General features: G+C 41.9%; 1 pseudogene; it reads right to left on the bottom strand.

Moving 5' to 3' along the window:
• Positions 1-15,503: 15,503 nt before the first annotated feature.
• Positions 15,504-49,404, bottom strand: LOC140458338 (Ig heavy chain C region, membrane-bound form-like; annotated as a pseudogene).
• Between the last annotated feature and the right edge of the window lie 22,685 nt (positions 49,405-72,089).

The raw sequence follows: 72,089 nt of genomic DNA, 5'->3' as shown, positions 1-72,089 counted from the left end.
CAGGAAGTGGGGAGATTACAAATCAGCATCATCCCATGTAGCATCAGAACTCACTAAACCGAGGACAGCCCGCCCATATCTGAAAATATCGAAGATACTTCATATGCTCAGTGTAAGTTTCGTTCAATAAGCCCAGCAACATTATTCCGGCTATTTGACACCATTATTTTCAGGACACCAATAACATACAAACCAACTTTCCTTCATTATTACATAGACTTCTCATTGTAAAGTTGTTATCGGCAGAATAAGAAATTCCTTGCCACACATTCACTTTGACAAAGAGTCAGATATCCTGCGTTTTTCTTCCAACTGTTCATCACAGTATGGTGGCTTGATTAACACTCCGTCCACCACCAGTAATACTTACTCCCAGCTATACTGGCACATGAGATGCACAGCTGGTACTACCTCCCAAAAGCTACTTGGATGGACCAACACTAACTGGACTGGAACTTCTCAACGGCAATTAATGTTGGACGAGCTCCATTAAAATCCCAAATGAATTTCTTAAATATCCAATTTCCTCATAATAATTGAACAATATAACCATGTTTACTGAGCTGATGAGCTGGTTGCGGCCTTTGAAGTAATGTGATGCATTTGAAGAAACCATTTCGTGAATACATTGAAATAAAAGGCAAACTGACAACCCAGGTCACGAATAACACAAGTTAAAGCAGCATTTAATCAGCAGCTGAATGAGCACAAAATGTCAGAGCAGAGTCGGCCATGCACCTTGAGATACCTTTCATTAATGTAGTTTGGTGTTTTCTGGTTGATGTAGACATGTTGCGCTGAATGGCCTGTTTGTGTGCTATAAGACTCTATCACTTTAATTCTTGAAAACAGAAAATAGTCTCAGCATTTCCGTAGCTTGTGAGCATCAAGTGGTGAAGAATATAATCTCTAAGGTCACATTGCATCCTGACTTGCATCGAAACCATTGTCCCTTCACTGTCACTTGTTCAGAATCCTGTAAGTCTCTCTGAAACAAAAACGTTACTGTTCCTGCACCACGAGGACCACTATGTGTCTCATCTCTGGACTGCTTTGCATATCATTATTGCCATAGCTCTTTCGATGTGGTCTCACCAGTACCCTGTAAAACTGTTGAAAATCTTTCCTACTTCTGAATGAATTCTGTTTCAAAAAAGTTTCAGCATTTGTCTGGCCTCTCTGAAACTTTGATGGACGCAATTTCTTTGTGTGATCCAGGTGCCTGATTCCTCTGTGCCTCAATCCAATCTCTCCATTGAAATAACTCCTGCGTTTCCATTAAACTGCCAACATATTTGAACACAGACACATTTTCCATTCTATGCTGCCTACACCAATATTTGTGGTTCATTTGACCCACTAATATCTCTTTATAAACTCATGTCTTCTTCATATACAAAGAAAAACAAAAAAACTAACAATATTTCATTGTCTATTCCACTGGCATTTGGTGAACGTTTGTGTCTTTGAACAAATATTCGGTCTGTTTTATTGAAGAATACAAACGTTTGAAATTGTCTGTGTCCTCTCAAGAAGGTTCACATGTTTGTATTCTTCCATAATGCAAACAGAATATTTCGTCAAAGACATAGGTTGTCACCACAATTCAATGGAATCGGCAATGTCATATTTTTAGTACATGTCTAAACTATAAGTTAGCGACAATGCTGAAGTGTTTTGCAGTCCCTTCACTCAGTTCCCATCATTTCTGAAATATGGACAGATGGTGTAAATCAGTCTGGGTGGAATGGAGAAACAACAAAGGTTAAAAATGCAGAAAACAGCCAGTGAGAATAAAAATGATCATGTCAGTATGGTAGCCAGTGACATGTGATGTTACACAAGTCTCAGTGTTGGGACCACGGCTCTTTACTTTGTAAATTGATGATCTAGAGGAATGATCTAAGGGCATTCTGGTTAACTTTTCACAGGATATAAAGATAGGTGGAGAGACAGGTAGCAATGCAGAAGTGGAGAGGCTGCAGAAGGGTTTAGACACGTTAGGAGACTGGGCAAAGACGTAGCAGATGGAGTATAATGGGGACTTGGGTGAGGTCATGCACTTCGGTAAGAAGAATACAGGCATGGACTATTTTCTAAATGTGGGAAGATTCTTCAGTCTGAAGTGCAGAGACTTGGGAGTTCTCGACTAAGATTGTCTCAAGGTAAACTTGCAGGTGAACCAATATTTAGGAAAGTTTTGTACCACGAGACAATGTGTTTTAATATCTTATATTCACCAAAAGAACTGTGAGTCAACTTCTAAACAACAATATTTGTTTATTGAACACAATTAATATTAGAACAATAAATTTTACTATAATGTAACGAAACACACTACAAGCTATCTTATGCTTTAACTTAACGCTGTATGATCGTATATCACCCCTATAGAACGTTGCCAGACTCCACGTGCTGATTTCTCCTTCTTACAATGGACTTGGTGTTACCTTCTGTTTTGGTTGTTATTCTCGATTTACTGCGCTAAGTGGGGTTTTGTGGTGATTCTCATTCTTCCGATTTTTCACCCCCTTTTGGGAGGGTATGGAGGATCTGACAACAGAATGATCATGTTGGATTACCCTGATCAAACAGACCCAACCAGGGAGTGGCACATTGATTGCCCAAGGCGATATTTCATTCTCCCATTCAAGTTCAACTCCAGGTTTGTATTGCAGGGTCTGTAGCTCTCAAGTTTGTTTGAAAAACGTCTGTGGGGAGCTTCAGGCTGTCTGGATTCTGCAGCATATGGATTAGCATAGAGACTTTGGTCAAGGCTCGGATCCATTTCCTAGCATGTTTAATCATTGTTCAGTTTTGTAACTCCATGATAATTTTTTATTATACATCATAAGTTCATGATTTCATGTGGTCCGACTGGTCACAAAGACAAATAAAGTGATGACAGTTATTTTGAGAGGACTTGAATGTAAAAGCATGGATGTACTTCTGAGACTCTATGAGGCTCTAATCAGACCACATTTTGATTATTGTGTGATGTTTCGGTCCCCATATCTCAGGAAGGATATAGCAACCCGGAGCGTGTTCAGAGGCAGTTCACAAGTATAATGGAAAATCATCCATTTACTGCGAAATATGAAAGATAATGCTTTTCTTTAAATTAATGCTATACTGAGCTTTGTAAACGATGCTTTGATGAAGGTTTGCAGTTAGCTTATCTGTGTTTGAATTCTGTAAACATTCAACTCGATCTTCGAATAGTCGAACTCTGTGAAAGCTGAAGAACTGTTATGTCTAGGACCAGGGGATGAGAGGATAACAACATGAATTACCCCAGTCTTTGCCCTTGAGAGTGTGATAAGGAACACTATAAGGCAGGCGTCTGTATAATGTTTCAGTACTCTTTGCATTGAGGCATCTGACTTAGTGTAATGAGTCAAAATCCTGCAGGATTTTGTAATAAAGACGCTTTCTTTTTTCTTGTAAATAATTGAGTCAAGTGGATTTAATTTCCACGACAGTAAACTTGGGGGATTGTCTGGGATACCGCGACTGGGTGAGATTCTGAAGATTCCCATGATTCGTAGGCTCCAGCGCCCTGAAGGTCGTTAAATTTGCATGAGAGAATTGGGAATCTGTTGATCACCCCAGGACCGGGAAAAGAGTCTAATCGGATCGGGGTAAGAATCGAGGCTTGAATAATCTACATAGAGACTCATCCTAAGAGAATAAATGAAGCAGAAAAAGTGTTCAGTGAACTCTTGCGTGGTATTAGAATAAAACCCCAAGGGAAGGGGATTACGGTCTCTACAGTGTTCAGGAGAAAGCAAGTTTAAGGGTGGTTTTAGACTAGGAACCACGACTGGCTGTGTTAGAGTCACCTAAGACGTACCGGCTACGTGGTTTTCTGGTTTGCGAAAACCAAGGCCTTGAGGCAGACGCTCCCAATGCAAAAGGGGACCTCCGGAGGTAAAAGCAAGTCAAAAGGGAAAAGATAATGATACCACGAAAGCAATAGACAGAGAGAGAACCAGGGAGAGCGAGAGAGCTGAACACTTTTCCAGTTACACGACAAATGGGCTCCAGCAAGAGCAAACAAAGGGAGAGTCCACACAGCACTTGGAATGGCCAACCAAAAATACAATACATGCTAAATAATTACGGCCCAGAATGTGTAAAGCAGTTAGAATTGTGGATCAAGGAATGTGGTTTTCCGGAGGGCGGAAGTTTTAGTAAAAGACAGCTGGAAATGTTGAGCTCGAGTTAGGAAGAGAGAGAGAGAAGGAGAAAAGGAAGTGAAAATAGAACTTATGACGTGGAATGCTTATAACGTGTGGAAGGCTGAGGCTGATATCAGAGAAAGGAAATCTCAAGTAAAGGATAGACAAAATAGACATACAAACACCAGAGCACATAATGATCTGCAGCAACTCATTAGACTTACAATGAAAGGAGCTTTGCTGGCTATAATCGCTATTTCCGATGAGAACAACGATCAGCTAAAGGTCTGTTACAGATGATTCTCACTTTGTATGGATATAAAATAACGTGATTTAGTAAAATTGTAGTTATTGACTAACTTAAGAAAACTAGTCGACCAGGCTTGGAATATTGAATCTCAAGTCTGCGATTTTCTTTGGTTAAATTGCTTTGGACTTAATTCTGGATAAGTTTACTGATGTTAAATGACTTAATATGTGTTCTTTGATGAATTTCTGTTCTGGAAACATTGTCAGTGCAAACAGTGCGGAACATATGAATGCAGGTTTTCCTTGATCAAGTGAAGTAATTGCAAAGTAAGTTTAGTTGCAGGCATGAATAAGTTAGTCATTATTTCAGAATATGACAAACCATTAGGAAATAACTGGTGAGCTGGTAGTTTGTGCAATTTTATACAATGATCAATGGTAACAACTCGGAGGCAATGATTTGATCAGCTCAAAGAGGAACTTGCCTATGTTCACTCCCAAGTCCTTTTACTATGTGAAACTGCAAAACCTCTCCTTATGAAAATTGTAGATTCCTTTTGATGACCTCAGTTGAAGCTGCCTCCACCACTGCATTATAAGGCAGAACATCCCAGTTTCCAAACTATGCCATTTTTAAAAAAAATCATTGTAGCAGTTGTTTTATTTTGCTGATCAACTTAAGTCAGTGTCGTTTTCTTCTGAAGCGTTTTTAAATAGAATCCGTACAGTATGAAAACAGGCCACTTGGCCCAATAAGTCCACATCAACCCTCCACAGAGTAACCAAACCAAATGCATTCTCCTACCCTTTTACTCTACTCTATCCAAATCCCTCATGATTTTGAACACGTGTAAAATGTCTTCTTCATGTTCTGTTCTCCATAAAGAGCAGCCCGACCTTCTTTAATCTATCCACATGGTTGTCCACTTGCTCATCTTTGGAACCATTCTTGTGTACCTTTTGTGCACCTTCTCAAATCCCTTCCTGAAGCGTGCTGCATAAATACTAGACATGAGGGAAAGGCAGGACTGTTTATAACTATTTGTCATAATCTCCTTATTTTGCATGCCATGGTCCTATTTATAATGCTCAGAATCCTAATGATATCTTCAATCTGCACTGCCAACTTCATAATTTGCGTGCATACACACAATATGTATAAAGTGCATTAAATATTAGACTGGGATCATTTAAGAAAGTATCGGTCATTGTAGCAAAATATTTTAGCTTGTGTATAAAATGAACAAGGAACAATCCAGAATAATTCTGAGTTGGAGGAGGATTGAGTTCAATGGAGCAAGAGGGCATTTGAGGAAGGACATTTGAGCACAAATCTGAGCAAAGTTCAACTACAGCTGTACAGTACAGCTTAACATTTCCACAAGCAGGAACTAGTCGCAAAAACAAATCTCTAATTCCCTGCATGATATTCCAAAGGATATGGATTATTGTTAACCCCAGTGAGAACCATGCTAAATATAGACAGTTCAGAGGGGAAATAAAGAGTAAGGGAGACTGGCAGCTAACATTAAAAGGGAATCCAAAAGTCATCATTCGTCACAAACAGTGAAAGGGTAGCAAAAGAATGAGGTGGGCCAATTATCATAAATCCCCTGTTTAAACTTCACAGGGGCAGGGCCCTGGCTGAGGTATTATGAAGAGGAATTTGATGTCCAGTTCATGGTGAAAAAAAATGTAGCTGAGACTTGGATGAGATAAAGTTTGACAGAATTTTAGAACGGCTACAATAAAACAAAATTGCATATGCTAGAAATCTGAAACAAAAATGAAACTGCTGGCGAATCTCAGTAGGTCTGGCAGCATCTGTGGAGGGAAAGCAGAGTTAATGTTTTTTGAGTCCTGTGACCTATTGAGCTTCTCCAGCAATTTCTGCTTCAATTAGAAAGGCTGATTGTCATTGAGTGTTGGTAACTGATAACAACTGGATTGGAGATACCTGAGGATACAGAGAAAAGGAACATTGAAGCTGCAGTGATAATATCCACAACAACCTAATCCTGTTCAAATACAGACATGGAATCAGAGACTGGAGAATCACAACATTTAAAATATTTTTGTTCAAAATTGTCTGGATAAATCCAGCAAACAGATTCATCTTAGTGGTGGGAAAGCTTCTAATGAACTGTCATCTCAGCCTCAAGCAACAATACTGGGAGATCATATGGACTAACTTTATATGCTGACTAGAAAATCTAATGTGTAACCAGTTTACCTAAATCATCTGATGACAGCTTATAATTCTGAATCCTCAGATTTCTTGGATATTTAAGCCGGTTTAGAAACGGAGGAAATAGGAGCAGAAGGAGACCATGCAATCCTTCGAGCCTGCCCTGCCATTCATCACGATCGTGGCTGATTGTCCGACTCAATAGCTTAATCATGCTTTCTCCCCATAACATTCGATCCCATTTGCCCCAACTGCTATAACAAGCTGCCTCTTTAATTGTAGTTGAAAGTGTTCGCTTGAAGTGTCTTAATTTGTCCTTGTGTTCAATTGAATCTGTGAAACAAACATGGAGTCCAAACTCTGTCCAAATTCTGAGCAAGTTGATAATTTAAGTTCACGAGAAAAGAAAGTGACAGTCAAAAAGTAAGATTGATCCAACATACGACCATATTATGCTTCAGCATATGTTCAGTCTCTTTCTGAACCTATGCCAACCTTCAAAGGTTAGATCTATAGGATGTTGCTTGATTGGAACAGCATTTCCTCAATCAATATTATGTGTAGTGAGATCAGTAATTCCCAGGTTATTCCCACATATCTCCCCATGTGATTATACCAACTCTTTCAGATCATTTCGATTTTCGTTTGGAAGGTAACTCAGCAGTTTATCCCAGTTTCCCAGAACTTCCTCATTGTTCAATTTAATTTGAGGAATGTCTAATTCACAATCATCTTGATTAGCTTTTGAACAAAATACATCTTTTCAAGCCACAGAATGGTCACAGAAATAGGTGGAGCAGTAATCCATTCAGCCCCTTAAGCATGCGCTGCTTTTCAAAATGATGATGGCTGATTATGCAACTCAGTACCCTGTTCCATCATTCTTTGATCCCTTTAATCTGAAAAAAAAATCTATTATGTTTTGGGCTCAATCAATTTCTATGACAGTGAATTCCAAGAGTCACCACTGTCAGGGTGAAGAAAAGTTTCCTCATCTCAATCCCAAATGCCCGAGCCAGTATCCTTAAACCGTGAGCCCTGGTTGGGAACTCCCCAGCCGTGGAGAACATCCTTCCTGGTTATCTAATTCTGGACATAAACACTGGCTTGTGCTGCATCTTGTGATCTTCGCCTGGGTCATGTATGGGGAGGGTTGTTCTCTGCGTTGCCACACTTTGACAGTGCAAGTTAACCTCTTGCTGATAGCAAACTGTAAGCAATGTAGCCAATTGTTGCTAAAATAGAGATAGGACTGAGTGCTCACTGCCCATATTCAAAAGGTAAGAATGATCTATTGAGGAGAGATATTAGAGGACTTTTTGTCGCTGTAACGGTGGACACTGATAGACATTACTGACTCCCGTAGAACACACAGGGAATCGGCAAAGGTGACCCAAAGTGCTGATTCCTAATTACACATGCTGCATTTCCAAATGACAACAGCCCATTGGTTGAAGAAGTATTCCGTTTCTTAAAATTAAAATATTCAGTGATGTATGACACACCTCTGGAGTAGTTGGGACAGGAATCCAAGTCGACTAAATCTAATCTCGGAAAATAAACCTACTGACCAAGGCTAGGGAGACTATCATTCTATCATCAGATGTCTGTTTTGTATCTCATAGGGAATTGATGCAATTGCCCTTAATTGCTTCGTTAATCCCTGGGGATGTAAATAATAAGCCACTTATCAGTGTATTGTGTGCTGCTCAGGTATCACTAAGTATAACGTTGATCGTTGAGTCGGAAGGTTGAGGGTTCAAGATCTACCATTGGGTTTAGAATAGAATAATTGATACTGCCACGGCAGTGCAGTCCTGAGATAATCCTGCACATCAGATGTGTATGAGGCATTAAACCAAAAGCCACTCTGCCCTCTAATGGGACCCTTATTATTTTGAATTAAAGTGAGATTATATCTGGAATCCCGGCCAATATTTATTGCTCAATCCCGATGAGCAGATGATCTGGTCATCATCTCCTTCCTGGTTTTCTCACGGTGCACAAATTAGATAACATATTTCCTACATGTGACTACATGATCAAAAGTACTTCGGTAATTGTATAGAACATCTCTGATTGAATATTGACTTTGTCAGAACCTGCATGTATTCTTCCTCAACTTGGCCGTTCGTGTTTCACTCTTTTGACCTTCTGTTGTAAGAAAGCACTCCTTTGCAACTTCCACCAAAGGAGAATGAGGCAAAGCTCAGTGCTGTGATATTTCACTTACTAACATCTGGTTCAAACTGAAATACCATTCAATGCAAATATAAAACGAACTGAACCAGTGATAAAGGATTAAAACAAATTATATTTTTCACCAAAGGAGTATATTGAAATATTTCAGTAGTTCTTATTGTGTCAAGTACCAGCAAACAGTGGAGTCTGTTCCAATCTATTTTATCTTGTCTAAAAAATAGGCAAGATTCGAGAATAAGGAAAGGAGTACAGTGTGAAACAGTCATTAACAGCAGGAGACTTATTCTCCAGATTGGAATAGATGTGTAGTGGAATATACTAAAATGATAGAATGAGAGAAGCTAAAATGGGATATTGTCAGGTAAATGTTTTATAAGCTTGCTCAAATCGGGTCAGTCAGGATCTTATTGAATGGTGGAACAGGCTCGAAGGCCAAGTGACCTATTCTCATTTACTGTTCATACATCGAAAGAATTTTGTTAGTTACTTGAGCGGTGGTATTAAACACATTTTAAACTGTTACATGGACACATGCTGATATTTCCGTCTATGATTCCCTGGGTTTGATAGTATGTAGTTGACAGTGGCCCCAGGGGTTCTGCACTTGTTTCAGAGATCTGGAAAGAGATGTTTAGGATACTCTGAGGTGGCAGTAAGATGTTATATAAATGCGCATCTTTTCTACTCTGCTAGGGTAGAGAGGGTTTTGCTCTCTATCAAACCTGTGTATCATTTGACTTGAATCTGTTTTTCTTGGTTGCATTATTGTATGGAGTTTATTCTCTGAAGTCAATAGCCTGGGCTTTGCTCAAAGTTTAAGGGGCTCTTACTGACATTAGTGAGATTCTGCATCCCATGAGGTAGTAATCAGTCATGGAAAATATAGCAGATCAAATATAATGTTGTTAATTGTTATTAGGTCATTCAACATGGATAACTATGTGTTGTTCTATGAGCCTCAGGATTTAAAAGCCTTTTCAATGGAGCCACTGCTGATTTAACCAATGCGCTATACTGGTGAACTCACTGATACAGAAACCTCTCTAATCTGGGACAATGATGAAATAGAAACTGACTGGAACTGCAACTTATCAAGAAAACTAGGTATCAGCGAGAGGTTGGGGCCAAAGCTCAGAATACAGAGGCACTGCAAACCCAAACATCCATTGACACAGCTTCTGGAGAATAGTTTTGATGTGGTTCTGCACTATTCGGTTCTGATCTCTATGGTTTGTGGAAACAAATAATGTCTGCTAGAAGGTAACTACAAAACTCTCGTGCGATAATGTGACACAGAATCAAGTGAAATTTGGAGTATCTCCTTATGGGGCTTTTTGAATCCTTTCAAGTCACAGCTCTCCAAAGCCTCTACATCTTTCTTCTAGTTGGGCGACGAGAACTGGACACAATATTCCAAGTGTGGTCTCACCAGGGATTTGTAGAGCTGTAGCAAAACCTTGCGGCTCTCAAACTCGATCCCCCTTTAATGAAAGCCAAAACACCAAATGCTTTCTTAACAACCCTATCTATTTGGGTGGCAACTTTGAGGGATCTATGTACTGCACACCCAAGATCCCTCTGTTCGTCCACACTGACAAGAATCCTGTCTTTAACCCTATATTCATTCGAGTTCGACCTTCCAAACTGGAAAAGGATGCACCAAATGCCAAACAGGAGAACGTTATTGCCATGTATCAGAAGAGTTAGGACCAATACCATAAACATGAAACCGGCTTTTAAGCAGGCTTTCGAGGAGAGCATGAGTACCAGAGGGCATCTGAAGAAGTTTATCAGTAAAGTACAGCTAATTCAGGGGACTTGACCGTACTCATGGACAAAACGATACAAATCAATCAGAGAACCAAAGAACAGAGTGTGTACATAAGGGGTACAAGAGACAGCATGGATCAAGGTCTTGAAGAACTTAGAGACAGACATAAGTTTAAACTCAATGCATGAGATGAAAATGAGCCAGTTAAGATCTAGTCCTTTCTCTGTAAGTACCAGTTTAAGTTTACCAGTCTTGTCCAGGCCAGCAGTAAATGGGATTTTTATTTGCACTGTGCACATCTCCTGATTTCACAAGATATCTTGGTATTGTAAATGTAATAGAATGCATTTTCCACCGTTTCAGCAATTCATTAAATAGAACTTAACCAAAGGAAACAACTTTCCAAAGCTTTCTTTCAACAGCCAGACTGATACCATATTCAAAGAGGATCTGCATGGACAAAGTCGGCTTGTCAGGGGGTTAAATCATTTCAAATTCGAAAACTAGATTCCATTTTAATCGTATCAGCTGGATGTTGGATACTCCATTAACAAAAGGTTCCCAAATTCAAACGGTTGTTTGCAAATACAGAAATATTTTGACATAAAGGGAAACAACATTTTATACTGAACAATAAAAGAGTTCTGATGCTTTGCAAAGTGCACAATGATTGATCGATATGTCCCCTATGGAAAAATGGCCTGGTCAGATGGTGATGGACAGTTGACAGCTGAACTTTGTTATGTTTTCAATTGGCAGGTTGCCTGAGTGGTCAAGGTATTGCCCTGCCAAATGAGGCAGAGAATGGCCATCACCAATTTAGTCGAATCACAACAAGCATTGGCAGTTAACTGCCAACCATCACCTGGTCCACTCTCCAAGCCTTTACCAATCAGCACTTATTACCCAGACAGATTAAATGCTTTCACCCTTCCCATTGGTATTCTTGAGAGTGTCCTGATAAGTACAATACTAAAGACTTAATTTTAAAAAAAAATTCATCAATACTCAAATTTCCATGTTGTATCAGCTGGCAGAGGTGAAACGTAACTGTAAAGTACCAGGCCTCCAATGAACAGGTAAAGTTCTGCACTGGTCTCAGAGGAAACCCAGCAACAATGTCCTTGTGGAGACATTACTTTGCCTTTGATGCTATACAGCAACAATTTCAGAGCCATTGAGGAACAGAAATAAATAGAAACAAACCACATGCTCTTACACACAGCACACTGTTATTTAAAGTAATAGAGAGAAATTCTGCACTAACAGAAAACATCATTGTCATTCTGAATACTGAATGTGGCACCAAAAGCACCTTTGTGATAAAGACAGTTGGAAAATCTAGTCCACATTGGTTTGTAGCAGTTGAAGAGTTGCTCATTCTGTTATGAGCCCCACTCAGTTGCGACACCAGTATGTGACCATAGATTCAGATTGTTTTTAAAGGCAAATGCAGTTGCACTGTGGCAGGAGCACGGCTCTCCTATGGACAGCACTAAAGAGATCTCACACACATTGGCTCTTTAATAAAGAAATGGGGCAAACCTCAGAGATAGGGAAATGCAAATAAAGGAATCACCATCAAGATTTCATCCAATTCGATAGTAACTGATACCTGATCACCAAATTCAGCTGTCAAAAGAGAAGTGAACAGCACAACAATTCTTCCTTGATATACACAGCCAGAAACTTGTGTAGCATTTTTATAAATCTTCACTTCACTCTCTCTCATACATTCTTTAATACGTCAACTCGAACAGCAAGCAATACTCTTAATTAGAGTGAACCAAATTTTTATAGTCACTCTACTTTCAAACCTGTCCCTTTAGAGATAAAGCTTAGAGCTTTGTTTGCATTTGTATGGCCTTTGGAACCTGTGGTGAATTGTTAGCGACTGATGTAATTGTCTGAAATCCCTTTTTTTGTCTCCCTCACTTAGACGTGCATCTTTGAATAAGTGACCTGCACATTATTCCTACCAAGATGTAACACCTTACATTTATCTGTGTGGATCTTCATTTGCTAATTATTTGAACAAACCGTAAATTAATTAATGATCTCTTGCAACTTCTTGTACTCCTCAGAATTGGCTACATTTCAACATTCCTTTCCAACTTGGTGTCATTGCATTGCTTTTTTTTGTCATAATTAGATACAATATTAATTTGCAGTTTTACTTTATTTTTTTGACTTTTTAGAGAGGTGCAGTAATCCACACGTAAACTATAACAACTAAATGTAGAATGACAGATAGATGAAAATTATTACAAACACAGAACTAATTAATAGACTCTATTAGCTGCAAGGTCAAAACAGGGAATTATTTTTTACACGAATGATATGGTGAGATTATCCATAGTGTAATAACTTTTTCTCCTTTTTTTTTGGTCCCAGTTCATTTCCCCAGGTCTTTCTGTGTTACTGGTATGAAATTGAAAAGGCACCCATCCTCCATTTTAAACTAAATGATAATAAAAAAAAACCCAGCATTTATATAAAATGCAACATGATTTATGAAGCCATCCCTCTAGGCTTATACATATTCACAGCCATGAGCTGAAAATGCGTTGCTGGAAAAGCGCAGCTGGTCAGGCAGCATCCAAGGAACAGGAGAATCTGAAGAAGGGCTTATGCCCGAAACGTCGATTCTCCTGTTCATTAGATGCTGCCTGACCTACTGCGCTTTTCCAGCAACACATTTTCAGCTCTGCTCTCCAGCATCTACAGTCCTCACTTTCTCCTCCATATTTACAGCCATGTAGAGTTAGATAGGGAGAGGCTGAATACGCTTGGGCTGATTTCCCTGGAGCGTTGGAGGCTGAGGCGTGACTTTATAAAGGTTTATAAAATCATCAGAGGCATGGATACAGTGAATAGACAAGGTCTTTTCCCTCGGGTGGGTGGAGTCTCATCTAAACCTATACTCGTGAGTACAGGTTTAGAGTGAGAAGGGAAAAAGTTGAAAGTACCGAAGGAGTAACTTTTTCATGCAGAGGATGGTGTGTATTGAATGAACTGCCAGAGGAAGCTGTGGAGGCTGGTGCAATTTCCACATTTAAAAGGCGTCTGAGTGTGTATACAAATCGGAAGGATTTAGAGGGATATGGGCCAAGTACTGGCAAATGGGACTAGATTAATGTAGGATATCTGGTCAGCATGGGCAAGTGAGACTGAAAGATCTGTTTCCAAGTTGTACATCTCTATGACTCTATGATCTACCACTTTGCTCTTAATGTACTAGTCAAATCTCCTTGGATTATCCCAAGGTTATCTCATTTTCCTTCCTTACCCTCCTTATTTCCCTCTTTAGAATGTCACTGCACCTCTTGTACTCTTCGAGATTCACTTGATCTCATTTATCTATATCTAATATATGATTCATTCTTAATGTGAACCAGAGCCTCGATATCTTTATTCCTCCAATGTTCCGTCCTTTTGCAAGCCTTATCTTCACACAACAGGAACATCACGCCTCCGAAATCTCGTTATCTCACTTCTGAAAGCTTCACTCTTGCTGGCCGGCCCTTGAGCTGCAAACAGTCTACTCCAATCAACCCTTTAAAGTTTTTGTCTCATACTATCTAAATTTGCCATAGTCCAATTAAGAACTTTAACTTATATATAATGCCAATCCTTTCTATAGATATTTTACAACTCATCGAATTATGACCCCAGCCCCGAAAAGCACCCCTACTAACAATTCAGTCACTTGCCCTGCCTTATATCACAAGAGTAGGTCAGGTTTGCTCCTTCTGTGATAGTTACATCTGCATATTAATGAAGAAAATTGACTTTAACACTTACCAAATTCCTCACCATCCAAGCTCTTAAGACTATGGCTGTCCCACTTTGTGTTTGGAAGTTTAAAATTTGCGATTATTACAGTCCTATTATTCTTACGTATAAATAAGATCTCTCGATCTATTTGTTACTCAATTTCACTCTGACTACTGGGGGGACTATTTCAATCACATCAAAGTAATCATGCTCTTCTTATTTATGAATTCCATCAACATAGCTTCACTGGACCGTCCGTCAGAAATACCTTGTGTTAGAACAGCAGTAATGTTTCACCACAAGAAAAATTGACTCCGTGCTCCTTCTAGCTCTTCCTACTTCTGCCATACCTTTGATGATAGGAGGGGCTTTGAACATAAATAATTCAATTTACTGGTGATGGTTAGAAGCTGAATATAAAGATACTCTGGGTGACTTGGGTGATGGGAAATAAAAGGTTACATTGTGTGGAAGGAAAATTCTGGATAATAAACAAGATTTTTTTTAAAAAACGAACTCCATTCTGTCTGCCCAGGTCCTGCCTCCACCGCTGTACCTCCAGAGGACTTTCCTTTTATTTTGATGCGTTCAAGTTAATCTCACTCACTGGTTTGTACTTGTAAACCATTTGTTAACGGGTGTTTGCCGTTTCAAAATGTAGGTTACCTTATTGTGTACGTTCTCAGAGTTCAGTGTTTGGAGTCCTTGTTCGATCAACCTGTGCTTTGGTCTATAATGCAAAATTACAGAAAAATATTAATAGCAATTTAAAATAAAATGTTAGGATATTGGAAGAACAGCTAAGAGCTCCAAGGCTTGACAGACGGCTTAAGGGAAAGGACATAGAAAGCAGCAGGGTTTCCAGAACGTCTAATCTCTGCCTTCCCTGATCGAAATCAACCTGTGATTTATAATTTTTGAGGATTGTTATTCATTAATATCGGTGTGTCACATAGATCTCAATCTCAGGGAGGTGTGACGTGCTTCTTTGTTTTGTGATGAACTCAGGGGAACATACAATGGTAATGGTGTAAACCCAAAGGGGCATGGGCGCAGAGGAACCTCCGTGTGTATGTGCACAAATCAGGGAATGTACCATGACACATGGACAGAAGAGCAAATAATCCCAACTTCATCAATAACGCTGTAGAGAACAAACACAAAGCAATTATGTTAAACTGAAATAAAACAGTCTCTTGTCTCACCTGGAATATTGCATCTAGTTTCAGGTGCCACGTTTTTGAAAAAATGAAAGTTATGAGATTGGGTGCGTGACTGATTCACAACACTCTTCCCGGGATGCTATACCTCACCAACTCTGAGAAATTGAAAATGTTCTTCTCTGCTGATAGTTTCCAGACTCTGTGAACAGTTGCTATGATTGGTTCTCAATTCTGTCTTGCGTCATATAGATCGCAATGGCTGCATATTTCAAGTACTCATGAGCTCTGCCTTGCCTGATCAACATCGACCTCTGATTTGTTATTTTTGAGGGTTACTGTTCAGTAATATCCCTGTCTCAGGTAGATCTCAATCTCATTCCCTGGGATTTGGCAGGCGTGGTGTGTCAAATAGATCCCAGGAATTGTGCTCCATGAGACTTATGTGTGAGAAAAACTCCAGTTCTGAGAATCTGCCCTGGGATTGTGCACATGTTGTGTCTGAATACCTGACTGAACGTTGACATGTTTGGCTGATGAATGTTTCGTTGGGCGCTTTAGGTGGCGATTTCAGCATTACTGACCCCGGCTGTCCCGAAATTGGGAGTACTTTTAGTTTAGAGAGTGTAGAGTAAATTTTCAAACTCCTTTGCCTGCCTTTTATAGGCTTCTGGTGGAGCAAAGCTCCTAATTTGTATCATTACGTGACCCGAGGCCGTGACCCTTTGTACATAAAAGGAAATGTTCTCTAATCATTCTGCCTCTGGAGTGTTCCATCAGGCATATCGTGTGAAAGATGCATTTACATTAGTGGGCTGCATGGTAGCGCAGCATTAAACTAAATGACTGGATGAACCACAACCAAACAGAACAAGTGAAAGTATTTGGCTGGGAAAGGAGTAGAATGTGGGAAAATGTATTATTACTGACTGGCCTTGAAGAAAGAATTAAGCAAACTTAAGGTTAGCGCATATTCATTCGAGATTTCGTAACCATTTCAGAAAGCAATTTTATCCAAAATGTTGATGTAAAAGCTAACAGAAGTGAATATAATGGCTGGATGCCACATTGAGATGAGAACACATGCGCTGTGAGCTGGGAATTTTCTGTACATCAGTAACAGTCACAAGAAAGGGAATACAAAGGCTCATCAGAAAGGGTAGGCAACCATTCTGAGTAAGGAACAAATAAAAACAAAACAAATGTGGCTTCAAACAACTGGGAAGCTACAAATTCTTCCAACCACAATCATCTCAAAGATATCAAAGTAAAAAGGAAAATCCATCAATAATTGTCTCAGTTACACGCTGATAAACTGATGTAATCTCACTATTAGAGTCAGCAACAGGACTAATTATAGATTGGGAATTCAGAGTCCTTGACAAGCAGATCAGGAAAATCAAGGGGGTCCACAATGCATTCACTTAACCTGGAAAAGAGCGATAAAGCAATGACGCAGATATTTATGATCAGGGACTTTCAGATTTAATGTTTATTTAATGGCACACTTCGAGATTTCATAAAACAGATTGGGCTGCTTGGCGTGAGAAAGATGTGATTATTCTCACCTTCACCAGAGTGACGGCAGCGCTGTAGAAAATACTCAGGAAGAACAAAGTGATGAACGTGGAAGCAGTTGTCCAGATGTTGCTGTTATCATCCTCATAGTCTTCGATCCAAGTGCGATCTATTGAATCTAAGAATATAAAGCCGAGAGAATGCATTTAGATTGTTTATTGATCCAGATCGATCTATCTGCATCCAAGTCATGTAATTAGAGACCATTACATCTTTATAAAGCAGTCAGGTATTTCTCAAATGTGACTCTTATCTGTATCTATTAGTGCATTATTGACTCTCAGCAAGAAATTACAAATACTAACTGCACATGTTCTTTCTTTATTATCCATGTCAGAACGTTTTAAATTATTTTTCTTTTAAGCTATTATTTAAGGACATTATTATTTGAGGAATGTTTATTACGAATGCTTATTTTAATTATATCATTATATTTTAAATATAGGCTGTGACAGCGGTTTAGTTGAAAATTGTGGCCATCACTGAATAAAAGTTCAAATGTGATTCTCATCTTTATGTATTGGTGACCAATTGCTTGGCAAATCATGAATATAAGTGACATCACAGTCAGGTCATTGCTTAATATTTTTGCTTGTAGGATGTGTATATTTAAGAATAAGTTTTTGTACATGTCCCTTAATTTATTTGATCCACTGCTTGGTGTGTTTCGTTTTCTTTTAATGTTTGTGCATGTGGTTATGAGAGTCTCTTACTTCACTCTTGCCCATGTTGGAGTCTGTGCGTGAATAAACATATTCCTGTTCCTTTACTGCTGGTGTGCTCATGTGTTTGTGCACCTAAATTTTGGTCTTTTCACATTGTGTAAGCATCATCATGCTAATATGCCACTTCGTTGCTGCCTATGCTTATCTTGTAATGTCTTTCTGAGTGTTCACTTTTCATTAGTGTTATCTAAAATGTGTGCTTATGTGTCTGTTTCAGATCCTACCTAAACTAGGTTATTTTCATGTTTATGCTTAATAAATGTTAGGATGCAATGTTATGTTTTGATGGATATTTATATTTATATGATGATGTTTGCTTGTGTGGCAATCTTTCCCAAATAATCTCCTGACAAGCTTCTTTGTGTTCTTGTTTGTGGATGCTTGCTGATGCTTGTACCCATTATCCTTATTTAATAAACGCCCCTCTGTTTGTTGATCCAAGCACTTGTGTGTCTGCATGTGAGACTCTCAATTTGTGTGTACGTGTGATATTGTATATATGCTGATCAATGTGGTTTAAAAATAACTATTTAAGCTGCCTCTGTCATCGTATGTTTGTGATTCTAAAAATGGGAAAATAATGATATTAATATTTATATCTGTGCACTTACGTGCCTGTGTGAGTTGACATGTGGGAGGACATTTTTCAAAATTTGTATCAGTGTGTTCATGCGTGTATGTCTGTACGCATTGTACTGTTTGAATGTATATGTATTCATGCCCATTTGTGTGTTACCATTGTCTATGTTTCTCATGGTTATGTGTGAGTACCCCTGTTCATTTGTGCAAATGATTTTCATTCGGTGTATGTGAGTTTTTTGTATGAGCTTAGGTGAGTGTTCAAGTACCACTAGCATGTGTGGCTCTGTGCGAGTATGCGTGTGTGACATCTTATCTATATGCACATTTGAGTGTACACATAAATATGTGTCTTTAGGTGAGAACCCGTATATGTGTCATTACGTGTGTATTTGCGATCATCTCTCTGTATCTGTTCTTATACAAGAATGCAATTTTTATTATTCTAATTTATTGTTCTAATTTTAATGGATTGCCCATAATTAGATTTGACCTTGGTGTTGTAGGAAACATTTCCCGCCGTCGTGGAGAGATAAGCGTTTTATGAGCAACTCTTCTGTTGCAGTGATAGAATTTCTGTCTATGAGAGAAAAGGCATGAGTTCAAATCCCCACTGATAACATTTCTGAATATGTTTATTAGAAAATGTCTACTTGTGTTCTGTATGTGAAACAAAATGATATCAGTTATTCGAATACCAGAATTGATCCCATGTGCTCCAGAAAACTGAGACAAAACTATGGAATTCAAACTGGGACGATGCAAACACCAGTTTTGGATTATGTGAATCAATGTTAATCATTTGTTAACAGAGCCAAGCGTGTCCAACATGCTTCAATGGTATTATTTTGCAGGGAAATGTTACATCTTTGGACAGTAAGCAAGAAGCTGACTTTTCCTGTTAGTAACTGGGTTACATTACAGAGGAAATCTACCATGAAAATTCTGCACAGGGAGCAAGAGGACAGACCATTCATCGTTCCCTTACCCTCTGCTCCACGAAACCTTATCGGTCGATTCTCTTTGGTGTGAAAGTGAAGATACATTCTGTCAACTCATGTGCTGGCGCAAGATACCTGGAGGTTCCCCAGAAACAAAGGTTACATTCAAACTGATCTGCACTCTTTATGATTGGCATATTCCAATCAAACTTAATTTTAGTGTCTAAAATTTACATTTCCAATTGGTGCAATTTGTCAGTTTAAAATGGACATGAATTTTGTAAGAATGTCCAATCGGGGGAATCAAGAAGACCAAGTTCAAAACTCGTGCTCTACCCTTGACATAAAATGGACACGGTCAGATTTTATTAGAGAGGGATTTAAGGTAGATAAGGTACTTGGCGGAATCCTGCAATGAGTGAGCTTTACTCTGTCTCTGACCCAGGGTGTATCTGAGCAGAGAACATTAACTGCACAAGGCACTCGTCCTAGACCTGTTAATAATCCACTTTAACTACACAGATGGAATGTAAGTCAGAGTGGGAAACGATTAAATCAGTATTTAACTCACAACTGGAGGAAAAAAAATCTTTATTACTTTTGTTGAATTATTAAATGCAACTTTGAGATTTTTATTGACATGAATTAACAGTGTCCATCAGTGCAAGTGAAATGTTTACGAAACTCAGTTTACCGCTGGATTCATCGACTGTTCTGTTGATGATCTTCAATGGAATCGCTTCACGTCCCACCACACAGGAATAAGAAGCACCGCTGGCCCACTCCTCCGCTGTAATGGATAACAGGCTGTACGTGAAGAAGTAGTTGTTGTCGCTCTCCGCCATCACCTCGGTGTTCTTCTGGTTACTGGGATTCACCGGCTTGTCATTGTTTGTCCACTTGACGAAGATCTCTCGGGGGGAGAAACCTCTCACTAAACAGGTGAGGGAGAGAAACCTCTGAGCGGACATTTCTTCTGTTGGTGGCATGAGGACAAACACTGATGGCTCCAGCGGATGAATCACTGCAGAATATTTGAGACAAATATATATCAACCAAAAAATCCTGAACCAGTATCACAATTTCACTAAATATTAAAATACACCATTTTAAATTTGGGATTTATTCACTTCCGTTTACTAAAGGAGCAGAATGGTACACATTCTGTTCAGTAAAAAGAGTAAAGTTTAATGTGAATGTTGCCTCCATGTTTCCAGCCCACAACAAGGGCATTCTGTCCAACTGTCATTACTGATGGTGACATCACAACCCAGGCTTCTTCCCACTTTATCTGACTTAATCAGAATACAATATTCTTTGGTCCATCTTTTTTTTAAGCAGCTACCTAGCTATCCTGCCTTCAGAAGCATCATTAATGCTCCCAATTGTGTTTGTTCATTACCAATCAAAGCCTGACATTGATGTAACTGGATAGAGACTACACATGGGATCCTTTGTGCTTTAATCTCACCGCTCACCCTTCTCCTTATGGATGGAGTCTCTCAGCGGAGTCGGTAGATTCTGATGGTACACCACACATTCAAAAGTAATGCCACTCAGCCAGGCTTCAGTAGAAATGTCTAATTTGCTGATCACGCTGTCGGGATTCTGTCCAGGCTGGTCAGTAATCTCTGATTTCAGAGGCTTCTTTTCTTGTTTCCAGGTCTCGTTGACTCCAGAAGGAAGATTGGACACAACGTAGGTTAACGTCACCGTCGCCTCCAGTAAGACTTGTTCTACTGGTGGTGGGAGGATTTTAACGGTGTAAGGGTGGCACTCGGTATCTTCTATGAAACAAAAATCAAAGTCAATGAAAAATGCCCCTTTCTGATACAATCTTCAAATTACTTCTTCACAGGTTGAAGACACCACCTTCAAAATGGCAACTCCAACTATTGCTGAAACGATGCTTACTATTGTTGATGTATTTTGATCTGTGAAAGCATTTGTGATTATCTATAACATGCCCTGTGTAATTATTCCGAAAGAACACTTGCTTTGTAACAAATGAAACCTGTAAAAAAAGTAAAATCATCGAAGATATCATCATGTAACCCATGGAATGACCTTTCTTTCAGAGTTTGTCTCTCACTTAACACCATCTATTGATACTTGTGACAAGAATACTCTGAATATAATGAGTTCATTTCCATGTTCATAACCCTAAGGTGCAAATGCTGCTGGTCATGCTGACTGCCAAATCACATCCTAAATTATAGACAAATTCTAATAAATAATAATTATTCTCTTTGCAGAGTTCGAAAGTGTTACAGGAGCGCTGAACAGCCATGGAAATTCTGTTCATTATATTTAATGATTAAAAGTACTTTGCGTTATTGGTGTGATGTCATTCTCGAATTTATGTCATTGTTCCTCGTAGGCTGTGTTTGGAGTAGAACAGAAAACAAGACACTGAATGCAGCATTGGATATCGAGAAGGACACCCATCTCCTTAAGTCTTTCCCTCCATTCAGTTAGTTCATGACTGGGCTGTACTTTCACTTTATTTACTGAGGTGCATTTTTTTATTTATTTCTAGAGCAGGGGAGAAAACAAACAAATAAAAGCATCTTAAATTAATCTACAAACGCGATGGAAATGTACACTAATTTTATAGACATCCACTACTCACTGTGTAAACATGGCCACCCCAAACCAGGCTAAATCAGCCTGTCTCGAGTTCCTAGCTCATTCATCCCTATTGGAGCGTTCTAACCAGAATTTATTCTCCTGCCGCATCCAACAATTACAGAGACCATCTTAAAGAAGCTCAGTGAGATCACGTTTATCCCAGTTCATCAAATGTGATACACACTTGGCCTGTGGTCTGATCCCATAAATGAAGTTAAAGAGGTCATTACCAGATAAAAATCGATGTTGTACAGTGTCCAAGACCAGCAGGTCATTCCTGAACAGGGAATGAAGCTTTGAACGCATTTTGATTTATTTTCAAATCAGGGTCACTGCATATTTTAACCATGTCATTTTGAGACTACAACATCATAAGATGGAGGATTTGAATAAGGCTGTTCGGCCAATCCAGAGTTTAGATCAAAATAATGCTGGAAAAACACAGCAGGTCAGGCAGCATCCGACGAGCAGGAAAATCGACATTTCGGGCTAAAGCCATTCTACTCTCTTCTCCCCATACTAAACAAGAGCCGAACTATCTCGGGCTTGATTACACACAATGGCCTGGCCTCCACAGCCCTCTGCAGCAACAAGTTCCACAGCCTCATCACCCTCTGGCTGAAGAAATTCCTCCCCATCTCAGTTCTAAACAGTGCCCCTTTGACCCTGAGACTGTGCCCTTGGTTCCTAGTCTCGCCTACCAGTCAAAACATCTATTCCACATTCACTCGACCTCAGTCTCTCAGTATTTTCTATGTTTCAATCAGATATCTTTCCAATATCCCCCCCCAACCCCCAATATTTTCCTTGAAGCAGCTACCAGGCAAGCATTCAGCACTCTGAATGCCTCTCCCAGCATGGTCAGGCAACAAACTATTTAACAAAGCTCATAGACTATATCTCTATCTTCAACAGAGAGGAAACATGCTTTTCTGACTTGTCAAAATGTTGAATCATGAGCAATGCTAATGTAACACTCAAACTGAAATGTGATATGTAGGAATGTTGGGAAACGAGAAGCTGTACCGTGCTGTTTACTACGCCTGATAAATTAGCGTATTTGATTCACATCAGAGATCAGAATGATTTGTAGCTCTCTCAGTGTGTGTCTCTTACACTGGAGTGCGGTGATGTTTTTACTTTGAATGTTCCCACCATGAGTGACCTGGCAGGTATAGACTGCGCTGTTGAACCATTCACCATAAGGGACCATCAGCCGACTCGTCACCGAGAAGTTCCCGTTTGCCTCACACACGGGAGACGTGAAGAAGCCAGAATCCAAGGGTCGGCCATTTTTCAACCAACTCACGGAGATTGACTTCGGATGGAAATCGATGATTGAACAGACGATGGTTACAAACTTGCTGCTTGCGATTTCTTCACTGGACCTCACAATTATGAGAAGAGTTGGTTGGAGAATACCTCGATCTTTAGGAAACACATCACATAAATTATTTGACGAATTTCATAACAAATACAATCAGTTCTCATATATCAAGGTTTCATGTGGTTAATGGATATAAGAATCATAATTGTGCAGAGTACTGGAGAAGCTGGGATCCACACAGAAAGATCAGCAGGACAATGTGAAATGCTAAAATTATAGGACACAGCAAGGGAGTCAAGGAGGCATAGAAACTATAGGCTGGTAATATCAGAAGAGAGATAGAAACGTTGGATGGTATTCGTTTTAATGAGTCTGGTGAACAAGGCAGACGAATTACCGGCATAAATGAGGAAATGATACGGTTGCTATCACGGAGACATATTGAGAGCGGGGCAGGAGTGGGCTATTCAATATTCCAGGATTTAGTGCCTTCAGGTGAGACAGGGAAAGATGGAAAAGTAGGGGGGCCGGGGGTGTGCGGTACAGAATGTTGCTTCTGTCGCAATTCTGACAAGAGTATTTTAGGCTGTAAAGAGAAATGAAACCATGGATACCTCCTCGAAAAAAGGCAAATGGACAGTACTTCAAAACCAAAATACAGCAAACATAAGTACTGGGAGAGCAATATAGACCTTACTACATGTCCAAAAGACCAAGTGCAAATACATGGGCAAATTTCAGATAAATGTAAATTAAATAGGGGAATGAGAAAAGAGGTTTTTAACTTCCTCAGCATAGGCTTAGATATTCAGTTTGTCAAAAATTTAGAGGGAGCAGAATTCTGAAAATGCCCCCAGGAGAATATTTTAACAAAGTATGTGTTTAATACTGAGAATTTTAATCCAGACCTTGCAAGAGAGGGGTGAACCTGAACTTAACTTTAGGGAATGAAGTCGACCCAGTGGGTAAAACATCAATGGTGGAGCACTTTGAAACAGTGATCGTAAATCAGTTGGATTACAGATTGTACTGCAAAGGAATAGAAATTGGCCCAAAGTTATGAAAAGGGGAAGGACAATTTTAGTAAGATCAGGTAATGACTTGTTTAGAGTGGACTGGAAGCTGACACTTATTGGTAAATCTGAGTCAGAGCAGTGTGACATATTTAAGAAAGAGATAGGAAAATCACGGGGGGGGGGGGGGGGGGGGCATTTCCCAGGAAGCCACTGCGTGGGACCAAGAATGCAACAGGCTCTGGACACCAAAGGGCATGGAGGGTGAGATAAAGAGAAACAAGGGAGGCTTCCGGTCTATAGCGAAATCTCAAAACAAAAGAAATTAGTATGGAGTACAGAACGTGCAAGGGGGAGTTTGAAAGACAAAGTCATAGAAGAGCAAAAGGGACCATGAGAAAATAATAGCAGTCAAAATAAAGGAAAATATTTTTCAAAGTTACAGGCTCATTCATGATAAAAGAATTATTCGAGAAACAGTAATGCCCATGATGTGTTATTATTGGAGTGGAGCCAGAGGATTAGGTTGTGGTCAAAACGAATGTGTTGTGTCAGTGTTCACTAGTAAGAGGGACAATGTGGGGACAGAAATCATGGAGGGGTGTTGTGATGTAGTTTTCAGAAATTAGGACACATGACGTGATGTTCTGTGTTGTCTTGCTGAATGAATAGTGGTTATATTTCCAGGGCAGATGAAAAGTATACCGAGCTGTTGAGCGATGCAAAGGATGAAATAGTTGGGTAACTGACAATATTTTAGAATTCGTTTTTGGCCACAGCAGTTGTGCAAAGTGAGTGTAGATCAGCCAACGTTGCACTGTTATGCAGGACGAAGGAAGGGATAAACAATGAAAACACAGATCTGTCAAGCTAGTCTCAGTGGTAGGGAAACCATTGAGAAGTGAAATTATTCTTCATTTGGAAGATAAATCAACAATTTTCAGCGCGGTTTTATTGAGACAAAATCATGTGTAACAATTTGATAGTAGTTTTCAGGGAGATAACTCGATGTCCAGATGATAGAAATAATCAGAGCCAATGGGATCTGAGTTAATTTGACAGATTTGATCCAGAACTGGCTGAGTGGTGGGAGCAGGGGATAATAGTCATCGGGTGTATGCGTGACTGGAAATCTATGTCTCCGAGTGTTCTTGTAGGGTTTGGTGTTGATTTCCTTGCTATTTCTCTTACATACCAATGATTAAAACTCAAATTTAGGAGGATTAACCAGTGAATTCACAGATGAAATGAAAACTGTCATGTTGGTAAGTCATGAGCATAATGGCTTTAGATTACAGGACGATATCAAAGGGTTGGTTGTATGTGAAGAGAAGTTGCAAATGGAAATTATTCTGGATAAATGTCAGGTGATGCAATTCAGCAGAAGAATCTGTGAGATATGACGTTTTGAATGGTAGAACCCTGGAAAGGACTTTGGTGCATGTACCCACCGATCCAGAATAGTACTGTTTCATCTGGATAAAGAGGCTAAGAAAGTGGGAGGATATTTGCTTTTATTAGCCGAGACATTGACAATAAAGAGTAGGGAGATGATACTGGAACTTAATAGAACACTGGTTAGGCCATATTGAAGCGTTGTGTGCATGTTATCGAAGGAATGTGATTACATTGAAGGCAGTATTGATGAGATTTGCCAGGATCTTGCCTGGGTTGGAGGGTTTTAGTTATGAAACTAGTTTAGATAGACAGGGGTTTACCTTGGAGCAGATGAGAATTAGGAAGAAGATTATCATGATGTCTACAATTATTTTAGGCATAGACAGGGTAAACTGGATGAAACATTTCCCCTTGATGGATTGATCAATGCCTCAGGGGCACAGGGTGAAGGTAAGGCCAGGAGTTTCCAAGTGGATCTCAGGGGAAAACAAAATCAAACAGAGGGTGGCGTTAGCCTGGAGCTCAGCACCTATAAGTCATGTAGAGGCTGAGCCCCTCATAATAAGTATGATGTAGTGAGATGCATCCTTGCAAGGGCAAGTCACACAAGGCAATGGATCACGTGCTGGCACATGAGATTGGAATAGTTAGGTGGCTGTTATTGATAGGTATGAACTGGATGGATCAAAGGGCCTTTTTCCTGTGCTGTATAAGGTGATTCTGTGAAAACGGTTATAAATAATGCCTTCTTCATATTAATCCCAGATGCTCTGTTTATCTCAGTTCACACAACACGTACCTGGACATGGCATTTCTTTGCTCTTGTGTGACCCGCTGTGTTGAACCTCACAGTAGATTTTGCTGGGGCAATCTACCACTGACTCGGGCAGGGTTAACTGGCTGCTCATGGTGTAGGTTCCCTTCTTGTTTCTCACTGATGGGTAAGTCTTCAATCCAGTCGTGATTAGCTCCCCACCTTTCTTCCAGGTTACCTTCGTGACGTCAGGGGAATAGTCCATCGCCAAACAACCAAAGGTCGCAGACCCGGTGTTGTGCTCCTGACAGGAGGAGACCAGGCCATAAAGCGTGGGGGGAAATGGTGTCTCTACAATAGAATGACCAATTGAGCATGTTAGTTTCTGTTCATTTGACCTTATCAGTTACTCAAATGTATCCTCAGCTGTAAACGTTTGCCAGTATGCTCCCGCTGAAGTCTACAGCATAACTGGAGTTATTTTTGGTTCCTACCAGTTGCTGATCATGATCATTGGTTCCCTCTTTAGAAACATGCCCTCGACCTTGTCCAAGCCACATAATTTAGGAAGAAGAACATCCTGATCCAACTCCAGTAACTGTTTGAAGATCTCACCAACTGACACTTTCACTGGATTGCTGTGAAGAGCAGAGAAGTTTCACAAAATACAAACCAAGATTCATCAAAATTCCACAGTGTGTGTAAACAGGCCATTTGGCCCAACAAGTCAGCACCCACCCTCTGAAAAGTAACGCATCCAGACCCATTCCCCTATTATGCTACAGTTAACCCTGACTAATGCACCTAACCTCCCAATCACTGAACACAACATTTGCAATTCCCCCAGCTTGCACATCTTTGGACTGTGGGAGAAAACACACACAGACATGGGGAGAAAGTGCCAACTCCACACAGACAGTCACCCGAGGCTGGAATGGAACCCGAGTCCCTGGCACTGTGAGGCAGCAGCGCTAACCACGGAACCAGCGTGCTGCCCCACTAGGTACCGTGCTGCTGGAAATAACCAACCGCTGGCAGTACCCCCGGAGAGAAATCAGAGTGAATATAGAACATTACAGTGCAGTACAGGCCCTTCGGCCCTCGATGCTGCGCTGCCCTGTCATACTAATCTGAAGCCCATCCCACCTACACTATTCCATGTACGTCTATATGCCGAGGTAAAAACAATGACTACAGATGCTGGAAACCAGATTCTGGATTAGTGGTGCTGAAAAAGCACAGCAGTTCAGGCAGCATCCAAGCCTGTCCAATGATGACTTAAATGTACTTAAACTTGGCGAATCTACTACCGTTGCAGGCAAAGCATTCCATACCCTTACTACTCAATGAGTAAAGAAACTACCTCTGACATCTGTCTTATACCTATCTCCCCTCACTTTAAAGTTGTGTCCCCTCGTGTTTGCTGTCCCCAGACTTGGAAATCAGGTCCAGTGAGCCTTCCTCACTTATCAATGCAAGGCAGAATGTTCTGTCTGGGAGGAAGGTCACTGCAGCAGCAGCACAGGCAGGAGCTGAGCACTGGGACGGGGAGGATGGCTGTCACGGCTGAACTCTTGCCAATTGTCTGGAAGTTGAAACATCTAATTTACAATTATCTGAATTCTGGAGGCCTCTGAAAAATGGAAGACCATTAAGGTTCAGAGACTTTGGAGTGTTACAGCTGAGTATTTACGTAAATATGATTTGAGAAATGAACTAGTAATCTTTAACTTAAATAACTATGAAATTGACACGCAGTTCACCACCAAACCGCATCTTTCAGACTAACTACTGCAGTTACTCTGTCTAGAACTAAATTTGCACTCACATTGACAAACCCTACGCTATACACCCATTCATGCCCAGAACACACAACCCCTATCACACGAAACACATCCAAAACAATCCATATTGACAGTGTAGCTGAGCAGAGAGATCTCGGTATCTATGCACATAGATCACTAAAAGTTGCCAGCCAGTTTGATAGAGTTGTTAAGAAGGCATACTTTGTGTTGGCTTTCATCGATAGAGGGACTGAGTTTCAGAACCACGAGGTTAGACTGCAGCTATACAAAACTCTGGTGTGGCCGCACTTGGGAGTATTGTGTACTGTTCTGGTCACCACATTATAGAGAGAATGTGGAAGCTTTGGAAGAGTTCAGAGGAGTTTTGGTTTACCAGGATGTTGTTTGGTATGGCGGGATGGTTTAATGAGGAAAAGACGAGGCTCTTGAGGCTGTTTTTGTTTGAGAGAAGAAGGTTGAGAGCTGACTTAATTGAGACATAAAAGATAAACAGAGGGTGGACAGTGAAAGTCTTTTTCCTTGAATAGTGATGGCTAGCAGGAGAGGACATAGATGATAGATGTCAGAGGCTGTTTCTTTACTCAGAGAGGAGTAGGGCCATGGAACACACTGCCTGCAACAATAGTACACTCGCCAACTTTAAGGGCATTTAAAAGGTCATTGGATAAACATATGGATGAAAATGGAAGAGTGTTGTACAGATAGGCTTCAGATTGGTTCCACAGGTTAGCGTAACATTGAGGGCTGACGGGCCTGTACTGCACTGTAATGTTCTATATTCTATATTCCAGATGGACATATGATCTCAATTCCTTTCACTCATTTACACTCCTGCCGCCCTGCACCTGGCCCATGGTGAATCTGGCCCTGACTGGACCTGGCACCATCATTTTCACAACCTCTGACAAAAGCCCATGACCCAAGACATGACCTCAGCACTTGACCACTGACCTCTCATCTTACCCAAATCAACCTTTGCACATTGCATCCTAGCTCCTTTAGCATCTGTGCTTTACAACCTACCATTTTGCCAGACTCTGAGCTTTGCATTTTGACAACACGTCTACCTGTCACTTCATTACAGTGACCTTCCACCCCCGAAAAACCCTGGCACTCTGCCCACCTCTACACTAACCAGCATGGCATCCTGCCCACCTCTCCATAAACCTGCCTGGCAAAGACAGACCTCCTGTATTTCAGCTCAAACTACCCCTCACCTACCAAGCACAATTCGAACAAATTATCCTGTGACCATTACCATTTAGCTTGATGCCACCTTGCCAGACAGAGTGCATGCAAGCTTACCCAGCAGCCAGCCAACACCTCACAGCCTACCATCCCAAATTCTCCCACATGCCCAATCTAGCCCCTCACTTGCTCACCAGCTTCCAACTTTGAGCCTACTCCAACATAAAGTCACTGAGTCATAAAGTCGTACAGCAGAGAAAAAGTTCCTTTGGTCCAGCTCATCCATGCTGACCAGAGTTCCCAAATGAAATAAATTCCACTTGCCTGCCTTTGGCCCATTCCATCCAGACCTATCCAGTTCCTGTAGCTGTTCAAATGTCTTCTACTGTTGGACCTATCTCTGCATTTACCACTTCCTCTGGCAGTTCATTCCAATGTTTTGGACAGTTACAACATGAAGCCCTAACTCCTGCACTCAGTGCTCTGACCAATGAAGATACATGTGCCAAACACCTTCAACACACTAGCTACTTGAGACAACGCTTTCAAGAATCTATGAGTCTGAACCCTCAGGGCCCTCAGTGTTCAACATCACTACCCAGTGCCCTACCATTAACTCTGTAAGACTCTATGAGTCTGAACCCTCAGGGCCCTATATTTAATGTCACTAGCCAGTGCCCTACCATTAACTCCGTAAGACTCTATGAGTCTGGACCCTCAGACCCCTGTGTCCAACATCACTACCCAGTGCCCTACCATTAACTCCGTAAGTTGTGACCTGATTTATCTTCTCAAAAAGCAACACGTCGTGTTCATTTAAATTAAACTCCATTTGCCACTCCTCAGCCCATTGGCCCAGCTGATCAAGATCTCCTTGTACGTTTAGATAACTTTCACTGCCAATTATACCACCAATGTTGGCATTACGTGCAAACTTACAAACCTACAAACCATGTCCCATTCAATGTTTTCATGGCTTTCAACCAATATTGTAGCCTGTTTCCCTTTCTCCCACATATCTGTAGCATTTTTTAAGGATTGAAGGAATCTATCTCCTTCTTGAAATAATTTAATGTTTTGTCCTCAATCAATTTCTGTGGTGGAGAATTCCAAAGGTTCACCATTCTTTTCTTGAACAGTAAACAATCAGGTTCAATGTTATCGATTGTTGGGAAGACTGGTGAGCAGCAAGATCAGTGATGATCCCATGAATGGAATAGCCTTCTAGAGGGGCCAGTGTGCCTTCTTCACCTACCAATTTGCATGCTGACATGTCCCTTCGGCAGCATGTTCCAAAAGTGTGATCCTTGAGGATAAGGGCGCACGTGCATGTAAATGCTTCTCCTGAAAGCTTTCCTCCAAATCAGGCTTCAACTTGACTCTCAACTATTTCCCTGCCCGTTTCCTCTTCCTCAATCACTTCCTACCAGCGCTGTGAATGTACTAATACCACACAAACATCAGCAATTCAAATAGACGGATGATAACTGGTTTCTCAAAGCAATATAAAAAGTCTGACCCTTCCACACCTGTCTAGAGATTCAAACAACTACCGGAAGAATGAAAATTATTTGAGGCACTTGTGTGTCTACACAAGATGACATGATTTCCTTTTGTGTGATTTGTGTGTTTTCACTGAATGAACAGAGCTATTTCTTAATCATATAATAGGAATCAAGCATCCCTCATTTTTAGCAAGGCAATCACACATTATATTTCTTTATTCCAGGGAAGTATAGTGTTAAATTAATGAAATATGATGATTGTGATGTTTCAATTGGAAATTGTCAGAGATTTAAAGTTTACTTTCATGAGCAATTAATTCCAGCCTCATTGTGTCATAGTACTCACAGGAATGTCTTTCAGAAATGGTGTCTCCCTTTGTTATGGGCAGTCGAATCAGTAAATCTGGGATAGTTTTTGCTTGTTAATCAAAGGTGTTAAAGAGTTTTAGCCAAAGGGAGGCCTGTGGATTCATCTCACAGCTGCTCCATGATCTAAGTAAGTGGTGGAACAGCACATGGGGCTGAATGCCCTCCTCTTGCTCCTACCTTCCTATCATTGTGTCATTCATTAAGCTAGCACTGGCGTGAGCACTTTTTATTAAAATATTTCAACAAATTAATTATTTCACACATGCTTTAAAAAAAAACTTCTGTTGATTATTTGGAATGGGATCATTGACATTCTCTATCTGAGTGATCAAAATAACTTCCACCCAATTACAGCAGACACTGCACTCTGGAGTGTGTTGTTACTTCATAATAGTTTCTTGTGAAACTACAGCTCGAGATCAGGGTGCTCAAATTCAATGATTCTCTGATATTTAATATCTCTGAACATTCGCAATTTGTTCAAATGCATCTTTTCTCTGAGGAACGTGTTTAATCGAATAGAACTTTTTTCAATGAAACAATAAACTTTAATGCTATAAAACCAAAATAAAAGACTGAAATTTCTGAAGAAGCTCAGCAGGTCTAGCAGCTCCTGTGGAGAGAAGGCAAGGTTAACCTTTCGCACCCAGAGATCCCCTCTTCACCAAATTGTTTTCATGTTTTTGACACAAGAGCTCAACCTGTTGAGATAAACAGTGATTACGTTGGCTTGACTCCTGGTGGAAAAAGAATTCTTAGCAGAGGTACTGGATGGTCTGAGATAGCAATTGAAGACCAACTGAAAAGCTATCTCCATCTGCTGCAAGATTCAGCGGAACCCCCACCTGAACAATCAAATTCAACTACAGCACTGGTTTAGATTAGATTAGATTCGATTAGATTACTTACAGTGTGGAAACAGGCGCTTCGGCCCAACAAGTCCACACCGCCCCGCCGAAGCATAACCCACCCATACCCCTACCCCTACCCCTACCCCTAACACTACGGGCAATTTAGCATGACCTGCACATCTTTGGACTGTGGGAGGAAACCGGAGCACCCGGAGGAAACCCACGCAGACACGGGGAGAACGTGCAAACTCCACACAGTCAGTCGCCTGAGGCGGGAATTGAACCCGGGTCTCTGGCGCTGTGAGGCAGCAGTGCTAACCACTGTGCCACCGTGCCGCCCATAAATGTAAATGTAAATGTTTAATGTAAAGAAAAACAGCCTAAGCATAATCTCATCAAATTTGCTTCGAAAATGATTCATTCTGGATTAGTTATAAATGATATTGTTAGAACAGCAAGTCAAAAGCTGGGATTTCTTTGAGCACTTACTCCATTAACCCCATCTCGCGATGCCCAAAAGCTTGTGAACAAATATTGATCTTGAAAAAGCTGCTTACCGCCAAAATTCTGTTTAATATCTAAGAGACACAAGTCAGGACAGCGATTGAATATATTTCACTGGCCTTTGTGAGTGGAATTCCAACAAACACCCAAACATCTAAATCTGCTTTCTTGCACTGAAGTAACCTGATAAGAGTTGGTGCTACATACCTCTCTAACAGGTTGTAAGTGAACACAGGCCACCTGGCACAGAATCAAGGACTATACTACAACATCATAACAGACCTGAACACAATGGGCTCGACACTATCTCGGAGAACACAGCCCACCTGTTTTGACAGTACATAAACCAGGTTAGTTATTAACACTTTACAACAACCAGGAATTGTTCCAGAATGTTTGTACAATGAAAGTAACATTTCAACATTTATCCAAGAATACTTTGATAGCAGTTACAAATTGTTCAATCTCTATGGGAACTAAAGAGGAATAAAACTAGGAATTGCATTGCCATCAATTCACTGTCACTGGATTCCAACTTCGAACTCCCTTCCTCTTTCCCCTGTGAATGAAGCTGCACCAGATTATCTACTTAGTTTGAAAAAAGATTGAAATGTTTTGAAGTGTAGTAGGACAGCTGCCAGTGACATTAAAAGCAGATAATAGGTTTTCAAATAATGAGATGCAAAAAAATCTGATTCTACATTGTGCCACAAAACATGTCCTGCATAACTGAGGCACAAAGATAATATGCAGCATAATTCCCTCTGCCTCACTCAATCAAATATCTATTGTTGCCAACAACCAATTTCAAAACTCTTGCTATCTGCCTTTTGTTCCTGAAACGTTCGTTCTAATTGGAACAACTTAGTCAGGGCTCTAAATTCTGAGGCACCAAATCGAATATTGTATTTCTGGTCGATAAAAGTGGTTTTGAAGTGCAAGATGAAATTGAACTGTCTGAGATTCAGGTATCCGAACTGGACAATTTACAAATGGTCAGGACCGTTGACAAGTTAGTCAGAGATAGCACTGAAACAAACTGTACAACAGACTTAATCCTAGAGGATACATTGCTCAACTCCTCACGTCAAATATATTCACTGTAATTGAACATTCATCACAGGAACTAACCAGAGGATTAATGTGAACGAGAATGTGTTCATAATGAACATAAATAACCACTGAGTTAATAAACTTAATAAGTCATTGTATTTAATAAAATTATTGAGGTGGGAAATATCGCCAAGTAAAGCACAGATCCGGAGGAAATGGATTATTTTCTAAATTATTTTTACATAGTCTTAAAAGGTTCCTTGAACTGTGGAGATTTTGCATGAACTGCATAAGTTCAATACTGCATTTCAGTGTGAAAAGCATTTCTGTTGAAGGAATCAGGGCAAGGTCATTTTCTTGTTTACTGCTTTTAATGAACGAAAATGTTTAAAAAGTTATGAATTGAAAACATGCTTTTGTCTGGAGTTGCCCGCTTTAACAGATGTCTAAGTAAACGTGGGCACTGCTGCCTCACAGATCCAGGTACCCAGGCTCGGTTCCAGCCTCGGGTGACTGCCTATGTGGAGTTTACACAATGTCCCCTGTGTCTGTGTGGGTTTCCTCCCACAATCCAAAGATGTGCATGTCAGGTGAACTGGTCATGCTATATCGTCCATAGTCTTAGGTGCATTAGTCAGGGGTAAATATAGGGTTGGGGAATGGGTCTGGGTGGGTTACTCTCCAGAGGGTCGGTGTGGACTTGTTGGGACAAATGACCCGATACATACTGCAGGAAATCTAATCTAAACGATTGTCACACTTAACTAATGTGAGCAGGTTCCTTCCGATCGCTACATTGCAATAAATCAGTCAAGTATATTAATTAAAATAAATATTACACTATTTTCAGTGTCTGAATAAACAATGTGCTCTGTTATGTTTTAGTTCATGTCTTCTGCATATTTGTGAATTCTGCATACGTCTGAATACATTGATGCAAAATGAATTCTCTGCGTTTGCAGCAAGTACTCCCATGGTTTTAAGAGTCGAGTTCCTACAGTATGGAAACAGGCCATTTGGCGAAACAATTCCACACTGACCCTCTGAACAGTAAGTAGCCCACCCAGACCCATTCCCCCTAATTTATATTAAAACCTGACTAATACACTCTAACCTGGACATCTCTGAACACGATGGCTGTGCTAAATTGCACAAACCACCTAACCTGCGCATCTTTTGGACTGTGGTCGGAAACCATAGGGCCCGAAGGAAACCCATGCAGACACAGGGAGAATGTGCAAACTCCACACAGGCAGTCACCCGAGGGTGGAATCGAATTTGGGATCCTGGCGCTGTGAGGCAGCAGTGCCGACCATTGAGCCACCATGCTGCCCTGCGAGTTCATGGGTGGATTATTTTAATTAATTCGAAATGTGGCCTTGGTCACATAATTCACTATAGCAGTTGTTTCCGAAAGAATGACTCTTCATTTGATTTTTTTTTGTAAAATGTAACTAGTTATTTAAAATGCACAGATTGGGAACAACTAAAGCACTGGGCAGATTAAATAATTCAGTAAATGTTTTATTTTTATCCTGCAAATCCAGTTTAATCAGGGACATAACAATTAATTAACTCAAGTTACGTGTGAAACTGATCAAAGCAGTGAAACGGATCTGTTCTTCATAGAATTGTGCACAATTTCCAAATGGTCTTTGCCAGTGATCTTTTCCAGCCAGAAAAATATGTATGCAGTGTGCAGCGGAATTGAAAGTTGTTTGTTTCTCAATTATAACACAGTCATGGCATTTTTGCTCAAGAGCAAGAACTATTAGAACATTAGACTTTTCAAATTCTATCTATCTTTCTCTATGACTTGTAATCTGTTTAAAGACAGGCCTTGTGATTGAACTCGATAGTGGAGTTCTGAATTTGGATTGTAAAGCATGGATTAGATTAATTCTTAATTATTACTTTTAAGTAAAAATGGCACCCGAAGGTATCCGTTTTCCCTTCATTTCTAAAATCTTTGCAATTTGCCTTTCACTTAATAATAGGCTTTATAAAATTTCAACTCACATGCTGACTGCATTGAATGAGGAACCTGGAGCGGTTCACTGTCACCAACCATGTTAACATTGCAAAAACAATGTAGAAACCAGAAACGGTTTCCCAAATATAACACATTTAATGTTACCCAAGCACAGTCCCTCCTCAACAGATCAACGATCCCCAGATCACAACACTGTGTGTTTTCAGCAGAACTGGCTCTGCAAACATTTTCAACAGAACCAAGAACATGATGTAACCTCACAAAAAAAAACCCAAATTGAAGTCTAACAAAGCTGCTCAGAATCCAGCAAACTAATGATTACATTGAATGGAAATAACAAGTCATAACAACAACCTTGTTTGTGAGGGGACTTAACACTTAAAGCTGTAACGTTTCTGACAACAGTTCAATTTATTTCCGACCTGCACACCCTTCTTGATCGTGACAATCTTGTGCAGCACACAGTAGAGCGATTGAAGGCATATATTGATTAATCACTTCATGGTCAAAACACAATTACTTGAATAGACAAATATAATAATTAGTCAGGGTGGCACAAACATTATAATTTTAAGTTAGTTTCAATTACATAATCTGATCAATTCTGCAGTTTCAGATTTTAGTCCCAAATTTTATTTTGAACAAGGCTACTCAAAACAAAATTCAGATGGGTTACAATTAGAACTGAGTATTTTTTTAAAAAGTTAATACATTAAAAACTCGCTTTTGTCATTTCTCACACTTCTGGGTTTCTGCCTTAAGTTGGTTTTCAGACCATTACAAATGGAAGTAATATTTTCAATCAAGCAGAGAAAAATGTATTATATAAGTTTAACAAATGCAGAAATGATTCATGAAAAACAAAAGAAATTCACAAATAATGGTAATAAAAAGTAATCCAGAGAGACATTCTCCTCACCAGAAAGAAAACACCAATTATAGAAAGCATGAAACCGAGATCAATTCCACAAACTGAATAAGAATTCAATCAACTCAATTCACCAGAATCAAGGAAAATAAAATCAGAATCCAATCAACTCGAAACAACAGATTTAAATGAAAGATAATCAGAATCCAACCAATTCAATTCAACAGAATCAAATAAAACAATTTGAAAAGCCAATCAACACAATTCAACAAAACCAAGTAAAATCAAAGTCAGAATCCAGTCAACACAGTTCAAACTGAATCAACTAAAGCAAAGCCAAACTCCAATCAACTCAATTCAACAGAATCAAGTAAAACAAACTCAGAATCTAATGCAATATAGCACCTCAAGAAAATTGTATGACAGTTTCTAACCTACTTGTCATCAACAAAAATAACAAAATAAATGAGAAAATATAATCATGGTAAGAACATATATGGAAGAAATGAATAATGATATTTTAGCATGTTTTAATCATGTTTCGTAATATCTTGAATATCTTTGAATTCTTAGCGTTTGTTGTTGATAATAAAACTCACAGTCAGGGTGTCACTAACATTAAACATTATTTATAGCTGACAGATTAAGAGACATTAGGTGTTTCAAGTAACCCAGGCACACAGAATGCCCATCTGACCAAAAAAAGAGATACACCGAGCAACTGACTCCATCATCACCATTTAAACTATTTGCTGAGCCTTAACTGAAGTCTATAATCAGTGTGAACAAAAATCAATCCGAACCAAACAAAACTCAGCACAGAATCTGAGTTTCATTTAATTCAGAATCTAGTCACATGAATAGAAAGTTTTTAAAAAGTCACTAAGAAAGTTAAAATTCTTACCTGAAGTCACTGTCACCATGGTCCCTTGGCCCCAGTATTCAAGATAGTCAATATGTTACATTCTCTGGACTGGGTCACAAAATAACTAGCTCTGCATAAAACAAATCAAAAATCTACTATCATTTTAAATTTTCAGAACCACAGGCAAAATAAAGTCACGACAAATCTTCATTACATAATTGTGCAAGTGAATTCTGATCATTCTTGATAAATTTTAAGACTGCTTTAGACTTCACAGAGTAACACATAAGCGGATTCTCAAAATCCCTAACTGGTGTATCGATAATTACCTAACACTTTTACAAATTAAATACTGATACTGGCATAAAACCGCAAAGAACTAATACTGCACTGCAAGTTAAGACGGTTTGTAGAAGTAATCACTGACTAGTTTCAAACAATGGAGGCTGAATAGGTGTTTGTATTGGTCATAATTGCAATGTCACTCCAGCTATATCACTGTGAGTCACGTTGTGTCAAATACTATGACAGACTGTAAACTGTAAAATGCAGATAATTTCTTCACTTCGTAGAAAGCAGTGATTCAGACTCCTCTAAAAATGATTCAGTGCATTATTTCACCTTTTACTCTTCATTGTATTTTGAAAGCTTGGAATACATTTCCAGGTTTGGTCTGCGTTTAACTTGACAATCAACACGATGAATGTAGAAAAAAAATATACATTTGTACAAACTAGCACGACTGGATTGTGTTTAAATTGCATCTCACATTATTTCTCGCTCCTGCTATGGTAGAAATCACCAATTTGAGATAAACACTTGTCAGTGGTTATTGTATGAGGATGTCGCTGTGTACAACACTGTCGTATCACAATGATGTAGACCAGTACACACACTCATTCTCTGTTCTTTACTCAAGGTTTCAATTTTCATTTGAAAGAGCCATTTAATACTGATCATGTTTAGAATTAATGCCATAGATGACATAACAATTAGCAGTGATTTCCTGAGATGTCAGATATATTAAAACTAACATTTGTCCGACCATTTAATTGATGGAAGTGTTAGCAGTACATATGACATTCCTAAAACATTGTCCCATTGTGTCACCAGTTTGCCAGTTTAAATGGTACATTTCCTCTTTGATAGTTTTGTAAAAGGCAGCCTGAGGTCTGCTTCAGATCGCAGTTGGTATAATTGTATTTAAAACTCTTACTGACCGTCAGTTTATGGTGGAATTGACAAAATATTCCCTCCAGTTGTTTTTGAATGAGTCCAGACCTGGTTCCTCTCGGTGTGGTCTCTTGCACAGTAATAGATGGCGGTGTCTTCGATCTTCAGGTTCCCCATGTCCAACGTGAAAATGTTGTTTGAATTGTCTTTGGACGCAGTAAATCGATTCTTAATCGCTGGTGCATAGTTACTGCTGGAGAAACTATAGTAGCGAACCAGCCACTCCAGACCCTGTCCGGCAACCTGTCGGACACAGTACATCCAGTTGCTGCCAAGATTGAACCCACTGGTTTTACAGGTCAGTTTCAGGCTGTCTGCGGGATGGCCAGTGTTTGCCTCTTCCTGAGTCAAAACAATCTCCGACTGGACACTTTTAAAAAGAAAACAAATAAACCATGAGCATTAATGAAGATTAAATGATGGCTGAGTGTTTTACATTCCTGCGGAAGACTAACATTGAGACAGTAACAAAGAGAGATTTGAACAAAAAACACTCACATGATAAGAAAGTCAGTGACAAATTGAGAAAAATTGTCGACACAATAATTCTGATAAATTGTGGGAAGCGGTTCTGTGAAGATCTTTCTAAACAGAGCCGACCCATGAGTGTTGACTTACGGTCCAGTGCTCAGGATTTATATGGCCATCAGAAGGGGCAGGCTTACAGCTTCCGCCTGTTGGTTTCCTGCTGGAGGCTCAGACTGGATCCTGGTATCAGCTTGCACAGCCCTAACACATGGGCTCATGTATTTACATGAGGTTTTGCTTAAACATGGACACATACACATCTTGGGATATTTGTTTTGCTGGATAGCTTCTTTGGGAGTGTTTTTATTTAAATGGTGGAAGTAAAATTGAGTAGCTTCAGGACTGTTTCACATGATAGATGCAAGTATTTTGTTTTAAAAAAACTAATTCATTCGGATGTTAGCTCCCTTTATTTCTACATTCATTCACAAGCAGATAAAACTAAAATCAAAGTTCAAACATATTACCAGCTAGTAACACAATTGAGCTTGTTTTCCCAGGACACTACCAGTCTCTGTCCCACTACAAAATAACATGTAGTTCATACTAAACATTTCAATATTCAAGTTAGACAACTGAACATAGAGCGTGTCCAAATTGATTATATTTTGAATATTCAATTAGAAGTTAACTCCCTTTAATTCTACATTCCACCACAAGCAGATAAAGCTACAAAGAACTTCAATAATATTATTAAGCAACAAAATTAGTGACTTTATTTTTGCTGTCACTCAAAGTCTCTCTCACTTTAGAAAATAACATACCATTTCTAATCTGCATTTCTAAATTCAATTTAGGCAACCGAATAGGGAGCATGTCCAAAAAGTGATTATGTTCAGAATGTGAGTGTGTGTCACTAAACAGTTTGGACCCTGAGGTTAGAAGCACCTCCTTACATTGCAGAATGTCTCTCCCTGCATCTTTTTTTTCAAGTTGCTCTGACCCTAAAATGCATAGTAAAGGAAAGCTGTGTGCCTGAGAAACAAAAAGTGAGTTGGCAGTGATACATAAAACCTAGGTAAACTTTTGAAAGAGCATCTAATGAACTAGAACAGGACAGTCCATACGTTTTTTAAAAAAATCATCAACATCTAAACCATTGCAGGTAACCGTCTGGGTACATCAGGAAAGTTTGGTTAAATTAGAGAATATTACAATAATCATTACCACGGATGTAGGTTATAAACAGTACATTTCTCTGCTCACTGATAGCTCTGACAGGGGCAGATAACTCATAAAAATCAGTAAAAATTCGCGGTTACACGACATCAGTGTTAACCATGTATAAAGGGCCGACTCAGTTTTAATGAGATGCATGAATCAGAGAATGGTGTAACAAGTGATGTGAGTTTGAACCAATTCAAGTTTGTTAATTTACTTTGAGATGATAACAAATGTTACTGCAATGTGGGATTTTGGATCCATTAACTTCATATTCAGGAGCTTTAAAGATACTCAATAAACAGGCTGAACTAACCAGAACGTCATTGCATTCAATGTCCTGTTTTCTGACAGTCATACAGTGAATGCTGTATTTAGTGACTTTCCTTTTTAAAGAAGAAATGCCAAGGGAAATGTATCCATTGTAAGTAAATGGGAAAATATCGTTTGTTTGGTAGGATTTTACTTTATTTTATTCATTTTCCCTTTAATAGGCCAGATACAATAGTTGGCAGCAATTAAACTGACTGCAGAAAAGCTCCTTGAGTTCCCAGTTTCATTTACTGGAAGCAGGTGGAGTTTCTGCAGTGGATCAAAGATATTTTGTCTCACTGTTGACCAGTTGGTGGAAAGCCAACTGAAAACCATAACCACCGCCTCCGCAAAAAACAAATCGACTCAACAACAATGCTGGAGAAAAGTTTATTTTTCAGTTATGTAACTTGGAGAACTAGTCACTCCCCTCATTGAAGGAAATATTCGCAGAGTTTCGGACACAACCTAAACATCAACAGTTCATTCGAGGATCACTACAGCACTGTTTAATATTGAGAATAATTGATAAATAGTCACAGAGTCATGTAGTGATACAGCACGGTTACAGACCCTTCGGTCCAGCCAGTCCATGCCAGTCATAATCCCAAACTAAACTAATCCCACCTGTGTGTACTTGGCCCATCGCCTTCCAAACATTTGATATTCATTTACTTATCCAAATGTCTTCTACAGGTTATAAGATCATCCCACACAAAAGCCATTCGCTGTGTAAAAAGCTGTCTCTGATATTTTTTTTAAAATTTTCTCCTCTCATTGTAAAAACATGTTCCCTATTGTTGAAATCCCCCACCATAGAGAAAATGCGCCAATGTCTTAGTCCAAATTTGAAAACAATCCCAGCTCCAAACATTTACAAAATATCACTATGGATCTTCCTCGAGTCCAAAAAAGATTGTCCCCTTTGTTCAATGATTTGTAAAATTTACTGGCTTATCTACTGTGATAGACGATTTCAAATAACTTTGGAAGTGCAAATGGTTCACATCAATCGGATTAAAGTAACATTTCGTGCACTACCCCCCACACACAAAAAAGAACTAGTTTGTTAACATGATTTGCTCTGAGGAAGTCTACGATGGATTATTTTATCAAACAAAATCATTTCCACTCTTGTGAGCGCTCATCTATCTTCTGTGCAATGGTCTGAATTTTAAGTTGTGTCTGACTGTAGATAAAACAGGCTGATCTGGATAAAAGTACAGTTTGTGCCTTTCACATTGTTAATGTATATTGCTGACATTAGTTGAATAAAGAGGTGTTGTCCCAGGCATCGTCTGGCACCATTAATTAGACGATTAATTTCCACATCACGAGCCAGAGGGTCAGGTGGATCGTTGGATCCTCTCTCAGTAATCTTCTTATTCAGTAATCTTATGCATGGGTGCTATCAACCATCTTCAGAAAATCAAAACATGTTACAATCACGGTTTCCTCCATTTTCTCCAAGAATTCTGATACTTTTATCAGGCAAGATTTCCATTTTGTAAAGCCATTCTCAGTTTTCTGTTGTAACATTCTTTTTTAAAGACTCCACCATATTTTTCAATAACTGATGTTAAACTAAGTAGCCTCAGTCAATCTTTTGTGTGCCTTAACTTTTTATGAGTGAAGGTGTTGGGTGAAGGATCTACTATCAGCCCTCACTTCCACCTACTGGAGAAGCACTGTCATCTACTCCGAAAAACTCAACAAAATGTATCTATGTTCATTTACTGAGAAAGCAATTCCACAAATGATCTAGCTCATCACCTTCTGCTGGCGGTCCCAGATTTTACGAATTTTACTCATTGAAAGTCGACAAGGCTAATTAGCATCAAACCAAGATCAATATTTGAGCAGAAATATCTCAATTCCTGGTCACGTATTTTTGTTCATCTCTTTTTAGGACATCAGGTTCAACAATGTGGAATCTGTGTGGGTGGAGCTGTGAAATACCAAGGGACAAAAAAACATTAGTGGGTGTCATACAGAGACCCCAAGACTGCAGTGGTCATGTTGGAATAGTATTAAACAGGAAGTTCGACGATGCCCTCCACCACATCTACTCCACTTCCCGCTCCTCCGCACTTGAGCCCCGCCCCTCCAATTGCCATTAGGACAGAATCCCACTGGTCCTCACCTACCACTCCACCAACCTCCATATACATCATATCATCCGTCGTCATTTCCGCCACCTCCAAACGGACCCCACCACCAGGGATATATTTCTCTCCGCTCCCCTATTAGCGTTTCAAAAAGTCGACTCCCTCCGTGACTCCCTTGTCAGGTCCACTCCCCCCACCAACCCAACCTCTACTCCCAGCACCTTCCCCTGCAACTGCAAGAAATGCAAAACTTGCGCCCGCACATCCCCCCTTACTTCCCTCGAAGTCCCCAAGGGATCCTTCCATATCCGCACAAATTCACCTGCACCTCCACACACATCATTTCCTGCATCCACTGCACCTGATGTGGCTTCCTCTATATTGGGCAGACTGGCCGCCTACTTGAAGAACGTTTCAGAGAACACCTCTGGGACACCCGGACCAACCAACCCAACCACCCCGTGGCTCAACACTTCAACTCCCCCTCCCACTCCACCAAGGTCATGCAGGTCCTTGGACTGCTCCATCACCAGACCATTGCAACACGACGGCAGGAGGAAGAGCGCCTCATCTTCCACCTAGGAACCCTCCAACCACAAGGGGTGAACTCAGATTTCTCCAGTTTCCTCATTTCCCCTCCCCCGACCTTGTCTCAGTCCCAACCCACGAAATCAGCAACGCCTTCCTAACCTGCAATCTTCTTCCTGACCTCTCCGCCCCCACCCCCACTCCGGCCTATCAGCCTCACCTTGACCTCCTTCCACCTATCGCATTTCCAACGACTCTCCCCCAAGTCCCTCCCTCCCTATCTTGTTTCTTAGCCTGCTGGACAAACTTTCCTCATTCCTGAAGAAGGTCTCATGACCGAAACGTCGATTCTCCTGCTCCTTGGATGCTGCCTGATGTTCTGCGCTTTTCCAGCAACATATTTTCAGCTCTGATCTCCAGCATCTGCAGTCCTCACTTTCTCCTTAAACAGGAAATTAGGCAAGCTAATGATATGGAGACATCTGAGATCATGGGTGATTTTAATCTGCATCCAGATTGGACAAATCAAATTAGCCACAATATCTACTAGGGGGAATTCCTGGCCTACATATGCAATGGTTTTCTTAACCAACATGTGGATGAACCAACTAGAGAGCAGGCCATCTTAGACGGGGGACTGTGTAATGAGAAGGGAATCATTGCCAATCCAGCTGCTTGAGACTCCTTAAGGAAGAGTGACCATGACAGGATAAAACATTTTTATCAAGATGGAAAGTGAGCCAGCTGATTTGGAGACTAGGGTGCTGAATTTTAATAAAGGAAACTATGAAGATATATAAGGCATGAGTTGGCATTGATAGATTAGTGGAAGTTGCTTAAAGGTGTGACAGTAGATAGGCATTGGCAAATATTCAAGGAAATCATGGGGGAACTGAAACAACTATTTATTCCTGTCTGGTACAAAAGCAAAATGGGTAACAGGACCAATCTATGGCCTATAAAGGAAATTAGATAGTATCCAATTGAAGGAAGAAGCATAGAGATTGGCCAAGAAAAATAATAGGTGTGATGTTTGAGAGCAGTTTCTAATTCAGCAAAGCAGGACCAAGGGATTGATGAAGATCGGGAAAACACAGTACAAAAGAAAGTAAGATTGCAGGGAACATGAAGACTGACACTACAAGGTTCTACAGGACGTGAAGAGAAAGAGATTGATGAAGACAAATGTAGGTCCCTACAGATAGAAATGGGGAAATGTATAACAAAGGACAAAGGAACAGCTGAGCAACTGAATGCATACTTTAGTTCTGTCTTCACAAAAAACGACAGTTGTACAGGAGGTTGTTGAGGCTGCAGTTGGAGCATATGTTCTGTTTTGGTCACCTTGCTCGAGGAAGGATGTTATTAAACTGGGAAGAGTGCAGAAGAAATTTATACGAATGTTGCTTGCACTCTGTGGTCTCAGTTATAAGGAGAGGCTGAACAAGCTAGAACTTCTTTTCTTGGCAGTCTAGGAGACTGAGAGGGGATATAATAGAACTGTACAAAATTATGAGAGACATACACTCAGTCTTTTTTGCCAGGGTTGGGGAATCGAGGATTAGATGGCATTAATTTAAGGTTAGCGGGGGAAAGTACAAAAGGGAACCTGAGGGGCAATTTGATTATACAGAGGCTGACACGCGTATGCAATGAGTTGCCAGCAGAAGTAGTTGAGGTGGGTACGTTAACAACATTTAACGGCATTTTGACAAATACATGGATAGGAAAGGGTTAGAAGGATGTGGACCAAATGCAGGGAAATAGGGTTAGCATGGGTGGACAATTTGGTCAGTATGGACCAGTTTGGGACAAGCGACCTGTCCCTGTGCTTTAGGACTCTCTGGCTCGAAGATACAAATCAAGTACCAGAAATCCTGGAGAATGCAAGGTTTAGTGAGAGTGAAGAACTGAGGGAGGCCAATATTAGTAGACAAATGGTGCTGGTAAATTGAGGGGATTGAACCCGATAAATCCTCAGGGCCTGATAAATCTGTATCCCAGAGTACTTAAGGAAATGGTTCTAGAGATAGTGGATGCTTTGGTTGTCAGGATTCTTTAGAGTTTGGTATAGTCCCTGCAGTTTGGAGGGCAGTTATTGACACTCCAACGCTCAGAAAGAGAGGTACAGAGAAAGGGAATTCTAGACTAGTAAGCTTCAGAACAGCAGTGGGGAAAATTCTCAAATCCTTTATCCTTTATGGCAAAGCATTGAGAAAGCAGTGGCAAAATCAAACAGAGTCAGCATGGAGTTATGGAGGGGAAAACATGCTTAACAAGTCTATTGGAATTCTGTGAAGATGGAACTATCAGAGTTGACAAAGGGGAACTGGTCAATATGGAATATTTGTACTTGCAAAAAGCATTTGACAATTCTCCATGTAAGAAGTCATTGTACAGGATTAAAGCACATGGGTTTGGGGTAAGTGACTGAGATAAATAGAAAACTGATTCGCAGAGAAGAAACAGAGGAGGGCTGAAGGGGCCCGTGTAAAATAGGCAGACAGTAACTAGTGGGATGCCACAGGCACACCAGCTGTTAACAATATATATTAATGATTTGGATGAAGGAATAAAATGTAACATCTCAAGGTTTGCAGATGATACCAAGTTGGGTGGGAGGGTGAACTGTGACGAGGATGCATAGATCCTATGGCATGATCTGGACAGATTGGGTGAGCGGGCCAATCAATGGCAGATGCAGTTTATTTTGGATAAATGTCAGGTTATTCAATTTGGAAACAAAAGGAAGGTGGTGGATTACTACCTGACTAGCTGCAAATTGGGAGAGGGGAGTCTGCTGAAGGGCCCACATGTCCTTGTGCACCAGTCGCTGAAGGTACGCAAGCAGGTGCAGCAGGCAGTAAAGAAGGCAAATGTTATATTGACCTTCATTGAGAGATGTTTCGAGTACAGGAGAAGGGATGCATTGTTACAGTTATACACAGTCGAAAAGTGTGGTGCTGGAAAAGCACAGCAGATCAGGCAGCATATCCAAGGAGTAGGAGAGTCAACGTTTCGGGCATAAGCCTTCCATGGAGGGTCCTGTCCGAAACACCGACTTCTCGGTCAGAAGTGAAGACTATTGTTGGGACAAGGTCTGCTGTTGAAATTGGGCAGTAAAAATCAATAACTTAGTCATCATTCTAATAGAGCGCAATAATTCAACATATGTATGGATGGATTATCTCATGTTCTAAATAAATACAATGAATATCATTGTCATGTGAATCATGAAAGAATTGGAAAACATTAACAGAGAGATAACAAGGTCATAAAGTCACCAGTTGAAACAGGAGAAGAAATAAAAGAGTACAGAAAAGCAAGTTAAAGCAGAATTATCAGCAATATTTGATTGAATGGCTCAGACAAAACAAGAACAGATGGAGAACAAATCGATATTTTTAGTTCAGAGAAATTGACTGAGCGACAACAGAAAGTTGAAAACCTGAAGCAATTGCATTGAAATGTATACACCGAAGAAGAATCTGAGTGTATTCCCAAATGTTAGTAACTTTAAAATGATGTCTTGATGAGACAATCGTTCAGATGGAAAAGTGGGAGAAATTCCCTACCAGTGGCTTATAGAAAGGAGGTGTGGCAGGTAGCACATCAGCCACTGTGGGAGTGAGAAGAACTCACGCTAAAATACACAAACATCTTTACTGGCATGGACTGCATTTAGGTGGAGTTAAAAATTGCCAAAAATGTCATACATGTCATGCAACCGATAAATGTCAGGTTACATGTCATGTAAATAATAATAACCAGGAACTTTAACACCCATCCCTGCATTTGATGAACCTTTTACAAGGGTCTTACTTGATAGAGTAGTACCACTACACACAGAAAAAGTGGGAATCAGTGGTTGTTAACAGTAATAGATGAGTCCATTCGCTATTCAGAGGCCATTCCATTTGTGCAATACCACTGCTAGAAGGATTGTAGAAAAGGTACACCAATGTTTAACTCGATAAAGACCACCCACAGAGATACAATCAGATCAAGAGTCAAATTGTACTTCGAATATATGCATGGAAGTTATGGGTAGCTTATCCACTGCTTACCAAAAAGGATTGAAAGGGAATGTGAGAAAGATGACGTTAAATTTTAAAGAACATTAGTGAGCTTAGAGAAGAGCATATAGAGGGCTTATCATCAAGACAATCCAAACGACTGGATAAAGGAATTCCATTTCTATATCTTACCAGTGGGGATGTACTAAATGAACTTCCCACATTCAGTCCATTTGAATGAGTGTTGGGGCATAAGCTGAGAGAACCCCCGAAAATAAATAAGGAGAAATTACTGAGTCAGAGTTCAGCTACTACATATTTGAACTGTGTGTCAAACTTTAGGGAATGATTAAATTGAGCAGGGGATCTGGCTCCAATTAAGCAATATCCTTATAGACTTATAACAAAGAAAGTTGGCTTATGTTCAAAGACAGGCTGAATGCATGTTCCAACAACAACAGCATCAAAGTGAGTTGCAGCAACTTGAGCTCAGTCAAAGTAATGATGCCAAAGCCAGATGATTGTGTGCAGACTATTGAAAAGTGAATGCAGTTGCCAAGTCTGATTCACATACGATTCCACATTGCGAAGACTGTATTGAAAATGCAGAACAAGCAACTTATATTTGTAATTTGGACTTGCTCAGAAGGTACCGGCAGGTACATTTATCCGAAGGAATGAAGAGTATTTCGGCTTTGATAACACTGAATGGACATTGACAAAGACAGCAGGACTATGATTCCTGGCAGTGAACAGGTTTACCAGAGGTTTGGACCAAATTGAAATAGTGTGGTTGCTCCACTGACTGACTAACTGAAGGAGTGCCGGTTATTTTAGTGGACAGTAGAATGTCAGAAGGCATTTACCAACCTGAAACCTGTGTTAACTATTTTCCCAGTGTTAGCTACGCCTAATTATACAAAGCTACTTGAGATGGCTATTAATGTGAGTGAAGTGGGTGTTGGTGCTGTATTCTTACAAGACGACGTTGAGAAGATAGTAAGCCCCATTGGGTACTTCTTCAGTAAATTCAATATTCATCAGAAATACTCCACGATTGAGAAGGAAACCTAGAGCTTGGTGTTCCAACCTTTCGACATTTATATTGCCAGTAATAGGTCTTGGACAATTGTATGCACTGATCATCACCCATTAAAGCTTTTGGAGAAATGTAAGGGCTCCACTTCGAGATGGTTTACAATGAGCTTTTTAGTGCAGCCATTCAATTTGAAAATGATACACATGGCAGGATGAGAAAATGTAATTGCTGATGTTTTGCCACAACTTGGATGATGTAAGATGGAGGGATTTGGTTGCAGGAGTAAATGGACTGAAACAGGATGCAATAATGCATGGTTACAATTGATGCAATGTGCGTATAATGTCACGTAATAATAGCTTTAGACTAAGGGCTTTAAAATGAAATCATCTTTGACTCTTATTAATGCTGCAGTACAACTACAGAACTGGTACCTAACCAACAATGCGGAAATTTGCCGAGGGATGTCCTGTGCATAAAAAAAGGGACAACTTCCATCCTGCTACATAATGCCTCAGCAGTCTATTCTCGATCATCAGTAAAGTGATGGCAAGTGTCATGAACAGTGCTATAAACCAGCACTTGCTCAGCAATAAGCTGCTCAGTGATGCCCAGTTTGGGTTCTGCCAGGGCCAGTAAATCCCCGACATCATTACAGCCTTGTTTCAAATATGGACAAAACAGCTGGATGCTTGAGGTAAGGAAGAGATTGACAGTCCTTGACATCAAGGGTGCACTCGATTGAGTGTGGCATCAAGGAATCATAGGAAAACTGAAATCAATGGGTGCAAACTCTCTGATGGTTGGAGTCATACCTGACACATAGGAAGATGGTCGTGGTTGTTGGAGGTCAGTCACCTCAGGTCCTGGACTTCTCTGCAGGAGCCCATCACGGTAGTGTCCTTGGCTCGACCATCTTCAGCTGCTTCGTCAATGACCTTCCCCTCCATCACAATGTCGGAAGTGGGAATGTTCGCCGATGATCGCACTATGTTTAGAACCATTCACAACTCCTCAGATTCTGATGTCCATGTTCAAATACTACAAGATCTGGACAATATCAAGGCATGGGCTGACAAGTGGCAAGTAACATTGCCATCAAAAATAAAAGACAATCCAACCACTGTCCCTTGGCATTCAATGGTTTACCATCACTGAATCCCATAATATCAACATCCTGTAGGTTATCATTGACCAGAAACTCAAATGCACTTGCCACAAACACAGTAGCTACAACAGCAGGTCAGAAGCTAGGAATACTGCAGCAAGGAATACTGCAGCCTGTCCACCATCTACAATGTACAAGTTGGAAGTGTGATGGAATACTCCCAACTTGCCTGGACGGGTGCAGCCCCATCAACACTCAAGATGTTTGACACCATCCAGGAAAAGCAGCCCACTTGATTGGCACCACATCCACAAGTGCCCACTCCCTCCACCACACATGCTCAGTAAACACTGCTGCTACTATCTACGTGATGCACTGCAGAAATTCACCGAAGATCCTTAAACAGCACCTTCCAAACCCACAACCAATTCCATCTAGAAGAACAAGGGCAGCAGATGTGTGGGAATTCCACTACCTTCAAGTTCCCTTCCAGGTCAAGCACCATCCTGACTTGAAAATATAGCGCTGTTCATTCTCCGTCACTGGGTCAAAGTCCGGGAATTCCCTCCCTCATGGCATTGGGGGTTAACCCACAGCAGGTGGACCACAGCAGTTCAAGGCGGCAGCTCACCCCCACCTTCTCAATGACAACTCGGGACAGGCATAAAATGCTGGCCAACCAGCGATACCCATAACGCATAAAATGAATAAAAGATAATAGTTCATTGTGTGTGTGTGTGAGAGAGAGATCGAGAGAGAGAGAGAGAGAGAGAGAGAGGGAGAGAGAAAGACCATATCTCAGTGCGTGTGTGTGTGTGAGAGAGTGTGTGTGTGAGAGAGAAACACTATGCTTGACAGTGTGTGTGTGAGAGAGTGAGTGAGTGAGTGAGCGAGTGAGAGAGCAAGAGAGAGAGAAGAAAATGCCTCTGTGTGTGTGTGTGTGAGAGAGAGAGAGACAGTCAAAGACGGAATGCGTGTGTGTGCGTCAGGGGGTCAGGGTAGTGTGGTGTGTGTTGGTGTGAGTATGCTGTCACTTTAAAAAGTTACTTTGACCTGTGTTTTTTTAAGAGAGGTTGTAAAGTCAGAGGTGCTAAAGCGTGCCCGTAGGCTTTTCTTAAAAGCAGTTTAACAATGGAAAAGGTGTGGCCAGTTCTCCAGTACAGGTTCTTATAGTTTTGGTTTAGCTGCAGCAATCCCAAAATGTTTTGAGTATCAGAAGGTTGCAAGCTTCAGTAAATGATTCCTCACTGAGCACTCGGACATTTCTCTGGATGTTGTTCCCTCCGCCTGTAAGAATATGAGTTTGAATTTACCTTTTTGCCAAGGGGTGTGTTAATGAGATGTTACAGCATTGGATCAGGAAATGAGTAAGTTACTGTATCAAGTAGTCAGTTATGTTTTCCAATTTTTTAGTTACTCTTCATGCCACTTTCTTTTGTTTGAGTTTCAACTGTAGTGTTTAAGTGAATTCTGTTTGGCTGAATGCAGAGTGGTTTAACCAGTTGCATCACACCTGGAGCATCAATGTGACATTTGCCTTTAAACAAATAAAACCTTACTTACCCCATCTATGCCCCTCATGATTTTACAAACCTCTATAAGGTCACCCCTCAGCCACCAATGCTCCAGGGAAAACAGCTGCAGCCTCTTCAGCCTTTCCTTGCCGCTCAAACCCTCGAACCCTGGCAACATCCTTGTAAATCTTTTCTGAACTCTTTCAAGTTTCACAGTTTCCTTCCTTTAGGAGGGAAACCAGAATTGCACGCAATATTCCAAAGGTGGCCTAACCAGTGCCCTGTATAGCCGCAACATAACCTCCCAACTTCTATACTCAATGCTCTGACCAACAAAGGGAATCATACTCAATGCCTTCTTCACTATGCTGTCTTCCTGGGACTACACTTCCACGGAACTATGAACTCCAAGGTTTCTTTGATCAACAACACTCCCCAGGACATTACCATGAAGTGTGTAAGCCCAGCCCTGAATTGCCTACCCAAAATTCAGCACCTTGCATTTATCTAAATTAAACTCCATCTACCAACCTTTGGCCCAATGGCCAAGGATTCCGTTATACTCGAAGGCAACCTTCTTCGCTGTCCATAACACCTACAATGTTGGTGTCATCTGCAAACTTACTACATATACCTTCTGTGTTCACATCCAAATCTTATAGCAGTGGATCCAGCACTGATCCTTGTGGCACAACACTGGTCACAGGCCTTCAGTCTGAAAATCAAATATCCAGCACCACCCTCTGTCTTCTACCTTCAAGCCAGTTCTGCATCCAAGTGGCGAGTTCTCCCTGTATTCCACGAAATCTAACCTTGCTAACCAGTCTCCCATGAGGAACTTTGTCGAATGCCTTACTTAGGATCATATAAATCACGTCCATCGCTATGCCTCACTAATTCTCTTTGTTACTTATTCAAGAAACTCAATCAAGTTTGTGAGACATGATTTCCCATGCACAAAGCCATGCTGACTATCCCTAATCAGTCTTTGCCTTTTGGAATACATATAAATCCTGCCACTCAGGATTCCCTCAAACTGCAATATGTCCACCAATCATGCCAGGCTCACTGGGCTATAGTTCCCTGGCTTGTCCTTACCAACCTTCTTAAACAGTGGCAGTCTCTGCCCTTGAGAATATGATGACAAACGCTATAAGGGAGGTGTCTGTGTAAATGTTTCAGTACTCATTGCATTGAGAGGCATCTGATTTAGTGCAATGGGTCAATCTTGCATAATTTTTAATAAAAACCCTTGCTTTGCTCTTGCTAATTATTGAGTCAAGTCGTTTTAATTTCCACGACAATAAATTTGTGGGCTCGACCCGGGACCACACGACTGCGTGAGATTCTGAAGATTCCAAGGAGGCACAGAGAAATGTCCGAGTGCCCAGTTAGGAATCATTTACTGAAGCTTGCAACCTTCTGATACTCAAAACATCTTGGGATTGCTGCAGCTAACCCTGAACTAGAAGAACCTGTACTGGAGAACTGGCCACTCCTTTTCCATTGTTAAACTATTTTTAAGAAAAACCTACAGGCACTCTAGACTCTTTAGAACCTCTGCCTTTACAATCTCTCTTCAAAAAACACAGGCCAAAGTAACCTTTTTAAAGTAACAGCATCTTCACACCACCACACCCCCACTCCCCCTGCCCCCTCACACAGACACACACACACACAAACACACACACACACACACACACAGAGTCTTTCTCTCTGTCATGCACAAACATGGTCTTTGTTTGTCTGTCTGTCTCTCTCTTTCTTTCTATCTCACACACACAGTCTTTCAATTCATCTCGAGCACTGAATTGGACGTTATGCGTGAGAGGACTGGAAATCTGCGGATTGCCTAGCGCCAGCGTTTCAAATCAAATAAGGTCGGGTAAGAGTCGTGGTTTGCCCTCTGTCTCTCTGAATCACACTGTGACATTCTCTGAGACAGACTGTGCCACTCTCTGAGACACACCAGGAAATACTTTGACACTCTCCGAAACTCTGAGACACACTGTGACACTCTGACACACTGTGACTCTCTCTGACAGTCTGTGACACACTGTGACTGTCTCTGACAGACTGTGACACTCTCTGACTCTTTCTGACTCTTTCTGCGGCACGCTGCGACACTCTTTGATAGACTGTGACACACTGTGACACTCTCTGACTCCCTCTGACACTCCCAGAGACAAACTGTGACACTCTCTGACTCCCTCTGACACACTCTGACAGATACTGTGACTGTCTCTTACAGATTGTGACACTCTTGCACTCTCACTGACACTGTCTGAGACACACTGACACTCTCTGACACTCTCTGACCGACTGTGAGACACTGTGTCACTCTCTGACATTCTCCGATACACTGTGACTCTCTCTGAGACACTCTGACCTTCTCTGACTCTCTCTGAAGCACACTGTGACACTCTGTGACACTCTCCGACACTCTGGGCAGCACAGTGGCACAGTGGTTAGCACTGCTGCCTCACAGCGCCGGAGATATGGGTTCAATTCCTGCCTCAGGCGACTGATTGTATGGAGTTTGCACATTCTCCTCGTGTCTGCGTGGGTTTCCTCCGGGTGCTCCGCTTTCCTACCACAGTCCAAAGATGTGCAGGTCAGGTGAATTGTTCATGCTAAATTGCCTGTAGTGTTCGGTAAGGGGTATGGGTGGGTTGCGTTTCGGCGGGTCTGTGTGGACCTGTTGGGCCGAAGGGCCGGTTTCCACACGTAATGTAATGTAATCTAACAGAAAACTCTCTGAGACCTACTGTGACACTGTCTGACTCTCTCTGAGACATACTATGACTCTCTCTGACATACTTTGACACTTTTTGACTCTGTCTGTGACACTCTCTGACTTTCTCTGAGACACAATGGAACACTCTCTGACTCTCTCTCTGACACTGTTACAATCTATGACACACTGTGACACTCTCTGAGACACACTGTGATACTCTCTGACACACTGTGACACTCTCTGACGCTCTCTCTCACACACTATGACCATTTCTGGCACACTGTGACACTCTCTAAGACACTGTGACAATCTCTGACGCTCTCTGAAACATACTGTGACACTCTCCGACAGACTGTGACACCCTATGATACTCCCTGACTCTCTCTGACACTCCCTGAGACACACTGTGACACTCTCTGAGACACACTGAGACACTTTCTGAGACACACTGTGACACTCCCTGCCTCTCACTGAGACGCTGGGACACTCTCTGAGACACACTGAGACCCTCTCTAAGACACACAGAGAAACACTTTGACACTGTCTGACACTCTGAGGCACACTATGACACTAACTCACTGTGTCTCTCGCTGAGGCACATTGTGACTCTCTCTGAACACACTGTGACTGTAATAGAAAATTATCCATTTACTGTGAAATTAATTATCCATATACTGTGAAATTAATTATCCATTTAAGGTGAAGTTTAAAGAGAATGTTTTGTTTAAATCAATGCTGTGCTGAGCTTTGTAAACGATGTTTTGATGAAGGTCTGCAGTTAGCCTATCTCTGAATTCTGTAAGCATTTAACTCGACCTTGTGGTAGTCGAACACAGCAAAAGCTGAATAACAGACATGTCTAGGACCAGGCGACGAGAGGATAACAACTTGAGTTTCCCCAGTCTCTGCCCTTGAGAGTGTGATAAGGAACGCAATAAGGCAGGTGTCTGTAATTGTTCCAGTACACATTGCATTGAGGCATCTGACTTAGTACTGTGTCAATATTGCAATTTTTAAAATATAAACTCTTGCTTTGCTCTTGCTAATTATTGAGTCAGGTCGATTTAATTTCCACGACAGTCAACTTGGGAGCTCTTCCCAGGACCCCGCGACTGGGTGAGGTTCTGAACATTCAAGGAGGCACAGGGGCCAGCACCTTGAAGGTCTTTCACTTCATCTTGAGCGCTGAATTGGCCCTTTTGTGTGAGAGGACTGGAAATCTGTGGAATGCCCTAACGCCAGGGTTTCAAATCAAATAAGGTCGGGTAAGAGTCGTGGGTTACGTAATCCTACATAGAGTCATTCTTCGAGAATAAATACAGCAGGAAAAGGGTTCAGTGAACTCTCGCGTGGTATTAGAGTAAAGCCCCAAGGGAAGGGGATTGCTGTCTGAAGAGTGTTTAGGACACAGCAAGTTTAAGGCTGGTTTAAGACTTGGAACCACCACTGGCTGAGTTGGACTCGCCAAAGACGTACCGGGTACGTGGTTTCTTGGTTTACGAAAACCAAGGCCTTGAGGCAGACGCACGCAATGCGAGTGGGGAACACCGGAGGTAAAAGCAAGTCAAAAGGGATTAGATAACTGTACCATGACAGCGAGAGACAGAGTGAGAGAGAGAGAGCTGAACACTTTTCCAGTTTCACTAAAAATGGGTTCTGGCAAGAGCAAACAAAAGGAGAGTCCACACAGGACTTGGAATGGTCAACCAAAAATACAATACATGCTCAATAATTAATGTCCAGAATGTGTAAAGCAGTTAGAATTGTGGATGAAGGAATGTGGTTTTCCGGAGGGAGGAAGTTTTAGTAAAAGACAGCTGGAAATATCAAGGTTGAGGCAGGAGGAGAGAGAGAAGGAGAAAAGGGAGGGAAAAATAGAACCTATGAATTGGAGTGCTTATAGTATGTGGAAGGCTGAGGGTGATATCAGAGAAAGGCATTCTCATGTAAAGGATAGATCAAATACACGTACAACCAGCAGTGCACATGTAGGAAACAACCTAACAAAGCTGTACAGTGTCTTGAGTCTGTTTCAGACCCTAACCTTGATGACTGCCCTCCGAGACCGGCAGGCCCCCTACGAGATCTGCCTGGTGAAATTTCCACGTCAGCGGCCAGCGCCTCAGGCCTGCTAGCACACCATACCCGCAAAAGATCAAAGGAAAAAGGCCAAAAGCAGAACGACCACTCCAAGGTGGAAAGGCAGCCAAGGCCAGTCCGTGATCACCCCCGATGGATGATGAGTCACACGGTGACGGTACTGGCGTACGATCATCTACCAGGTTGTTCTGCAAGCCCCAATGTTTGAAGTTGCAGGTCCAGAAGGGCGCCCAGTGTTCGCCCACCGACCATGGACCATGAAGGATCTGGAAATTGCCTCTGGGCAGTTGCCTGTCCCACGCGAGTTTGGAGCTAATAAGAAGTGACAACGTTCTGTACTCAGTTCTGTCACACGTCACATGAGTTGAGATGAGACGTCTCCAGGGATGAAACTAGGTGCCAATGTCACCAAAATCAAGTATACCTGGCCAACTGCAAACGTCCATGCCAGAGCAGCGAACCCGCAACTGAAAGAGAAGGGAGACTTTCATGCTTTTGTTGCATCGCCCGTAGGGAGGCATTCCCAGTGCGAATGGACAGGACCAAAACAGCAATGTGAAAACAACGGGAAAGTGAGTCAGTTTACCAGTACCTTACGCACCTCACTGATGTCCACAATACCCATAGTGCACTGAGACCACCCGACGACATAGCGGCATAAGAATTCACACTGTATGAGGCACACCGGAGGAACAGCTTCATCAATGGAATGAATGAAAAATTAGCGAAAAAGGTAGAAGACACATGCATTACCTGGGACATGGGAAAGCTGAATTTGATAGAACAACGTAATACATGCTGATAGGTTTGCCTCCCAAGAGAAGGATATGTGGAAACTAAAGATGGAACAGCAAGCACATAAAGCTCAGCTTACTATGATGCAGATGATCGCCCAGCCGTTGGAGGGAGGTGCTGCAGGAAGAGAGAGAGGCAGAGGTGGAGGTCGCGGAAGAGGAAGAGGAAGAGGAAGAGGCGCGGGTAGAGGTAGATCTGGCGGGTGCTTTGTTTGCAGAGCAATGGACCACTGGGCGAAACAGTGCCCACACAGACAGCCTCACTCGGCCCTGGAGGCTGGACAGTAGGGTGACTGACAGGGGAAGGCTGAGGTGCAGGTGGGTCACCCACAAGACACAGGTAAGCCTCTTTCCTTTATGATTGGCAAAGAAGACTCGCTTATGCTAATCTCTTCTACTAACCTTTCGCACACTGAGACATATCTCACCTCAATGTTGAGCACTGAGATTGCGAAGTGAGGACGGTATGTCAATATTACAATGATGCTTATTAATCGATGCCCACCTCTATGTTATATGTGGAAGGTACATCAGTTACCTTTTTGGTAGATACAGGGGCAACATACTCAGTCCTTACATTAAGCCAGTTCAGACAATCGGCACAAATAAAGATGAGTGAAAGATTCGTGAACACAATGGGTGCAGCAGGAGTCATGGTGCGGGAGAGATTTTCTGCACCACTGCGATGCAAAACTAGTAACAGGGAAACATTCCAATTCTCCTTCTTGTTATCGGAAGTTTATTCTTTAACTCTGATGAGTCTGGATCTCATAGGGAGACTGGGGTTGGACTTGTTCAGTACCCCGACGGGCTTGCAGGTAATTCAAAGAGAAGATTTACCAGGGCAGGCTATAAAATATGACCCACGAACCCTGATGCATATCTGTGAGTGGCGATTAATCCAGAGAGCAATAAGGTCAGTGAGCGATTCACTCACCCTGGAAGCAAGCAACCATGTTAATCCTACTAACTCCGATTTTCTTGCTGGAGACATGCTACACTGCAAAGCACACATACATCGCGATGGCCCTGATGAACCATATGTTAAGGATTGGTTCAGGAGATTGGTTAAACCAGATCAGTTGTTATTGTGCGAATTTTATTGGAGTGATCACAGATCTGCAGTCAGTGTGAACTTATTTAAGGTTTCTGCAACAGCAAGTTGACCCTACATTTTGACGTGGAAGGCTCCACTCCTCACATGTCACTGGCGAAGTGTCTGGTGAGAAGTGGCAGGATTTGAGAGCATGGGTGCTAAAGGCACAAAGAACGAAAGGTTAGGGCTCCAGGGACGATATGGGTATCTGGTTCAATGCAGATATGCAGACATATAAGAAGAAACTAAATTGGTTAACTCAGGCAGATAAGACAGTCCAGGTAACCCCCGAGAGCCCTGAAAAACCTAGGGGCATAGCCTGGCGTTTCCCTAAGTTAGAAGTCTTGATCCAAGATTAAAAATTGTCCCTACTGAGTTGTGGACAAAGGGCGAACATGATGTGGGGGTCATACGGGGCTGAGAGCCCATATGGATAACCGCAAAGTCTGAGTATCGTCCTTGCAGCGCACAATACCCGTTAAAACCAGAGACCATAAAAGGAATTACTCCAGTCTTTGAATCCCTCCTAAAGGCTGGAGTGATAATCCCCTGTGACAGCTCACTGGTGAGAACCCCCATTTATCCACTCAAAAAGGCAAACATTCCCGGTGAACCGGAGGAATGGAGGTTTGTTCAAGACCTGCACGCAGTCAATAATGCTGCTGTTCCATGTGCCTCAAATGTTCCCAAACCCTATACTATATTAGCTCAAATTCCAACGGACAAGAAATGGTTCTCTGTTGTAGATTTAACAAAAGCCTTCTTTAGTGTACCGGTGCATTCAGATAGTCAATTCTGGTTCGCTTTTTCATTCAAAGAGAAATCATATACCTTCACGCGAGGTTACTGTGAGTCCCCCACCATATATAATGTGGCTCTACACAGGAGTCTGGAGACTCTTGTTCAAACTGCGGGGTCAGTACTTCTGCAATATGTAGAATATTCTTGATAGCGGCACCAACAAAGGAACAATGTGGAAGGAGACCCTTCCATTGCTCTGCCATCTAGCGCGGGAAGGGCACAAAGCCAGTCTTGCAAAGCTACAATTTGTGCAACAACAGGTGAAGTTCTTAGGTCACCTAATATCTGAACAAGGGAAAGCTATTGGTCAAGATAGATTTCAAGCAATCCAGCAAATTCCAAAGCCTCATACAAGGAGACAATTGCTATCCATTTTGTGCATGTGCTCCTACTGTAGGATGTTTATCGCACATTACACAACCCTTGAGGCTCCACTAAGTGACATAGCCCATGGAAAAGGGTTGCAGAACCAGAGTCCGTTGCAGTGGACCCAGAGGCCGAGAGTACCTTTGCTGAATTAAAAAGGGTGCTCCAAACTACACATACGCTGGGGATTCCGAACCCAAACCAGCCTTTTGTACAAACGGTAGATGAGAAGCGTGGCTGCATGACATTCTGTGTGTTCCAGGATCATTGGGGAAGATTGAGGCCGGTAGCATATTTTTCAGCTAGACTAGACCCTGTTGCAGCAGGATTGCCTCAATGCCTGTGAGCTGTGGCTGCAGCTGAAAAGGCTGTTGTAGCATCCATGGATATCGTCGGCTGTGGTGAATTAACCCTTCTGCTCCCGCATGCAGTATCCTGACTGCTTTCTGAGCAAAGGACGCACACATGTCAGCAGCACGTTGGCTCCAATACGATACTCTGTTATTGGAGACGCCTAACATTATAATAAAGCGATGTAACGACCTTAACCATGCTAGCCTTCTCCCCACAGAAGGGGACGGAGACACACGCGACTGTGTTGCTGTAACTAATGAAATTATCAGCCCCAGACCAGATTTGCAGGATTCACCATGTCAGAATGCAGATATGGAGTTTTTTTGTGGATGGGTCAACATTCAGGAGCAAGGGGACATGCCAGAATTGTGTTGGGTATGCTGCAGTGACTATCCACGAGGTAGTCAAAGTGGGATCACTCCCTTCTCATCTGTCAGCGCCAGCAGCGGAGCTGATTGCCTTGACTGAGACCTGCAAATTGGCTGAGGGAAGGACAGTGAATATTTACACCGATAGCAGATATGCATTCGCGGGTGTAAATGATTTTGGAATCCTATGGAAACACAGGGGCTTCTTCACCTCCACCGGAAAGCCCATCACACAATGCGACCTCCTGGAACGGTTCCGTTGCCTGAATCAATTGCTGTGTGTAAGTGAAAAGCCCACACAAAACAAAAATGATCTTATTTCCCAAGGCAATGCAAGGGCAGACTCAGCAGCAAAAACAGCAGCCCAGCAGCCGCCAAGTGAGCAGATTGACATGTGTATGATAAAAAATTGTATCCCAACAGCAGATGTCCGGGAGTTACATTCACAGGCCACACCAGAAGAAAAGCATGAGTGGACGAAAGCAGAATGCAGTGTGGGGTAAGGAGTAGGGTGTGGTCCCAATGGTAAACACTGTCTACCACAATCATTATTTCCATTCTATGCCAAACTGACACACTGTAAGGACCATTTGTCAAAAGGGGGGACGTACAATAGTATTTTGGCACAGTAAGGGATTTACTCATTAATCCCAGAACTATTGTGAGCGTTGTGTTACCTGTGCCACTAATAATGTGTGGAGGTGAATACAGATGAGTCAGGCAGCACACCCCCAACCCCAAAAACCTTTCGAACATTTACAGATGGATTTCATTGAGCTAACGCCCATCTAAGGGAAAAGGTATTGCCTAGTAATAGTTGATATGTTTTCCAAATGGGTGGAAGCGTTCCCCACGTCTAAACAGGATGCCAGTGCAATAGCCAAGGCTTTGCTAACTGAGATAATTCCGAGATGGGGCATCCCTGAAAGGATCAATAGTGACAATGGGACACCATTTATCAATAATGTCTTACAGCAGATCAGTGATAACTTGAGAATAAACATTCCCCATGTGTAATATTTATGCCATACTGCTTTATATCAGCCAGACGGTCCTGCTTGGTTTTCCATCACTTTCACCTTCGATTGGTTTGTGGCCATTTGTTGCCATAAGCTGAAAATTAGATTTTGCAAGTTCGAAAACTCTTCTGGGAACACCGACTGTGCTCAGCTGTTCAAAGAACATCTTCTGGTATTTTATTCTCCCAGCTCAGTATTGGCTGGATAACACCCCCTGGCTTTGTGATATGACAATCGGTGTTTATTACTCTTGATTATGGATCATAATTGAGTTCTTCCACCACATTCTAACCACGACTTTCCAATTTCCCCTGATTCTGCTGCTCGATGTTTTCATCATCAGACACATGTTAATGACCAGCAGAGCCCACAGGAGACCAGTGTAGAGTCTCACAGGGACACCGAAATGCAAAGCTGAAGTAAATCCATCTTGTTACTGTTAGTGTTAACAATGTATTCAATATGGAGCAAAATATTTGCGATAGGCTATTGGTCTACGTATCAACATGAATTGTGCTGGAATTGGGATTCATGATGCAGTTTTTCAATTGCTGCATGGTATTTTTGCCTTTATCTTGACAAAGTTCAGGCAGCAACTGAAGAAGGTGCTGAAATATCCCTTCACTCTAATCAATGGGTGAATCAATCAAATTCATTTGGTGTGTACTTATTGGACCGAACAGCCTGTTTCCGCACTGTAGGGATTGTAAGAGGACAAAGATGTGGCAATGTTGGAATGGCCAAAGTTAAAAATCACACAACCCCTGCTTATCGTCCAACTGGTTTATTTGGAAGTACACTAGCTTTCGAGAGCTTCATTGGGTAGTTAGTGGGGAAAGATCATGGAACATAGAATTTATTATAAATTCGGTGTCCTGTGATCCTGCCCCATTAGCTACCTGATGGAGGAGCAGCGTCCTGTCAGTTCAGGTTTTTCTCATTTTAATTCAAATTCACAGCAATGAAGCAGCCTATCACAATGATAACAGACTGAGGACATGTGACTGAGGTGTCAGTGCGTGAACACTTTGGGGCCAGTGACCAAATTTTGATTAATTTTAAAGTATCAATGGTTTTGTGTGTGGGAAATCATGTCACACGAACTTGACTGATTTTTTTGAAGAAGTAACAAAGAGGATTGATGAGGGCAGAGCGGTGAGCGGGATCTGTATGGACTTCAGTAAGGTATTTGACAAGGTTCCCCATGGAATAGTGGTTAGCAAGGTTACATCATATGGAATACAGGGCGACTTAGCCATTTGAATTGGCTCGAAGGCAAGAGGTGGTGGTGTAAGGTTGCTTTTCAAACTGGACGCCTATGCCCACTGAAGTGCAACAAGGATCGGTGTTGAGTCCACTGCTTTTCATCATTTATATAAATGATTTGTATGCAAACGTAGGAGGTATAGTTAGAAAGTTTGCAGGTGACAACAAAATTGGAGGTGCAGTAGACAGTGAAGAAGGTTACCTCAGAGTAGAATGGGATCTTGATCAAATGGGCCAATGGGCCGAGCAGTGGCAGTTGGAGTTTAATTTAGATAAATACGAGGTGCTGCATTTTGGAAAAGCAACTCAGAGCACGTCATATCCACTTAATGGGAAGGGTTTGTTGCTGAACAAAGGGACATTGAAGTGCAAGTTCAAAGTGCTTTGTTAGTAGAGTTGCAGGCAGATAGGATCGTGAAGAAGGCATTTGGCATGCTTTTCTTTATTGGTCAGATGACTGAGTATCGGAATTAGGAGGTTATGTTGTGGCTGTACAGGACATTGGTTACGCCACTTGCAATTCTGGTCTCCTTACAAACGAAAACTGTTGTGAATCTTGAAAGGTATTAGAAAAGATTTACAAAGATATTGCCAGGTTGGAGGATTTGAGCGATCGGGAGAGGCTGAAATAGGCTGGGGTTGATTTCCCTGGAGCGTCGGAGGCTTTTCGAGTTTCATAAAATCACGAGGGGCATGAATCGGACGAAGTCTTTTCCCTGGGATGACAGAGTCCAATATTGGAGGGCATAGGCTTGGAGTGAGAGGGAAAGATATAAAATGGGCCTAAGGAGACAACTTTTTTCACATAGTGGATGGTGTGTGTATAGAATGAGCTACCGTTTTGTCCCCTGTCTAGGTGACATCCTCAGTGCTTGGGAGCCTCCTGTGAAGCGCTTCTGCGATGATTCCTCTGGCATTTATCGTGGCTTGTCTCTGCCCCTTCCGGTTGTCAGTTCCAGCTGTCCGCTACAGTGGCCGGTATATTGAGTCCAGGTCGATGTGCTTATTGATTGAATCTGTGGATGAGTGCCATGCCTCTCGGAATTCCCTGGCTGTTCTCTGTTTGGCTTGCCCTGTAATAGTAGTGTTGTCCCAGTCAAATTCATGTTGCTTGCCGTCTGCGTGTGTGGCTACTAAGGATAGCTGGTCGTGTCGTTTCGTGGCTAGTTGCTGTTCATGGATGTGGATCGTTAGCTGTCTTCCTGTTTGTCCTATGTAGTGTTCTGTGCATGGGATTTTGTACACTACATTGGTTTTGCTCATGCTGGGTATCGGGTCCTTCGTTCTGGTGAGTTGTTGTCTGAGAGTGGCTGTTGGTTTGTGTGCTATTATGAGTCCTAGTGGTCGCACTAGTCTGGCTGTCAGTTCGGAAATGCTCCTGATGTATGGTCGTGTGGCTAGTCCTTTGGGTCGCGGCATGTCCTCGTTCTGTTGGTTTCCCTTAGGCATCTGTTGAAGAAATTGCGGGGGTATCCGTTTTTGGCGAATACATTGTATAGGTGTTCTTCTTCCTCTTTTTGCAGTTTTGGTGTGCTGCAGTGTGTTGTGGTCCTTTTGAATAGCGTTTTGATGCAACTTCGTTTTTATTTGTTGGGGTGGTTGCTATCATAGTTCAAGACTTGGTCTGTGTGTGTGGCTTTCCTGTATACCTTTGTGGTGAATTCTCCGTTCGGTGTTCTCTGTACCATCACGTCTAGGAATGGGAGTTGTTTGTACTTTTCTTCCTCTCTAGTGAATCGGATTTCTGTGAGTGTCGCGTTGATGATCCGGTGTGTGTTCTCTATTTCTGTGTTTTTAATTATTACAAAGGTGTCATCCACATGTCTGACCCAGAGTTTCGGTTGAATTTGCGGTAAGACTGTTTGTTCTAACCTTTGCATTACTGCTTCTGCGATGAGTCCAGAGATCGGTGAGCCCATGGGTGATCCATTGATTTGTTCGTATATTTGGTTGTTGAATGTGAAGTGCGTTGTGAGGCACAAGTCCAGCAGTTTGAGTATGCCGTCTTTGTTGATAGGTTCAACGTCCTGTTGTCTGTTCTGTATGTCCAGCAGGTTGGCTATTGTTTCTCTGGCTAGGGATTTGTCGATAGAGGTGAACAGTGCTGTTACATCGAATGAGACAATGGTTTCTTCCTTGTCTATGTGTATATTTCTGTCAGAGGGCCGGTGTGGAATTGTTAGGCTGAAGAGCCTGTTTCCATATTATAAGGAATGTAATTTAAACTGACAGTGAGAGATATTGGGGTGGGTCTTCTCCTGGAACAAATGTTTACACTGTTTGTCACAAATTTGCTGTGAGGCTTTCCCTTGGCTGGCCTGTCTGAACTCCTCCTTCATCCTGTTCCTGCAGATGCTGCACAGGGTGTCCCAGCAATAATGACGGTGGGCAACAAAACTGCATTCTGTGCAGTATCTACAGCACAGAGACCCAGAGATGGAGAGCAGGAGGGAGTCTGTGATTTTGCTTCACACCATGTCTTGGAGCTTCATCGTCCTGTTGTTCATCTATGTTTTAAGTTTCTTGCATCGTGTTATTCAAGGAGTCCATCCTAAAGATTACTCGCTTTTCCTGTATAACTTCACAAAACTTGGTTTTATGCCGCAGACCCTAAGGTGGTGCACAAACAAATTTATTTATGCAGCAACATTATCTCGGTTCAGAGTGAAGATCACGAACAAAGCAAAGTAGCGAGTTCCACAAATTCCTTCCATAATGAATATATAAAACTTCTTAGTGAAGCCACAGGAGGGTCCTGTTGTTCCAGACATGAAACATTTTTTCAAATTCATTCATGGGATGTTGGCGTCACTGACAAGGCCCAGGACTTATTACACATCCCTAGTAGCCCCTTGAGAGGTTAGTGGTGAACTGCCTTCTTGAACCGCTACTGTCCTTGTCGGTCAACCCATAACGTTGTTAGGGAAGGAATTCCAGGAATTTGACACAGGGATATATTTCCACTTCAAGATGGTGAGAAGCCTGGAGGTCAATTTAGATTAGGTGGTGTTCCCATATATTTGTTGCCATTGCCCTGAATGGAAGTGGCTGTGGGTTTATAAGGTGCTGTCTGAGGATCTTTGGTGAATATCTGCACTGCATTTGTAGGTGGTCCTCACTGCTGCGACTGAGCATCTTTGGCGGTGGGAGTGGATATTAGTGGTTGGGGTGCCAATCAAGCAGGTTGCTTTGTCCTGGATGGTGTCAAGTTTGTTGAGTGTTTATTGGAGCTGCATTCATACAGGCAAGTGGAGCATATTCCATCACATCCTACAGAGAGTCCTTATCCCAGTGTAGAGGCACGTTTGAGCTGGGAACAGGAAGATTCCACATTTTAGCATAATCCAAAGGAATTATCCAGGAAAATGGAATTTCCTACTGGGTAAGTCCTATCATCTTGGAACCCTCGAAGTGTCCATCAAAAATCAAATTCATCAGCGGGTACTGATACAGTTAAACAGACCAGTTAATCTGAAAATATTCCATGTCAACCAACCCTATACGAATGTCCCAAATAGCGATCTATGAGCTCTTTTGAAGTGAGAAATCGTGGGAGGTGATTATATGATATTATTAGAACCCACTCACCAAAGAAATGGCTGGCCTCTATTTTTCAGCATCAAGTTTCCGTTTCTTTGGGCTGCTTATCCATTGCAGTCTTATCTGAAATTTCCTGCCATTGATTACGATGCAGAGGTCGAACCTCTCTGTTAATTAAACCAAAGACCCAGAGAGTCTTGGTTCAGTCTGTAATCTGTTAAAATAATAGGGACAGAGAGCTCTAAAATTCCAATCTATTAAGAAAATTATAATTATTTTCTTAACTCTAATAGTGAACACGAAACAACAACTATTCACAAATCCAAGTCCCCTTCTTTTAGACAATAGACAATAGACAATAGATGCAGGAGTAGGCCATTCTGCCCTTCGAGCCTGCACCGCCATTCAATATGATCATGGCTGATCATTCCTAATCAGTATGCTGTTCCAGCCTTATCTCCATACCCCTTGACTCCACTATCTTTAAGAGCTCTATCCAATTCTTTCTTAAATGAATCCAGAGACTGGGCCTCCACTGCCCTCTGGGGCAGAGCATTCCACGCAGCCACCACTCTCTGGGTGAAGTAGTTTCTCCTCATCTCTGTCCTAAATTGTCTACCCCGTATTTTTAAGTTGTGTCCTCTGGTTCGGCACTCCCCCATCAACGGAAATATGTTCCCTCCTGCCAGAGTGTCCAGTCCTTTCATAATCCTATACGTTTCAATCAGATCCCCTCTCAGTCTTCTAAACTCAAGGGTATACAAGCCCAGTCGCTTCAGTCTTTCCGTGTAAGGCAATCCTGCCATTCCAGGAATTGACCTCGTGAACCTACGCTGCACTCCCTCAATAGCCAGAATGTCTTTCCTCAAATTTGGAGACCATAACTGTACACAGTACACCAGGTGTGGTCTCACAGGGGCCCTGTACAGCTGCAGAATCACCTCTTTGCTTCTATACTCAATCCCTCTTGTTATGAAGGCCAGCATGCTATTAGCCTTCTTCACGACCTGCTGTACCTGCATGCTTGCCTTCATTGACTGGTGGACAAGAACACCCAGATCTCTCTGAACAGCCCCTTTACCTAATTTGATACCATTGAGGTAGTAATCTGCCTTCCTGTTCTTGCCACCAAAGTGGATAACCAGACATTTATCCACATTAAACTTCATCTGCCATGCATCTGCCCACTCACCTAACTTGTCCAGGTCACCCTGTAAGCTCCTAACATCATCATCACATTTCACCCTACCACCTAGCTTTGTGTCATCAGCAAATTTGCTTATGTTATTGCTGATACCATCTTCTATATCATTTACATATATTGTAAAAAGCTGCGGTCCCAGCACGGATCCCTGCGGTACCCCACTGGTCACTGCCTTCCATTCCGAAATGGAGCCATTAATCACTACCCTTTGTTTCCTATTAGCCAACCAATTCTCTATCCAATCTAGTACTTTGCCCCCAATCCCGTGTGCCCTAATTTTACTCACTAACCTCTTGTGTGGGACTTTATCAAAAGCTTTCTGAAAGTCCAGGTACACTACATCCACTGGATCTCCCTCGTCCATCTTCCGAGTTACATCCTCAAAAAATTCAAGAAGATTAGTCAAGCATGATTTCCCCTTCATAAATCCATGCTGACTCTGTCCTATCCTATTACTATTATCCACATGTGCCGTAATTTCATCCTTTATAATAGACTCCAGCATCTTTCCCACCACTGAGGTCAGACTAACTGGTCTATAATTTCCTGCTTTCTCCCGCCCAACCTTCTTAAAAAGTGGCACAACATTAGCCGCCCTCCAATCCTCAGGAACCGACCCCGATTCTATTGAACTCTGGAAAATAATCACCAGCGCATCCACGATTTCCCGAGTCACCTCCTTCAGTACCGTGGGATGCAGGCCATCAGGTCCCGGAGACTTATCAACTTTCAGACCTAACAGTCTCTCCAACACCAAATCCTGGCAAATAGAAATTCCCTTAAGTTCAGGTCCTTCAGCCACTGTTACCACAGGGAGATTGCTTGTGTCTTCCCCAGTGAACACAGATCTGAAGTAACCATTTAATTCCTCTGCCATTTCTTCGTTCCCAGTAATATATTCCCCTGCTTCTGTCTTCAAGCTTTTACTATGCTCCTTTATATCCTTGGCCAGTTTACCTTCGTACCTCATTTTTTTTCTCTGCGTATTTCCTTCTTACTAATCCTCTGTTGTTCTTTAAAAGCTTCCCAGTCCTCCGTTTTCCCACTTATCTTCGCTAAGTTATACTTTTTCTCTTTTAACCTTATATGTTTCTTTACTTCCCTCGTCAGCCACGGCCGCCCATGCCTCCTCCTGGGATCTTTCTTCCTTTTAGGAATGAACTGCTCCTGCAACTTCTGCATTATACACAGAAATATCCGCCATTGTTCCTCCATGGTCTTCCCTGTTAAGGTATTGAACCATTGAACTTTGGCCAGTTGCTCCCTCATAGCTCCATATTTCCCTTTATTCAACTGAAATATTGTCACTTCAGATTGTACCCACTCCCTCTCAAATTGCAGATTGAAGCTTATTGTATTATGGTCACTACTTCCCAATGGCTCCTTCACTTCGAGGTCACTGACCAATTCTGGTTCGTGACACAATACCAGATCCAGAATCGCCTTATCCCTGGTCGGCTCCAGCACCAGCTGCTCTAAAAATCCATCTCTGAGGCACTCCACAAAGTCTCTTTCTTGAGGCCCGATACCATCCTGATTCTCCCAGTCTACCTGCATGTTAAAATCCCCCATAACAATTGTAGTAACATCTTTGCGACAAGCCAATTTCAGCTCCTGATTCAACTTACATCCGACATCCAGACTACTGTTTTGGCGCCTGTAGATGACTCCCATGAGGGTCATTTTACCCTTAGTGTTTCGAAGCTCTATCCACACTGACTCTACATCCCCTCACTCTAGGTCCCCCCGCGCAAGGGACTGAATATCCTCCCTTACCAACAAGGCCACCCCACCCCCTCTGCCCGTCAGTCTATCCTTACGATAGCACGTGTAGCCTTGAATATTCATTTCCCAGGCCCTGTCCCCATGAAGCCACGTCTCAGTTATCCCCACAATATCGTATCTGCCAATTTCCAAAAGAGCCTCAAGCTCATCCACCTTGTGTCTAATGCTTCGTGCATTCATATATAGAATTTTTAATTTGTTACTGCTCTCACCCTTCCCCTCAACCCTTATTTCACTCAACTTTACATCATGATGCCTTTTCCAGTTTTCTGCCTCCTTGATACAGTTGTCTTTCTTGACTTCTCTTGTTCTAACTACCCCTTCAATTTCCTTTTTAAACATCCAGCTTGTCCCCTCCCCCCCGCTACTTAGTTTAAATGTAGCGGTGTTGCAGCAGAAAACCTGCCTGCCAGAATGCCGATCCCTGATCTATTAAGGTGCAAGCCATCTCTCTTGTAGAATTTATGGTTACCATAAAATATACCCCAGTGATCCAAGAACTTGAAACCTTGCTTCCTGCACCAGTTCCCCAACCACACGTTCAAGTCCATTATCTCCCGGTTTCTGGCCACACTAGCCGGAGGAACTGGAAGCAAACTGGAGATAACCACCTTGGACGTCCTGCTTTTTAGTCTTCTTCCTACTTCTGCGAAGTCTCGCTGTAGTATGTTCCTCCTCTTCTTGCCGACATCATTTGTGCCGACGTGTACCACCACCTCGGGCTCTTCACCCTCGTCCTTGAGGATGTCCTGCACTCTGCCCGCGATGTCTTTCACTCTTGCACCAGGAAAGCAACACACCATCTTTAAATCCCGTCTGCTGCCACAAAAACCTCGGTCAGTTCCTCTCACGATGGAGTCCCCTATTACCACGGCTCTATGCGATGTCCGACTCTTCCGCTCTGCTTCTGCGGCAACTTTTGATTGACAAACATGGCCGCCTTGCGAACTGGTAGTGTCATCAGACTCTACTGTTTCCAAAAGCTTCAACTTGTTCCTGACAGGTACTTCTCCCGGCGTCTCTTGCACCTGTCTCCTCTCTGCCTTCCTCATCGTCTGCACTCTTCTGCTCTCTTCTGGCATGATTGGTGTAATAACATCACTGAAGGTCTTGTCCAGAAAGATCTCGTTCTCTCGGATGAGCCTAAGGTCTTCGAGTTCTTTCGTCAGTGCTGCAATATGCTCGGTCAATTGCTGAATGTGCACACACTTTCCACACATATACGAGCCAGACACACCAGAGTCGTTGACTTGCTACATCAAACACGTAGCGCACTGAACCAGCTGAGCAGTCATGTCTTCACCCTCTTCAACTGTGGCGTAATCTCTTTACTCAACCTCCTTATCAAGATTCCAGAGCTGAAGCCTCACTCTTCGATCTAAACTTCCTTAGACCCTCTTCCTATGGCAACTCTGTGGACTCTTAATTAAGGTTCGAGGAGGAGGGAGAGAGGGATATCCTACTTTGTAGGACCTGGGGTTTAGAACACACCCACTCTAACAATAATCACTTACCTACCCGACCAGCTTTGCGCTGCGTCTGAACTTCCGCCCAGCTCCCGCCGCTCTCTGCTGCGAAAAGACCGTTGGCGTCGAGGTAAGTTCTTTATATAACAATCACTTACCTACCCGACCAGCTTTGCCCTCCGTCTGAACTTCCGCCCAACTCCAGCCGCTCTCTGCTACTTAGTATCTGACTCCAACTCCACGAAAGTACACTGTTACACTTATTAAACTCGACACGTATTAAGCATTGCATGAACTTAATCTCAAGACCAAACAGGTTCTTCTGAATTCAATCCTCTGGCTGCTGATCTCGATTGTCCGTCTTGTTTCTTTTTTTTTAATGTGAGAATGTTGTACATGAAAAGGAACTTTGGTTAAAATTGTTTCCTAATTTCTTTGAGAGGAAGATGTGTGATGGGCATTTAGCTCTCGGGCTCGACAGGAGTTGCTCGCTATTCGATGGCAGTTGGTTTCCTTCATACTTTCGAAATCCCGGGTTTATATAACAACCACCACTCATTAAACACTTATAATCAGTTTCAAGGTGTCAAAACAGTCAAACCAAATGTCATTGGTTTCTGGTATCCTGGGCACAACTTAAACTAATCGGGTGAATTGGATTTGTGGTCAAAATAGCAGCCAAACCTCAAGTAATTGGAACATGTATGTATTTTGGAACAGCTCCTCCCTCAGATGGCAGGTATTGCTGTGCTTAAATTCAAAAAGCACTTTCGATCTTGCAGCCAACACAGACTCTGTTGACTTGGGAACAATGTGGATTCGCTGGTTACAGTTCAAGATACAGACTGTACATACATCTGTACTGTCATCAAAAAACCAGATTCACCGACACTGCAGTCACCCCTCCCCACGACTGATCCATACTCAACACTGCAATCACCCCTTCCCCGACGGATCCCTATCCAACACTACAATCTCCCCCTCCCTGATTGATCCCGGAACAAAACTGCAATCTCCCCCTCCCTGACTGTTCCCGGCCCAAAACTGCAAATACCCCTTCCCTGACTGATTCCCTACCCAACACTGCAAACTCCCCCTCCCTGACTGATCCCTACGCAACACTGCAATCTACCACTCCCTGACTGAACCCTACCCAACACTGCAATCTCCCCGTCCCAGACAGATCACTACCCAACACTGCAATCACCCCCACCCTGAGAATTCCTACCCAACACTGCAATCTCCCCCTCATGAATGATCCCTAATAAACAATTCAATCTCCCCCTCCTTGACTGATCCCTACCCAACAATGCAATCTCTCATTCCCTGATTGATCCCTACTAAAGACTGTAATCTTACCTCCCTGAGTGATCCTTACCCAATACTGCAAACTGCCTCTCCCTGACTGATCCCTACCCAACACGGCAATCTCCCCGTCCCTGACTGATCCCTACCCAACACTGCAATCTTCGCCTCCTTGACTGGTCCCTAACCAACACTGCAATCTCCCCTTCCCTGACTGATCCCTACTAAAGGCTGTAATCTTACCTCCCTGAGTGATCCTTACCAACACTGCAATCTCCCCCTCCATGACTGATCCCTACTGAAGACTGTAATCTTACCTCACTGAGTGAACCTTACCCAACACTATAACCTCCCCTTCCCTGACTGATCCCTACCTAACACTGAAATATCCCCTCCCTTACAGATTCCTACCTAACACTGAATTATCCCCCTCCCTGACTGATCACTACCCAACAGTGCAATCTCCCCCTCCTTGACTGATCCCTATCCAACACTGCAAACACCCCCTGCCTAACTGATCGCTACCCAACACTGCAATATTCCCCTTCCTTACTGATCCCGACCAAAAACTGCAATATTCCCCCTGACTGATCCTTAACCAGCACTACAATTTCCCCTCACTTACCGATCCCTACCCAACATTGCAATCTCCCCCTCCTTGACTGATCCCTATCCAACACTGCAAACACCCCCTGCCTAACTGATCGCTACCCAACACTGCAATATTCCCCTTCCTTACTGATCCCGACCAAAAACTGCAATATTCCCCCTGACTGATCCTTAACCAGCACTACAATTTCCCCTCACTTACCGATCCCTACCCAACATTGCAATCTCCCCCTCCCTGACTGATCTCTACTAAAGAC

This window comes from Chiloscyllium punctatum, chromosome 33 (assembly GCF_047496795.1).
Source record: "Chiloscyllium punctatum isolate Juve2018m chromosome 33, sChiPun1.3, whole genome shotgun sequence".
NCBI lineage: Eukaryota > Metazoa > Chordata > Chondrichthyes > Orectolobiformes > Hemiscylliidae > Chiloscyllium > Chiloscyllium punctatum.
The sequence above is the reverse complement of the archived record's forward strand: the minus strand, read 5'-3'. Positions and strand labels throughout refer to the sequence as shown.